The sequence below is a fragment of the Dendropsophus ebraccatus genome, chromosome 1, assembly GCF_027789765.1.
Source record: "Dendropsophus ebraccatus isolate aDenEbr1 chromosome 1, aDenEbr1.pat, whole genome shotgun sequence".
In the NCBI taxonomy this organism is placed as follows: domain Eukaryota; kingdom Metazoa; phylum Chordata; class Amphibia; order Anura; family Hylidae; genus Dendropsophus; species Dendropsophus ebraccatus.
The window spans coordinates 11,771,430-11,843,518 of NC_091454.1; the positions used below are offsets into that span (position 1 = coordinate 11,771,430).

General features: G+C 45.3%; 3 protein-coding genes across 3 annotated transcripts in view; all 3 read right to left on the reverse strand.

Moving 5' to 3' along the window:
* Positions 1–434: 434 nt before the first annotated feature.
* On the reverse strand, positions 435–34,590 carry CREB3L2 (cAMP responsive element binding protein 3 like 2). The gene is made up of 12 exons (XM_069967228.1): positions 34,177–34,590; positions 8,658–8,874; positions 6,973–7,148; positions 6,707–6,794; positions 6,446–6,627; positions 4,685–4,831; positions 4,298–4,356; positions 4,139–4,207; positions 3,903–4,002; positions 2,533–2,662; positions 2,232–2,445; positions 435–1,729 (listed from the first exon to the last, which is right to left on the reverse strand). The coding sequence occupies exons 1-12, from the start codon at positions 34,270–34,272 to the stop codon at positions 1,654–1,656; spliced, it is 1,554 nt and encodes a 517-aa protein (XP_069823329.1). The 5' UTR covers positions 34,273–34,590; the 3' UTR covers positions 435–1,653.
* Positions 34,591–50,790: 16,200 nt separating this feature from the next.
* On the reverse strand, positions 50,791–60,600 carry SSBP1 (single stranded DNA binding protein 1). Its single transcript, XM_069967241.1, has 7 exons — positions 60,499–60,600; positions 58,956–59,031; positions 55,247–55,301; positions 54,181–54,321; positions 53,803–53,893; positions 53,348–53,436; positions 50,791–50,947 (listed from the first exon to the last, which is right to left on the reverse strand). Exons 2-7 carry the CDS (start codon positions 58,977–58,979, stop codon positions 50,907–50,909), a joined length of 441 nt encoding a protein of 146 aa, XP_069823342.1. The 5' UTR covers positions 58,980–59,031; positions 60,499–60,600; the 3' UTR covers positions 50,791–50,906.
* A 2,333-nt stretch (positions 60,601–62,933) lies between these two features.
* The window catches only part of WEE2 (WEE2 oocyte meiosis inhibiting kinase), a 13,327-nt gene continuing 4,171 nt past the window's right edge, over positions 62,934–72,089 (reverse strand). Inside the window, 11 exon segments of the mRNA XM_069967174.1 lie at positions 62,934–63,298; positions 63,817–63,959; positions 64,371–64,541; positions 65,296–65,381; positions 65,471–65,566; positions 65,830–65,976; positions 66,258–66,379; positions 67,068–67,240; positions 67,782–67,839; positions 68,229–68,422; positions 69,079–69,410. Of these exon segments, the coding sequence (XP_069823275.1) occupies positions 63,148–63,298; positions 63,817–63,959; positions 64,371–64,541; positions 65,296–65,381; positions 65,471–65,566; positions 65,830–65,976; positions 66,258–66,379; positions 67,068–67,240; positions 67,782–67,839; positions 68,229–68,422; positions 69,079–69,410 (1,673 nt within the window). The 3' untranslated portion in view covers positions 62,934–63,147.

Consider the following 72,089-nt stretch of genomic DNA (forward strand, 5'->3'; position numbering starts at 1 on the left):
GTCTGACAAGAAATTCTAAGTGTATGAGGATCTTAAGGTAGGGTCTGTAATTCGTCATAGTTGTCCTTTGAGCCCACTGCACATTTGCTATTGCTGTGCTCCTCGGGAACACTATTCCCCAACAAAACAAGGGCAACATGCTTAAAAGGTCAGTCCAGTGATGTGTTGCTACATGCTCTACCTAGTTCAACATTGAAAGACGCAACTCACGACAGGTGGGTGGGCTGCCACGGGTATGAAGCCAAGTGAGTTCTGTCCAGAAGACCCTTTAATTAGAAGAAGACTCATGGAAATCACTTTTTTCCCCTCTCTATGGGTCTCCCTTCCAACGGCTAATAAGACATCTTTGCATTTTCACATGTGTTCCAGCCGGTGGTCTGCAACAGGTAAAGATTTTATAAATTTGTCTTATAAACAATATATTAATACACCATTTATATGCTGCTACTTTTTATTGAGTTTTTCACTTTTATAAAAAATTATTATACCAAAAAAAAACAAGCATAAAACAAAAACAAAGAACAGAAATGTATCTCCCCCTCCAGTCTTAGATGCTTACTCCATCTTATGTACCAAGACAGGGCGTTAAAGAAGCCAAAAACAGATCATAGGTAGACGACAGATCAATAAGAACCTAGCTTAAAGGGTTCCTCCACTACAGCCCCTCCTGGACATAACATTATAGTAAACTATAGTTCTTCCATTGGATACTGTAGCTGCATGTCAAATACAGCAGCGAGGTAGAATATCCAAGAGAAGGGCCTGATATCTTTATTGTTTGTAATACATCAACCATGTGCTCTGGGTGAATCGTCTCAGGTTTGCAAAGAAGCATGGGAACTATATGGGATCAGGATTGCTCCCTGCAATGTCAAGCTCTGGCCTCTTACCGAATGTATGTGGGCAGGGGGGTAATAATAATAATCATTGGGTGGAAGAGGGTCAATACCCTCTTTTGGGTCGTCAATGAAGAAAAGTAGCACATAACTAATAAATACTATTTACAACAGCAGGAGGCACAACTTTGGGGCAAGTACTGGGTGAATTATAAAGCAACAAAATGGACCATAGAGAGATACAATCCTGTGTGAGATATCAGTACATACAGGGCAGTAAAGAGGACGATGATGGGGGTTATAGGCAAAGAGATCTGAATGTAATCCAGGTATATAAGGCACTGAATGATTCAGGGCAGAATGGGTAACGGATCAGGATTAGGGTCTTCGAACACTTCTTCCAAATCCTACTTGCAGTGCTTAGAACTCAACATTTTGGGTGGGTTGGAATGTATTCCTCTCCATTTTCACCGCAGGTCGATCGTGTAATAGCTTGGACTGAAAGGGTTAAGAATTTAATTATATAAATAAAAAGGTCCGATCTTATTTAGTCTCTGGTGACGGACTGCGGCAATGGTTTCCTTCCCATCTCAGCGCTACGAATCATGGTCATCCTGCCACCTTCTGACACGCGGGACGTTGGGGTGTTCCTTAGGGTCTATCATCCGCCAGTGTCAATCTAGAGTCCCAGCCTCCTCCACCTGACGAGAGGCGTAAAAGTCCGAAGGGGGCGGCTCAGTGTGGGGACCTGAGGGGTGGCTGCGTCAGGGCGTAGGGGGTAGGAGCTGAAGGAAGAGAAGGAGGAGGGGAACGGATATTAGGACGTCGCGTTTACTCTCGTGTCCAGTTCTATTATTTTCGTCATTTCATTTTGTCCAAAATCCGAATGGAACCTGAAAAATTATAGAGTCGTCAATGCATAAAGAAGGGTAAGTCAGTCCCCTCCATGTTTATACTGCACCCCAACAGTCTACAATGAATGGGGTTCACTGCACCCCTCATTTCTGCTATATACTGAACCCCTCATCTATACTGGCACTATGGACAACTTCTCTTTGCTGTAGTGCTCTCCTCTATGCCACTACATATTGCACCCCTGGACCCCTTCTCTCTGCTGTTCTGCTCCTCTCTATTCCACTTTATGTTGTGCCCCATTCTATTATGCTATATATTGAGCCCATTGACCCCTTCACTCCACTGCACCCCTCATTTCTGCATACTGAACCCTCTGAACCCCTCATATATACTGGCACTATGGACACCTTCTCTCTGACATAGTGCTTCCCTCTAGTCCTCTTCATTTTGGACCCCATGGACCTCTTCTCTCTCTGGTACTGGTCCTTTCATCATCTTTGTTCCCCAGTTTCCACCAGTAACCCACTCTTCAGCCCTCACCTGTGCCGTACGTCTGGCTCCCAGCTGCTGTCATTAGACAGTGTGTGCGCCATCTCCTGCGTCCGGCTGAGCTCCTCCATAGCGGCCGTATGATGCTGAGCGATGACTTCTTTGCTTCTCTCCCAGGAATCAGAAGAATCCACTGTGACTGCAGAGCTATATAACTCTTCCCAGCTATGATGCTCCTCGAAAGAGAGGATGTTTCTAGACCTCACTAGAAGAGAAACCCTTCATGGTCACTGACTGCAGCAGAAGTGAGTGGAGGCTTCAATACAGGCCATAAACATCTGACGGCACTCACCTATCGATGCCGCATACGACTCCTGCACCGAATGCACACTTGGTTCTGGTAACGTCTTGGTGGCTGATGGGTAGGGGTCAAAGGTCTGTGTGAAACTGCCAAAAATGACTGCGAAGCACAAGACGACCACCTGCAAGGGTACAAAACAATAGAATTGGTTAAGGAAATGGTCATTTACAGTTAATACATTTTGGTTTAATTCTCGAAATTATAGACATAAAAATAATAACAAGCACAAAATTATAAACATCCACCATGCAGGGAGAAAAAAATAAAGGGATCTTAGGAATCACCTAGGTTTCTGCATTGTTTACTAATACTATGAGATCTGATTTTAAAAAAAAATTGCTAAAAATTTTCACCAAACTAGTAACACCAAACCAATAGTTTTATTTATGCCCTTTGTTGAGTAAACATCCACCATGCAGGGAGAAAAAATTTAAGGGATCTTAGGAATCGCCTAGGTTTCTGCTTACTAATAGGTTTCTGTTTACTGATACTATGAGATTTGATTTAAAAAAAATTGCAAAAACATTTTCACCAAACCAGTAACACCAAAACAATAGTTTTATATATGCCCTTTGTTGAGTAAACATCCACAGTGCAGGGAGAAAAAACATTGGATTTAGTTATCTAAAATTCCTTCGCCTGAAGCCACCACTAGATGGCACTTGCTGCATTGGGATTTACTCAAATCCCAGTTCGGTAGCTCTTTTAGCAGATTAATAATGCCCCCTATAGGCTGAATTTTTTTAGCAGAATAATAATGCCCCCTATAGGCTGAATTTTTTTTTCTACAAGTCAAAACCTATTGTCTACACATATCAGTAGCTCAGGGATTTGTAACAATGAGATGAGCTATCAAGCTAGAGCACTGCGAAGCCCCGCGGCTATGACGGATCCAGTTACATTATATTTAGAATGGTCCAGATAAACAATGTAATGGAAACCACAGTCAGGTGAGGAAAAGCAGCAACAATACAAATAACCTCAGCTATCTGTAGGTGATTCAGGGTGATGACAGGCTGCTAGACAATTTAAAGTATTTAAACTGTGGTCCCCATAGACACTTTACACCCGTTGTTCCAAGCCCATAAGCTGCGTGTGAACATTATGGTTGTGCCCATCAGGTTATTATGTGACCATATAGACCTGTAGTACCTGTAGATGAAAAGTATGAATTTTGAAATCTGAAAATCAATATGGTAGCTGATTAGAGGTCACATGGCTCCATACAGTAATGAAATGTATGGATGCAGCAGAGCTGGGATGACACAGATGACACAGCAGGAACGGTGGTGGTGAATGTGCATTATATGGCAAACAAAGCAAATTATGGGAATAAAAAAAAGTAACACAAACTCACTCACCATGAGACAGGTACTTGTCTGGGTGCTGGCGGCTTTATATGAGTGGGATACCTTGCCGGCCACCATTGCCTGTAGACGCTGTAGCTGTTGTAAGAGGGTCCTGAGGAATAAAATACAAGGTGAAATCAGCAAATCCTTACTATATACACCTCAAATGTTGGGAAGGGCAAGGCTAAAGGGGAACCCCCTACAACGACAATAAAATCAGCTTATACACGTGGGAGCAATGGTCTCACCTGTTAGTGGTTTCTAAGACCTCCACCTTCTTGCGTAGGTCGCTGTTTTCAGAGGAGCAGTTTTCGACCCTATCGGAAGAAAGTCAATGTCAGGGGAGGGGACTTTTTATGACATATGTAAGATATGGAGAAAAAACATGGCTGACCACATGTAGTTACCTTTTCTCCAGGCTGTCCATATATTCCTTCTTTTTTCTGCGACTTTCCTGGGCCGAGATCTGAAAGGACACGACGTATGAATGGATTACAAAAACTGGCACAGTATCGGCTGGCAATGTTCATGGGGTCGTGTCTTGTATTTGTGGGCGGGGTTTACGGTGCAGTTTTTCAAGTAATTTTTGCATCCCTATTAGGGGGTCTGTAAAAGAGCATCGACTGTAGATCGGTACTCGCTTATAAAGCCTACTACGAGGGCAGCACAAACGATCGCTAGATTTGTGTGCTCCTTTGCTGCCATAACTTGTCGCTTAGGGAGATGTGCAGCCGATGAGCAGTGATTTTTTTTTTACAAGGGCAAAAAATGATAACTAAGTGACTGTCCTGTACCTTGTTCTTTATCTTCCTGCGGATTTTCTTCAGTGCCTTCTCTTCAGCCTTAGTCAGGGGCAGTTTAGTGGGGATGGGGTATCCTTCAGCCACTAGAGTCCTCTTTTCTTCCTCCGTGAGGATGAGGGGTCCAGTGCCCTGCAGCTTCTGAAAATAAAACTTTATTTAAACACCAAATAAAAAAGCAATGTCTAAGTGTTACCTGTAGGTGGCACTGTATGCTTAATACTGAAAAGTCTATGGGAAATTTTTACAAGACATGTATAAGGATAAGAAATAGCACGGCTACTTTCTTCCAAAAAGAGCGTCACCCCTGTCCTCACGTTGTGTGTTCTTTCGGCAAGTTCGTTCATCTCTACTGGTAAACCCCTTTATTTCAATTAGGGTTAGCTTCTCCAGATGTGAAGTCATGGATATAGGATTTATAACATAACATGGGAAAATATAGGCCCGGTAGCTGTCACAGGCATGCTACCTCCATTAGGTGGAGCCAGAGAGTAAGCTCTTTTCCTTCTGGAACTTCGGCCTATCATTTTCACTTTAAATTTCCAAGTGGAACATGAATTGCCTTAAAAGGTGCTATCCAGGATTAGAAATACATGGCTGTTTCCTATCACAAACAGCGCTACACATGCTCTCAGGTTGTATGTGGTATTACACTTCTGTTCCATTCACTCCAATGGAGCTAAACTGTAATCCCACACACAAACTGAGGAAAAGAGTGGCTTGGTTTCTAAGAAAGCAACCCCTTTAAAGGAGTTGTCCAGAGAAACTCTTCTTCTTTCAAATAAACTTGTGTCAGAAAGTTACATAAGATAAAAATCTTAAGTCTTCCCATACTTATCAGATGCTGTATGTCCTGCAGGAAATGTTGTTTTATTTTCAGTCTGACACAGTACTCTCTGCTGACATCTCTGGCCGAGACGGGGACTGTCCAGAGCAGGAGAGGTTTTCTATGGGGATTCCCATTGAAAGCCTTTGCTTCTCCAGAAAGTTCCTGTCTCGACGGAGATGGCAGCAGAGAGCACTCTGTCAGACTGGACATCAAACATTTCCTGCAGGACATACAGCAGCTGATAAGTATGGGAAGACTTGAGATTTTTTAAATAGAAGCAAATTACAAAGCTATATAACTTTCTGAATCCAGATGATTTGAAAGAAAAAGATTTTCTCTGGACAACCCCTTTAAGTCTCCATGTGCTTTTTGGCACTCTCTTAAGGAGTACACTTAACGCGCTCTGTCCTATAAAATACGTCAGTCAGAGCTCCATTTACTAAAACAAAGCTCCAAAATTCTGCACAGACAGAGATATATGACCACATTCTGACTGTCTGCAGACACCACTAGGGGGAGCACTCTGTAGACAGATTGAAACAGCTTCATTTTCCCCTAGTGGTGGCTGTAGGCAGGTAGAATTCTCTGATCTAACTCTATAGCTGTATGAAGGAGAGGATTTGGAGCTCTAAAAACAGTAAAACGCCAATGACAAAGTGTATATATTACATGAAGACAACACAAAATTATGTTAAAATGTGGGGATTGATATAACAAATGCTGAAGTCCATCGCGTCAGTAAATCATCATATATAACACTATAGCAGGACATTGATCCTGGTGTTATCTATCTTGTTACTAGCACGTCTGCAGAGGTGACTTTGGACCCAGCGTCACACCATGCTTACCAGCATAATATACGGTATATGCTTTATCATGAAATAACCGATTTCAAGCTCAGCTCTGCTACATCACTAAGGACTTACATGGGGAGCAGTCAGGAGAGGAGAATTGGAGAGAGCAGATGGGCTTCGAGCCGCACTTTTGTTTCCAGACTGAGTGGGGCTGGAGGGTGGGAGGGATCGGCTGGGGCTTTGGCCTCCTTCAGAGTCGCTCCCGTGGCTGCTGGGGGGAGTCGGGGGTAGTTGTAGGTTATCGGATGAGGCGGCTGCAGGAAAGGAGGAAAAGGTCAGTATAGTGAGGATGATTCGTGCTACATTTGTTCGGGGACGTGGAGAGGATCGCACCTTCTTTGGGACACAGGTTCAGGAACTGATCCACCTCGTGAGGCTCCAGCTTTATCTCTGGCAGGGACTTTGGGCTCATAGGCTTCTGCTGCAATGATATAAAAGGACAGATATTAGGACTTGGATAGACCAAAGTAGATGATTTAGGTCGCTAGTGATGGTGCCCTCCCGGAGAGAAGTTGGGCCACTTATCTCTGTGACCATAGAATGGCTGGCAGCTGTTGAGTACAACGTAAAAGGCCTCCATGGATATGACCGGCACATACCTGGTCCGGCTCCGGCAGCTGGGGCAGTGCCTCTACTTCAAGAGGTGCTGTCACTGCGTTGGTGATGAGGGTAACAGAAGGAGCCAAGCCTGGACTCTCTTCGACAGGGACTTCCATCTTGATTTTAGTAGGAGTGAGCTGCCCTCCGAGGCACCAGTCCTCACCGGTGAGATCCCCTGCGGAGGGAATGGTTTTGGATTAGAATTGGACAGGAGAACTCATGCCACAACAGTGCAAGTTTATATATCTCTATGGGAGGCTGAGTGACAACTACTATCGGCACTGTAACAGGAGTCGTAAGTGGTTGTCACCCGTATGACTATTAAAAGGGGTTATCCCAAGATTAAAAGATTATCTCCTATCAACATAGGGATAACTAGCTGACTAGTAAGGGTCCGACCACTGGGACTTCCACCGATTACAAGAAGGTCTTCTTGTACTGAAGCAGCACTGAGCATGCTCGACCACTGTTTCATTGACCGTCTACAGGACACAGCAGATCTCAGGAGTCAGCAATGTTCAGAGAAATGTATAGGTGGTATAGGTGACAGGTCCTATATATATCCTGACCCTGGATATGAGGATACGCAGTTTATACAGATCATGTAGTGTTTATTGTATATTGTGAAATATTGTGAAACACTGGAAAGTGACATATTGCTGGCTGACCCACATACTCTCACAGGCTTCTACTGCTAAAGGACAAAGCATCGGGGACCTGTCAGCTATCCAGCAAGGAAGGAATCAGATATTTGTCCTGTCAAGCCTGACGTCAACACCTTATGGCTTCCGGGTATCTTCTGTACTGAGACTTTAACCCTTGCCTGGACCTTGAACGCTCACGCTGTGTATGAAAGGGGTAGGATGAGTAACGCTATACACACACACACTGGCGGTAGTGTCACTCTCTCGCTTGCTTTGTTCCGCAATGAAAGTGTCAGGTTAACCAAACAATAAAAGACAAGTTACACCTGTAAATTCCACCCTGTCCCTGCCTGACAACCTTAATGCCTCTAGCTCAGGTAAATAATACCTGACTTTTTCCATTTCACTGCGATCATCAGGGAAGATGACATTTATTGTACTCTCGCTTCCAAGGAATGGGAACCAAGTGAGGCAAGACTAATATTTACTGTGGTATTATAGTGAATGCTGCCCAGCGCCTCTTCAGGTCAGCCCCTCTTTAGTCTGAGTTCCACTTCAGCCCAAGCCCAGTCCCATTTTAGGCCAGCCCCGGCACAGTCCTGCTCCAGGTCAGCCCCGGTTGAGTTCCACTTCAGGTTAGCCCCAGCCCAGTCCCGCTCTGGCCCTTTTCCACTCCGGGTCTGCCCCGTTCCAGTCCAACTGCGGGCCAGCCCTGATCCAGTCCCAATCAGGACCAGCCCTGCTCCAGTCCCCTTCCAGGCCAACCCCGGTCCAGTCCCATTCAAGGCTAGCCCTGGTGCAGTCCCACTCCAGGCCAGCCTTAGTCCAGTCCCACTCCAGAACAGTCCTTGTCCAGTCCCACTCCAGGCCAGACCCGGTCCAGTCCAATCCTACTCCAGCCCAGGTGCAGTCCCACTCTAGGCTAGCCCTGGTCCAGTCCCACACCAGGTAAGTCTCTGCCTTATGACACTGTAGACCACACAAAGTGCATATGTTGTATTACAAACAAAACATCTCTTAGAGAAAACGGTCATTTGTACCATCGCTAAAGTTGTCATCAGAAGATCCATGAGTGAAGGGTGACTGCGGACGTGAGTCGCCACATAGGGAGTAGCTATGTTCTGCCTTAATCATGGGAGATGGCGAACTTGGATTCTCCACTTCCATCATTTCATACTTCTCGGTCAGGAATGGGTCTCCGATGAGCTGTCCTAGGGCATCCAACAGGGCCGTGTCATCGAGGAGCTCCGAGAAGTGCTGTAAAGAGAAGAAACAAAAAAGTCGTCAGCCCTTTCATACGATTTCGGAGTAGCTATTCTAACAATACTTTTCTGAACAAGACAAGCAAGGACAACCGTTTAAGTAGCATGACCACAACTGCTCTAAATTCCCATTTATCACAATTAATCTGATGTTCGTGAGCCCTCAAATCTCTTAAGGGTTGTCACCAAACTGGTATGGGTGCTCGATGCACTGTACAGGAGCAGGGACTCTGTCTTCGATAAGAGTCCATGCTCCAGGACTAACTTTGCACGGGCAATCACAAGGCTATTGGGGCACTTACGACTCTGCAGTGTGACAGTAATTCGATGGATCTATTAGGGAGAAATAATTCTCATCTCTAGATTCTCACTGCTCAATCTCAAGAGCAGGGACTCCACTTTAATAGGAGTCCCTGCTCCTGAACACTTTGCATGGGAAATCACAGGCTATAGGGGCACTTACAAATCCGAAACAAATTTAAAAGTCTAAATCGACAGATTGTACCTAAAAGAAATAGTGCTCATCTTTGGAATCATATTGCTCTTGAGCAGTGACTCGCGCTTTGATAGGAGTCCCTGCTCCTGAACACTTTGCACGGAAAATCACAGGCTATAGTGGCACTTACGAATACCGAAACAAATCAGAAAGTCAAATTTGACAGATTGTACCTAAGAGAAATAGTGCTCATGTTTGGAATCATATTTCTCAATCTCAAAAGCATTGACTCCCACTTTGACAGGAGTCCCTGCTCCTGAACACTTTGCGCGAGCAATCACTATCGGGGCACTTATAAATCTGAATCAGAAAGTCAAATTCGACAAATCGGTATTGAACCAAGAATCTCAGGAGAATTTCTCCACATTTCTTTGACATGGATGACACCAAATTTGAGAGAACAATAATGACGGGTAAACACTATATATTCCCCTACAAACTGGTGAGAAAAGACAATAAGAAACAGCACTTATGGTTTGGGTGACAGTATAGGAAGGGGGGGGGGGTTGTAAACAGACCACCAGTGAGTCAGTCTGGACCTCCCGCTAGGACCACAACAAATGACAAGCAGTTTGGTGTAAACAAGATGACTTCCAGCTGTAAACCGCGACTAATGCACCCAGATTAACCCTTGCAAGGATAGTTCTCTATAAAACTACACTCTATATCTGTAAACTGTGTAACCGATCTAGCAGCAGTGACAAAATTTAGCTGTGTTTGTTTGCCGTTTCCCTTTAAGTCCGCTCACGTTACGGAAACTGCTATTTTCAGCTGCTGACACGGTCCGATTTCCTGGAATAATTTCAAAAGTTCCTGTATTTTTGGTAGTAACTAAAGTCTAGGGGAATCACTGCCTATTATATAGTGAATCCTGTGTTAGCCATACTGTCATCCTCCTTTTTCAGGAACACATATGATATAGCGATCTTATTGTATGTATTTCACTTGTGATGATGAAGGTCCGCTGTCTTGCAGAGTAGGACAGGATGCCACCAGACTCCCCCTCCCTTTAATGTAAACAGCAGTCTCCGGCCCTTTCCCCAGCTGAGCACATCCCATATGGACGTCCCAATACAAACGCCCATTGTGTGCACAGTACACGGGAGAGGAGTGTGAACCCGTCATGAACCAGCCGCCCGTCAGTGTGAAAAACCTCAGCAAACACATACGTACAAGGGACTAGGGCATCTCCCATGAGCATCTGGGGTGTGGAAAGATTATTTTTCTAACTAGTGAATGTCACAATTCAGATGCTTGTACAATCCAGTTAGTATACTTCACAGGAACTGATAGGGCCGAGGCCAAATGGGCGACTGTCCTGAACCGTCCAGGAGACTAACAATAAAAAGGGGAGACCTCCTGGACCACCAGCTAAATCTGTATGCCCTGTGTCAACACAGGGTGTTTGTTTAGGGGTTTGGGATGTGTATTTGTCTAGGGGGATGTGAGAACTATACTAGTTTAGGGGGTCTGGACGAAGATCTCTATTAGTTTATGGGCCTTGTTTGAAATGTACTCATTTAGGGTGTCTGGTCTGGGGTCTGTATTTGTTTAGGGGGTTTGGTCTGGTGTCTTTATCTAGGGGGGCAGGACTGGGGTCTGTAATTGTTTATGGGTTCTGGACTGAGATCTATATTAGTTTAGGGGGGTTGGTTTAGAAGCTGTATTGGTTTAGGGGGTCTTGTCTGGCACCTGTCTGTAGTCGGTATTTGTTCAGTTCTGTTTATGGGTTTGGTCTGGGGTCTATATCCGTCTAGGGGGCCTGGACCGATATCTGGGGTCCGGGTTTATTATTAGATTAGGGGGCCTGGTCTTGGATCGGTATACATTTGGGGGGTCTGGACAGAGAGCTGCACTAGTTTAAGGGGCCTGATGTGGGATCTGTATTTGTTTAGGGGGCAGAATTTGGGGCCTAGTCTAGGGTTTGTGTTCTGCATTTATGAAGGGGGTCTCTATTTGTTTAGGTGTACAGTTCTGGTTTGCAACGAGTTGTATGTGCCACCACATTTTTTAGTATTTTCATCATGATCCAGTCATTCTCTATGGGCGTTGGACTCATCTCTGGTGAGTGCGTGCACGACTTCCGACGACGATATCGTGGCGGCGAGACAGAGTCCAGGAACGGGACTTCGGGGAAGGGGTAAGTATATGGTGCTCCCCCGGGGGGTCGGGCGGCCGTCACCCCGGCACAGGGGATGACAGGTTTCCTTTAAACTATGATCTACTGTTCTCAGCTATGATCTACGTCAGGCTGAGAAGAGGCAATGTGTATGTCTTCTCTAAAGAATAGTAGTAAATCATAATAGTCCATGCCCCCCCCCCCATCATCACTTCAACGTCCAGACGCAATTTCACTCATACGCTTTCCTTATATCCTACAGTTATCAATTTACGCCTTTAAGTCTTGTGTCCCTTTAAAACCGGGTAGGAGTAGGGGGTGATCTGCCACCTTCTTAGCGTCAATTTTAACCCTTTGAAAGTCAACAACCCTGCAGGAAAAGTAATAAAGTAACAGCAGCGACGGCGTTAAGAGGTCAAACCCACAGTCGAAAAGTAAATCCAGACAACCACAAATCCAGACAAACACCCGGAGTCTGAAACTTGATCGGTTTTCCATGAGTCATGGCACACTGGCACTAAAAAAAAAATTGGAAACGGCAAGAATGTGGGAAAGTCGGATAATCATAAAGAGGGGATATCTCCCTGGAAGCAGCTGGTACGGTCTTATCGAAGGGGGGAGGAAATGGTGTTTGGAGGAAAAATTCTGCTAGCTGTCAGTGGATGGAAACCCTCTTGTGCGAGAGGGAAGGAGGGCGAAAGAGTCAATATGGTATCCAGAGGGGAAACTTTTTTTTTTTTTTTAGCAGAAGACAGGATGAGAATTGTGTACAGGCAGGCAGGGCCAGGAAGAAGGGATGGGGACCAGATGTTGGAGGCTGCACACTTTCCACAGTGCGGATTGCAGAGAGTCCGGGTGCATTGCATCATCTGGACGCACAGCCCCCTCCCCATGACACACGCAGGAACAGACGCTGATTTATTTTCCAGGTCGGGCCCCAACAGGGGGTCCCCATGATCACATCCACATTGTGCATACTGAGATGCATCCTGGCTGTGGACCAATGGGAGCCCCAGGCTCAGTGTTGACTACAGCAGTAGGGGGCGACTGGGAAAAGTAAGCACCCCTGCCACTCAAAACACTGTCTTAGAAATCAATGTTTACCAGACAGGGAGCACATTGTACATTTTTAAAACTGGACAAAATTGTACATTGTTTCATGGAGGATGCACCTATCGTCAATTACGTGATGACCCACATTCATGAGTTTTGTCCAAGCGTTGCCAACGTCTCAAGGTGACGATGCTTAGTAGAGATCAGCGAATCGGCCGTCTAAATGAAGCAAAGCTCTTCATTGATCAGCAAACAGCTTATTAGCCACCTGCCTTTCAACTCTGTTCCGCTCCACCCCAGGTTTCTGGAATAGCTGGAACCAGTCCTGGGAAACTGGGAGAATTTTCCCAGGACTGGATCCAGCATTTCCCAGCACCCGGTGTCAAATAGCAGCCATGGTCTTATGGATGGATTAGGTGGCTATCCCAAAATTAAAAGTTTTTTTTTTTTTTTTTACAGGGAGTTCTGTTTTCAGAACCACGGGGGTGACAGTGGTCAGACCCCCAACAATCAACTAGTTATCCCCTTTAACAAAAAAAAATAAATAAATTGCCATGTATTGGAATGTAAAAAGTTCATGCCCCCTTCTTAACAAGTTTAGGCAAGCAAGAAGAGAAGGGGTTAAGTTAGCCCCTAAGCTTGGCCGTATTACTGAGCTACAGTGGTGTATTCCAAGCCTTGAGGTAAGGGAGACATGTCCCGGCATTATCCAGACTCGCTGAACGCAGAAATGTGAGCCCAGGTGTTACCTGGAAGGGAAAAAAAAGGTACAAAGAATCTCTTTATGACACGGGAATCCATCGTCCGGCGGAGGAGGGAGAAGACATTCCTGCCGATGACTAGAGATACCTGGAGGCTCAGGCTCTCGCTTTAAGGAATGTTAATGGAATTTACTTTTTCTTTCGCGAAATTTCTCGAGACAAGACACGAGCACAGTCTACGAGGAGGTCAACAGTACTGATCACTATGCGCCATCCAACGACTATAACTGAATTTTTATTATCTGCACTCAAGTAAATTGTTTTTCATTGAAGAGACCTCGCTGGTATATGGAGACTTGGGGTCCTATTCCACGGGCCGATGGGGGCCCAATCAATGTACTCGTTTAGTGAGGGCTGCAGGGACATCGTTACCTTGTTTAAACACCATACATTACCTACACATGTTGCAGGGCTTCTCCTGCGTTGCTTCTTCCTCCTGGTCCCGCGAGCAGCTTTGGTGCAGTCTGTCTGGCGGTCCCAGCCAGTGATTGGCTGAGCGGTCTGTCAGTTAAGACAGGCCGCACCGAAGCTGCTGCTGCGCGCGGGAACGGGAGGAAGAAAGAGCGCAGGAGAAGCCCTGCAACATGTGTAGGTAATGTATGGTGTTTGTGAGATCGTCGGTCGCCCCCCCCCCCCCCGCGCATCGCTACGTGGAACAGCCCGATTGGGTGGGTGCCCGATGATTTTAGGTTTGAACCTTAATAAACGATCAGCCGATGACGCGATCATCGGCTGATCATTGTCTTTATTCCACATCGGGCCGATTCAGCCGATTATCGCTCTGTGAAATAGGCCCCTTACTTTCAAGCAATGCCTCATGGGACAATAAATATGCAAATGAGTCTAAGTCCATAACTGGTTTGGCTAATAAGAAATCACTTTCTTCCTGGAGGAGAGTGAATTTATATTTTCTGATTTGCTATGCTGCCATAGGTTGGTGGAAGCTTCTGGACATCTTATTGCTTTCATTTTAAGGAGGTAAAGAAGGAGAAGAGTAGACATGCCAGATGATGAAGGCAAACATATAGGCCAAGCAATGCTTCCTGGGGAAACAAATATGCAAATTAGCTCTCCCCCTGAACAAAGAGCCAGTTCTCTACTACCACGTATTGGAGGTAGTCAGCCTATGAACCAATGCTGGACCTCTTAAAGGGGGATTCCATACTCCAAAAATGTATCCCCTAAATGCCAGTTCAAGGGAATATTACTCTGATTATGACAATGGTCGGGTCTTTAGGACCTCGCTGGACACAGATGTGCAGGATTCTGGTGTCGATCGTGATATCGGTCTCTTGTGTATGGAGGCTGCCAGGTCCGGCCCGCATGAAGGAACATCTGGAGTCCATCACGGGAGAACCCCTCCCAGCGAGCAATGACTTCACTTGGCTGCGAAGCCGGGGGTGCGACATTCAAATAAAGCAATCACTGTTTAGACAACCGGCCAAAGAGGCGTGCGTCCAGGGAAAACCACATAATGAAGGGGGGTTCCCTTTAAATACCCCCACCCACCACTGACTACTGTTTATGCACAGATAGAGAGTCTATATAACTAGAACTGGAGCTTCTCTTCCGCCAAACTATCGGAAATCTGGGTAAAAGGAAACAATACATCCACTTTACAGCCCCCACAGTTCTCACCTAGACTTCTCCGACCCTTGTATGGAAAATCTGCTTTGGTATAAACCTACGAGGACGCAGTGTGGGTGTACGCAGGGCCGGGACTGCCCAGGGTGATCATAATATTTACTGTACTGTAATGTACTTTTATTAGATTACTTCATTATGGAATTGTTTTTCGAGCACCTATGCTGGTATTTCAGCATAGTATATATATTTAGTAGCAGTGCCATATATTGGTACTATTTGAATGTTATCTGACCACTGTATACTGGCATTATGCACTGCCTGGTGGTACAAATTCAGTGCTGTATTATGGTAGTCTATGGAAGAACTATCTTAAAGGGGTACTCCGGCCCGGGGTTATCTTTCAGATATTGGCGGGGAGGGGGTGGTTATGGAAACCGGAGGTCACTTACCTCCCCAGTTCCAGCCCCGGTTCACGGATCGCGCCGCCCCATACATCTGTCCCGCAGCCACTTCCTGGTGTGAGCTGCGGCATGAGACGTGACGTCTCAAGCAGCTCAGCCATTCAGCGGCCATAGCGGAGTACCGCCTCGCCCGCTGAATGGCTGAGCTGCCTTGAGACGTCACGTCTCATGCCGCAGCTCACACCAGGAAGCGGCAGTGGGAGGGGTGTACGGGGCGGCGCGATCCGGGACCCGGCGCTGGAACTGGGGAGGTAAGTCCATAACCACCCCCTCACCACCAATATCTGAAAAATACCCCTGGGCCGGAGTACCCCTTTAAAGCTGGAGGTACTATTTGAGAAGTGTATGGAGGTACTGGTTGACTGTATGGAGATTCTATTTGAATGCTATATAGAGGTACTATTTTAACGTTGTATGGAGGTACTATTCAAGCACTTTATAAAGCTAGTAGTTGAGCTCTGTATGTTGGTACTATTTGAGCTTTGTATGGTGGCACTATTTGAGCACAGTATAGAGGTTCTATTTGAGCGCAGTATCAGGATAGTAATTGAGCACTATATGATGGTACTATTTAAGCACAGTATGGAGGTTGCATTTGAGCACAGTATCAGGCGCGTATTTGAGTACAGTATGGTGGTACTACTAGAGGTCTGTATGTTGGTACTATCTGAGCACAGTATGGAGGTTCTATTTGAGCACTATATGGTGGTACTATCTGAGCACAGTATGGAGGTTCTATTTGAGCACTATATGGTGGTACTATCTGAGCACAGTATGGAGGTTCTATTTGAGCCCTTTATCAGGCTAGAATTTGAGCACAATATGTTGGTACTATTTGACGTCTGTATGTTGGTACTATTTAGCACAGTATGGTGGTACTCTTTTGGCCCTGTATCAGGCTAGTATGTGCGCACTATACGGTGGTACTATTTGAGCACAGTATGGAGGTATTTACCAAGGTAGTAATCTGTCCCCTGTATGGCACTGTAATCTGAGCCCACTATTTATGCCTATAATCAGTACTATACGGTAGGATTATCTGTATACAATAGAGAAAGTTGAGGGCAACAAACATTTCCGCACAGGGCTTCACGCAGAATTATAATCTATATAACAGACTTGCGGGAGGTGTAACAGCGTCTGTGCCGGCGGCGGTCACTCAGCTTTTCCAGCCATCCATGGAGACTTTGCAGATACGTCTTTTCCAATATCATATAAAGATCTACACTTCATCAGGGGTTAATATGCATGTACGTCCACGAGCGCAACTTCCCTGCAGACCCCAGCCAGACGCAGGACCCAGCGTCGCCCTGCAGGGGGCAGAGTGTTAATGACGCCTGGAATCAATAGGAGACCAACTGAGCTGACGTGTTCTAAGAACTTAGGTATCATTTTCCATAGGAGGCAAAGGACTCATTATCACCATGTATAATCCCTGGACGTGATGCTTTCACGTCCCACGGCGGGGGATCCAATGCTATGAATGGCGGCGGTACGCTACTCAAAATCAGAACTGCGTCACCGATAATCCACCTCATTGTTAGTTATAATCAGTAGGATGAACACCTGCATAGTCACCATTATAGAGGTCACGCAGCTTTCACTGTGACCTGAAAGGTATATGTTAGTATGGAGTGTAGCTAGACAGATTTGTAAGCCAGCTTTCCAAAGCTCCTGAACGGAATTTCTGGTTGAGTTATGAATAGGAAGCTTGGGATGGGCTAATACATAACTATACGCAGCTGTCATTCAGGGGTCTTGGACAGTTGGGTGACAACTACTGTGGTGCGGAAGGGTCAAACCGAACTTTTCCTGAAACAGATGAACAACTTAAGAAACTTTTGTTCTGAATTCTTCTTGTTTGCACTAGAGACACGAGGCACTGCTCTGGGGTTGCTGTGACCGGTCATACTACACCACGTTCCTTATCAGAAAACTTCAGTGCATACCATTAACTCTATGATGTATGTAAAGGTGTGGAGAAGTAATACAGCAACTCACCATTCCGAAGGTTTAGGGTAGAGCCATGATACAGCTCAATCTAGTCCTGTCTGGGGAAAACGTGCGCTGGCCCTTTAAGAAGGCAAAAAGGGATGCAAGCCAGTCAGCAACTTTATGTCACTTAAAAGGATCTGAACTTCTGGATTCCATGTGTGCACCATTAACAAAGTCCACGTAGGGTCATAGTGTAGGAAACGGCAACAAGAAGCAGATGGACTGCATCTAATATCAACTGTGTCAGAAAGTTATAAAGATTTTAAAATTTAAAATCTTCCAGTACTTATAAGCTGCTGCATGTCCTGCAGGAAATTGTGTTTTATTTTCAGTCTAATGGAGTGTTCTCTGCTGCCACCTCTGTCCATATCAGGAACTGTCCAGAGCAGGAGAGGCTTTCTATGGGGATTTGCTGCTGCTCTGGACAGTTCCTGACATGGACAGAGGTGGCAGCAGAGAGCGCTGTGTCAGACTGAAAAGAATCCACCACTTCCTGCAGGACATACAGCAGCTAATAGGTACTGGATCACTTCAGATTTTTAAATAGAAGTAAATTACAAATCCATATAACTTTCTGACACCAGTTGACTTGAAAGAAAAAGATTTTCGCAGGAGTACCCCTTGAAGCTCCAGGTCCTGATACAAATATGGAACAGAGAACCCCCTTACTATGTTTAATTTTGTGGATGAGGGGCCTTGGGGTTCCCTCAGGTACCAGGTGTGACCCATACATCTGTATAAGAAGATTTCTGATATCACAATAATGACATCATCGGTCAAGTAGATCCTTAAAGGGGATTAATCCCTTTGATTTTGTTTTATTAGGTCAAGTAAGCTGGTACCCCTGGTGATCAAATAACCCTGCCCACAGGCTCACTTCATTGGGGCTGAGTTGCAATGCCAGCCACAATACATTAGAAGAGGGTCACCATGTTTTTCATTGCTATTTATGGACGACAGGTACACGTTATCTGGTTATTTATTGTTGTATCTGCAGAACAAGAGCCAAATCCAATACGGTTCATAGTGACCCTAATTTCCTATGCCAGAGTCCACAGCAGAGGCGTTAGGGTTGCACAATGACCCCCTTACTAGGAATTCAGATATGAACAGGTACGATAAAGTAAACTACACAATTGGGGGTGGGGAATATATCAAAGGACACACAACTAAAAACAGTGGGCCACTACTACGGCAAGCTGAATGGACCATCAACGCCGGCGGTGTTAAAAGGGCTAAACTGAACTGGGGGTTGACCCCCAATAAAGGTTGTGTCGCAATCTGCATGGTTACTTTACGGAAATCCAATGTGGGTGGGTGGCAGTTCCACCTACTATATGCCCACTGGGTACTTTCTTAGGGTGCCCATACATCTTATACTAAAGTCAGTTGAACCCACTGCCACCAAAGGTGTGTGTGTGTGGGGGGGGGGGGGGGGGGGGGGTTTGGCTCCCGACTCTCCACCGACAAATGATGGAGGTGGAGAGGTTGAGTGTGATGGAATTTTGCCTCCTGCTCTCGGAGGGATAAGCTGTCTCCAGACCTGTCTAGCTCTCTCTTAGGGTCCTATTCCACGGGCCGAGGAGGGCCCGATCAACAATGTAAACGAGCTCCGATCTGCTAGATCGGCGCTCGTTTACTGGGCTTATTCCACGGCCCGACAATCATTTAGCGAGTGCTGCAGGGACATTGTTACCGATGTCCTTGCAGCCCTTGTTTCATACATTACCTGTCCAGACGCAGGTCTTCCCCTTCTTCCTCCCGGTCCCGCGCCACAGCAGCTTCGGTGCGGCCTGTCTGAACTGACAGACCGCTCAGCCAATCACTGGCCGCGGCGGTCCCGGCCAGTGATTGGCTGAGCAGTCTGTCAACTCAGACAGGCCGCTCCGAAGCTGCTGCGGCGCGGGATCGGGAGAGAAGGAGAAGACCTGCGTCTGGACAGGTAATGTATGATGTTTTGAAATCGTTGGCTGCCCGCCAAGCACCGCTATTCCACGTAGCGATGCGCGGGTGGCGACCAATGATTTTAGGTCTGAACCTAAATTAACATCAGCCGAGGACAAAATCATCGGCTGATCGTTCTCTCTATTCCACATTGCGATAATCGGCCGAAACGGCCGTTTATCGCTCCCTGGAATAGGCTCCTTAGGGCCTGTTCCGGACGGCAATCGTTTTGTGAAATGAAGAAAGGCAATGATCAACAATAATGATAGCGATGGTCTGCTGGGCTGCCCATAGCAGACCGCCTCCAACTTTTATGGGCAGCTCCTCCTGCAGCTCCCCACATCCCCTCCCCCCCCCCAGCTCCTTCCCGTTTGCTGTCGATGCATGTAACTGCACCGACAGCAAGCGGGGAACAAGGAGCAAGCGAGTGCTGACTTGACAGGGCCGGTATTAGGGCCCTGACCCTTCCATAACCCATAGAAAACACCCGAACATTCATATGTCTGGGAAAGCCGGGAGTGATAAATGTCGGCCAAAAGGAAATCAGTTGGCCAGTTATTGAAGGTATATGGCCACTTTTATGCCATTAAGGCCTAAACCCAACACTTGGCCTAATGTAGGACCTAATCATCCGCAGTCGGTCTACAAGGGTGTGTTTTTAATATCTTTTCCAATAAAACCATATTTGTTTGTAATTTACAGTAACAGTTCTGAGTAACTTCAACGAGGACAATAGTCGTAGTGTCTTAACGCAGGAGACAGAGGAGTTTTCTTAAGCCAAGGCATACGATTTCTTGGCGTTGGTCTAGAATAACGTAGTCCAGTTCCTCAGCCCTTAGAGACCCCCGCAGCTGGCCGAAGATTGAAAGGGTTTCACAGAAACAGTATTAAAAGTTGAGTCACTTTGCATATCTCTAGCTAGCACGACCAAGTACAGTATGAAGCTTCCAGAAAGCCAAACGTCCTGTGGGCCAAGCTGGATGACTTAACCAGAAAAACAAACTATGGTGGGGCCTGGATAGGATCTCAAAATGTAGCTACATAAGATTTTAACTCCTTCAGGCCTTAAAACTAGTGGTCGAATAATAAGGGGGAGCGGAAGCCTTTTCTTTAGAAGATACTCAAAGTCGACAGAAACACTAGGGTGATAGGACCATGTCAGGGACTTTCCATATAGTTCATCAACGTAATAGGGACCAGTGTCAATAGGGAAAAGGGAATAAGCCACTGCCACACACCTAGTGGCAACTTATCTTCAACGTGAAAAGAGTCCCTCAACGTGAACACTGGCCAAACATCTGATACACGAAATAGGTGCGCCCACTGATTTTTACAGTCTAATGTATGAGCATCCAGAGATTTTGCTTCCCATGCTTTAGCACTGGAAAGGCAAAATGGATTCATTCTTGATCACAAGATGCCCATACACGAAGCAATATTGGAGAAACCTAGCAATTTTGTCAGGACCTGACTATCTTATGTGTACTGAGGTGTCGCGAATCTCCACCAATGGATGAATTTTAACACCCACTCTTTTGTTCTCAAGGATATAAGGTGTCTAGCAGTGGATTAGGGCTGTATTACATGGCCTAGGGTAAAACAGTGCTGATCTCCAAGATGGCTGTCACCCACACATCCCTATTTCACAGGGAGATGTGCAGCTGACAGCCGATGATTGTTATACATGGTAGAACTGATCGATTAGCCAATGAGTGAGTGTTTGCTTGTTTGTCAGCTGATCACAGGCCATACATGGGTCGATAACGGCATGATTTGTAATAGGGCCTTTACTCTTTTCGCTCCATTTGTATGAGGACAGGTACAGAATGTGTATGGCCCTTCTCACCGTTGAGAACACTTGCACACTCAATGGAGGGATATGACCAAAATTATTTCTACCATCACCAAAAGGTTGTTCGATGGAGCCATCACCAAAGATGTAGACTTGGAGGAGGCGTCAAGATATTGTCCATCGCTAATTTAACTTATGTGTAAAATAAGTCCATAAATATAATATAGGAGGGGTAAATTATTTGCTCCTCCTATATAAAGTAGATGCATGGAAAATTTGAACATTTCTGCAGAAGAGTTGTGAGGATGCCAGGCTTACAAAGAGGAGTACTGCAAGACAGACGAAACGCATTCCTCCGGGAGGAGGTGAGGAGACTTTCCTGGAGCCAAACACACCTCATCTATTCTACACCAGAAAGCCTGCTTGATTCAACAATGTTACCTTAAAGGCTCCACTTAAAAAATTCCAGTTAAAGCGATTTCAAATACAAAGAAAATAAACCTGTTTACTGTCCCTTTAACTGTTGTAATCGAAGTTTTTAAAGAGTTTCAAAACTAATGTACAAGTTTTCAGCATTTTTTAAGGCATGCAGTAAATGAATGTGGCCTGGAGGGGTCACTGTTACTAATTTAGAAGATTGCACCCTATAAACCTCCAATTAAGTATACTGCACTATATTTATAAGCCACAGGACTTTTCAGAACAGAGAACGCAGAGTATATATATATATATATATATATATATATATATATATATATATATATATATATGCCAGACCTCTAATTCCCCACCAAATTCTGCAAATGCCTCACAGCCAATCGCCCCAGGGAAAACTGACATTTCAATTGTATGTCACTGAACTAATCCCATTCGCTACGCCGGGTGTTTGTACACATGGAAAATGTCAATTAAACGGAATGCACGTGGAGACTTGTGAATGCACCTGATGTGAGTGCTAACACAGAGCGTGAAATACAAAGGGGACCAGGTAGTTCTAAAAAAACAAAAAAAACAATATAACTTTATCAAAAGTTATATTTATAAACGTATGATTTTCTGTTAGCGCTCTGACTACGACTACGACCCCCACATCTAACAAACATCTTTTTTTAAGATATATTTTGCCATTATGTTGTATGCGAAGATGCAGGTTATATATGGCTACTTTTTTAGACACCCATAATGCCTTGCACCCAGCAACAGCAAAAAAAAGGTTTTATAGACTTAAAATGCTTTAATAGTGACTAAGTTACCCTGAGGGGACATCTTATCTCTTCAGTACTATGTTTGTGTAATGATTCAGCTACTGGGTTATCCCTCAAGGTAGTAACAAATTTCACACTTACTTTGATATTACTTGGGGGGGGGGGGGGGGGATTAGTTTTCTGACAGCATTCTCTTCTACATTGCAAAATTTATTTGTCACTATTGTCCATGAGCGCATTGCAAAGGCTGATATAACCGAGAGAGAGTCCTATGGACACTGGTGGTAATAGATACATTGGTCTAGACAATGTAGTAAAGAAGATTATCTCTAGAGATTCGCGTTCCATCCTGGGCTACAGGTCATGGTGTTAAAAATTCGACTCCCAACCCCTTGATAATGTGACTAACAACTTGCAACCACCTTTGTTTACATAGAAGAGAACATGCAAAAAGTTGACCCTTGGAATAACAATGGGAAAGGTCTGGAGGCTCCCAATCCTAGACCTCAGGCCTTTCTGCACACCAATAGCCCTGGGGGTTTATATGTAAAAGATGGTTCTAGAGTGGGCATCAAGAGACAAGTAATTACAATATGCCCTATCCTATGACAAACCTTAATACACTCAAGATAGTGATCCAGTTCCATCACAATCAGAAGGTTCAGCCAATTTTGCTCTCATGTGTTTGGGTGCCTTTAGGGTAAAACTTTAATGTTTGAACTCTGAGACCTCCAACGCAGTACAATAGACAGCCGACTGTATGGATAAGCTGCTGTACCTCCATAAAAACAAAGTGGAACCATGGTGTCTTCTGAATGGTAATTGGAGGACGCTGAGGTTGGACCTCATAGATGAGGACCATAGAGAGCAAAATTGATATTGAAAAGAGAATGTATAGATTGTAAGGTAACATAAATACCTAAAAAATATCAAATTTTTTAAAATAAAATTGAAAAAAGTTAAAGAAAACTTCTAGGTCAAATCATTAAAACCTAGGTCTGACCCCCAAATATACACAATATGAAGAAGTGACAATTCGTCCTAGATTTTTTTGTTTTCTTCAAGAGCTGGCAGTACCAGAGTGACAATATTCTCCCGCAAGTCCCCAGGCCTGGCAAAAAGTATAGCGGCATCTGGGAGCCATTACTGATCAGCTCCATCATATAACTAACATCTGTATTTGCTTTGGCTGTTTTTCAACTTTCTTCCCATCCTCCACCAGGAATGGTGACTCAAGAAAAGTTTACGAGAAGGGAAATACAGATGTCTAGGCTAAACTGTCCGTCAGGGGGTCAGGAGGAGGAGAAAAGTAAACGTCTACATACACAAGGAAGGGATTCTACACTGGGAGAATTCACACTTCAAGTTCACTTTTTTGACCCTTTGTTCGAAAATCAATCCATAGAATCGAGAGGGTGCATTAAAAAAAAGTAAAGTTTTTGATAATTTAACCCAGTAAAGTCAGGTTCCTGCCTCTGTTGCAGAGCTCTCTAATAATAATTTATTTGTATAGCGCTGATTCTGCAGCACTTTCCTAGTTTATCAATTTCCACCACTGTGACTCTACAGGGGCCTGGTGACAAGGGTGGGAAAGACTATGGACTATGCTGGAATGGTATAAGCAATAAAAAGTTGGACCCCACCCTGATGTCTAAAGGCCATTATTCACGTTATCCTTATAAACATCCTTAAAGGTGGACATACACCTTTAATAACTGACAGCCAACCAAACGTCCAGCCGTCAGGTATCTCTCCCATCCATCCCCTTCCGTCCCATACGCAGGAATGTTCAGAGAGCTCTGACTGCAGACTATCTTTCCCAGAATGAAGGGGGTCAGGCAGTGGTTTTCCATCATGCCCGAACCCTATCTCGACCATCATCTGTTAATGGACTGTCAGGAGAGCCCCACGTACCTTACACTGTTGGCTGAAGCCGCCGTAAGAGCAGGTGTATGGGGACCTTTAGAGAAAACCTAAACGTCCCTCAACAGATGATGCTGGGAGAAAAAATTGGCAGGGAATGTTGAATTTCGATCCTTTCATTCTTGAGGAGATAAGTCACTAGAGTCTGGCAGCAACTTTCTCTCCTCTATTAAAAAGACAATGTGCAAGTGCACTGTAGGTTTGGGAGGAATAGTTGACAGCCTATCGAGTGTTCTCGAGACAACAGCTATTAAAGGTGTATGGTCACTTTAAGATTAGCCTCACAGTGCAAACTAGGTCACTCTGCAAAAGTCCCAATAACAATACTGAAGTAAAAGAAAACGCTATGACTATAAAACAAATACATTCTCCCCACGCCCCCCACCCCCCGCTAGTTGGATCGGCGCGGCCTGTATATAACTTCGGCTTATGAGGACTATTCTAAGGGAGAGCTTATCTGTCTCGGAGGGGGGAGCAGACTATTTCAGTACGTAGACTGATGTTTGTGGGAATATATCATAGATCTGATAGGAGTAATGAACAAATTGCGATCTTTAGACTCCGAGACAAAGACAACAAGACAGGGCAGAATCCTGTTCAGTGAAAAAAATATATAATTAGGAAGAAAACACTGCAAAAATAAACAAGAACCACGCAACATTAAAAGGAGAAGTCCAGCGGGGAGGGGGGCAAAAAATCATTATAGCCAGTGCCCGTGCTGCACCACACTACAGAGCTCCCAGACCCCACAGGTTGTAATCTCCTTCCGGGATCTGGGTATCTGGGTACGTCACGACTCGGGTTCAACATCAGAGACGGATGGGATTTAGCCTGCTCAGCCAGTCATTGAACGCAGTGGTGTCCCTGGCTGGCTGAGCGGGGCATCATTAGCTGGGTCGTGACATAACCGGAGGGGAGCTCAGAAGACAGCTGGCGGGGTCCAGAAGCGGGACGCAGCTCTGCGTGGGCACCGACACTGATGACTATGATTTTTTTTTTATGTACCCCCAAATAATTTTTTTGCAACCCAATGCAGGACTTCTCCTTTAGGCTATGTTCACACTACGTACGATTCCGGACGCATTTCTTACGCCGCCGTACATGTGCGGCTGAAACCACGGCCGTGGGAAAAATTGACATGCGGCCAAATGCGTGCGAACCGCGAACATACGCCCGTAGTACAGTTATGATTCCCTAGCTTGTTTCGAAGTGATCTGAGGCAGGTCATTTACTTGGAAATCTCCGCCCAATAAAACTCACAGAACCTTTTGGAGCGAAAAATCAAGTTCAATTTGGCTGAAATAAGTACTCCGTACGGGACCGCATGGAAATCCACGGCCGTGAGTTGGAACATTTCCGTCCTCAAACAATGGTTGTATTCATTTTTCACGGCGCCGTATACGATCCGGTCGTAAGTTCATACGTAGTGTGCATTGTGGGGCCGTATATCGTATACTTTCAAGCGAACGCATCAACCTCAAAACTACGTGCGTATATTCGCGGTTCAAACTACGGCCGGAATCGTACGTAGTGTGAACATAGCCTAAAAGAGGAAAAAATTTGAGACCTTAGAAAAGCCTTGTCTAAATTCCACATTGAAGCGTGAGGATTTTAGATATGAATTTTAGAATAAGAAGGGAGAAACGCATTTTGAATGAATTTGAAAATTTTACTTTTAAAAAAAAAAAATTTGACACACATTGGTACATAAATAGGTTAATTTCCCTTTCAGATTCTTAAAAAAAAAACTAGGAAAAAGTTCCTGCAGGAGTCATAATGTTGACCATGTTGGCCCTCATCCAACTTTTTTTCAGAAACAGATACAACTTTTTAAAATCTTTTCTTAAAGGCAGAAATGCTTTATATAAATCGTCCTTGGGTTTAATCTATACTAGAAAATTGGTGAAAAAAAGCAATGCAAAGAAATTCTAACGCTTGGAGTTACTTTCAATGACTCTTTGTTGTCTCAATTGCCCTTTTACAGTAGCCCAACCCCAAATGTGAGGGAGCCATCACCCGCAGAACACTGGTCGTGCTGTAAGGGGACAACGGGGTCTTTGACAGTGATGCAAAGAAACATGAAAACCAACTAAGCAGATCTGCTCCGACTGGAGGCCTGGTCGCCATTTTTATTTTTTCTATACACTTTATAAACTTTTCTGTTACCTACTTGTGTCTGACACAACTGGTGGGGGACATTATTGTGCTTTTATAGGGAACATGAAGAAAATGAAAAGAGGCAGGCCGGCAGGGGGATGCGGGAACTTAATAAACAATGTATACTTACCCATCCTTGTGCCTCCATAGCGCCTCTCCCGGATCTTGCCGATGGCTGCCGGCTGTCATTTTGGTCTGGGATCTGGGTACATCACATACCCGGCTCTTCCAGCTGCAACGCCATGGCCCGGCTGATCGATTGTCCACTCAGCTCCAATCACTGATCAGCTGAGCAGGTAATCGATCAGCCAGACATGTGACGTTGCAGCCGGAAGAGCTGCAGCAGGCCAGCGGCTGTCATCTAAATCCAAGAGTGGAACTACAGGGCAAGAGGATAGGTAAGTTTACTCTGTTTATTATGTTCCCACACCCCCTGCCTGTTTTTTTTTTCTTTATTTTTTTTTGCATTGGACTTCTCTTTTAAGAAGAGTTGATTGACAGAGGTTTCGGCCATCCATGGAAACCACTTGTTTGTCAGCCATCTTTTTACAGACCCTGAATGACGTAACTGTGGTAAAGAGAGGATATGCAATAACAATTGTCTGCATTCAAGAAACAGGGGACCGACACTAATCCAACGCACAGGGGTCCTCCCCCAAGGAAATGCTGTGACAGCAGTAATATATAATTCCAAAAAAAGAAGGTAAGGAGGCACTCACCGTTAAAATTCTTCTTTATTAGTAAATCTTCTTAAAAAATCATTCAGAGTGTGTAGCAGTCGCAGAGGACGCCGTGCAGTAGCTGACAGTGTAACAGCCGTTTCTTGCAGGATGTGCGCTTCCTCAGACACCTCAGGTGTCTGAGGAAGCACGCATGCGTGCGGGAAAACGGCTTACCAACCCTATTACACGACTCGATGATCATTTAGCAAGGGTTGCCCTTGCCCTTAAACTGTATATATTACCTCTCCATGCTCCCCAGTGTTCTTCTTTCCTCCACTTGCTTCCCGGAGCCGCCGCTGTAACTTCAGAGCAGGTCTCTGAACTGACTCCATGGCCAGTGATTGGCTGAGCAGCCTGTTAGTTCAAAAACCTGCTCTGAAGCTACAGCGGCAGCTCTGGGAAGCGAGCAGAGGAAAGAAGAACACCGTGGAGCATGGAGAGGTAAAGCATACAATTTATTTTTTAATTTTTCAACACAATCGTCAGGTGTCGGCAGCAGATGATTTTGGATGAGGACAAAAAGACATCGTGGTCATCGGCTAATCATTGTCTGTATTACACGGAACGGTAATAAGCCGATTCAGTTAATTGTCACTTCGTGTAATAGGACCCTAAGACCTGAAAGACGTAAAGAGACAAACCCTGGTTGTCAGCCAGCTTTCCACAGACCCTGAACGACATACCTCAGCAGTGTTACTCTCTCTACAAAGATGTCTGTGGAAAGCTGGATGACAGCCGTAACAGTTGTCATCATCCATGGCCGGAGAATCGCATCGAAATCCGCCACAGCTGACTATTCTCAGGACCATTATTAACGCATTCCAGTGAAATTTAGAAGGAACCAAACAATCACAAAAAAACTGAAGGTTCCCACAATGGGGGAAGGAGGGGGAAGAAAATGTCCAGCCCACCCGTGAGTCAGATGGAAGGATTGTGGTGGAGCTAGGTCAGATTTTCCCGTGGAAGGAATGAATGTAGGATGCGGAGACTCTGAACGCTTCATGCAGATTTCATTAGGGACACTAAATGCTAAAAAGTGTTCCATTACCAGCCATTTCAAGTTCTTCAAAGTTGTTTAGCCATATGTCTCCATCCGCTTGTCAATGCATGTCCTTCAGGAGCTTGGAAAAGCTGGATGACGGCTGGAATTGCTGTAGATTCTTAGCCACGGGGTTAGAACGTGACCCTGACTGACCAGATGTGATAAGACAAGTACAGGCCAAACGAAATAAATACTCGCCAAGGCTGTAAAGACCCAGAGGGCAAGTGAAGCCCCCGTAGACACACACTGCGGAAATGTCTCCGCTCCAGGATAAGCCGAGGTTCCCGGCAGTCTTCAGCTGGAAAGTCACTTGAGGTAAAAGAGGGGGGAGAGGAATGTGCCGAAGCGTCCCACAGCATCCTACCATATAGAGAGCATCCCAGGCCTGGAGAAGAAGACTAACAAAGCAGCCAATCAGATCGCTCCTCTCATCTAACCAGCGCTGGAAAGCTATGAGCTGAAATCTGGATGGTTGCTATGGGCAACAGCTCAACTCCATCCTGGACTGGCACTTATATACTAGGCCTCTAATGTTACAATGATAGTCACAGGTACTAGGGGGTCAATGGTCTGGGACTTTTTCCATGTGACCTGTTCAAAGGGTCTGGACAGGGATCTGCCTTCATTTAGGGGGGCCTGAGATCTGCATTCACTTATGGCGATCTGAGATCTGTATTCCATTAGGGGTCCTGAGATCTGCATTTACAGCGGGGATGTTTAGGGGGGGGGGGTTGGTCTGGAATCTATTAGTTTAGGAGTACTATTGAGCGACATAAAAGTGTCCGGGTTGGGCAACTTCTCCGAATCTGAAAACACTGTATTTCACCCCCCACGTCTGGACAAGAAGCCGGAGGACTGCCTGGAAGAGAGGGACACGGCCTATGGCTATATCCAGGTTTTCCAGGACTACCTAAGGCAGCATCCAACTTCTCCAGACGCGGGGAGAGAAATGCTGAACGTTCTGGTTCGGAGAACTTTCATGAAGTTCTTTCAACACTATTTAGGAGGTCTGGTCTAGTGTCAGTAATGGTTTCGGAGGTTGACTCCACATTAGTTTAGCGAGTCTGATCTGCTGTCTACATTAGTTCAGGGAGTCTGAATGGCAGCCATACCATACTGGTTTCCACCAAGCTTTCCTCGAATCCTTTAAACAAGTGGTAACAACCTTTGGCCCTCCAGTTGTTGCAAAACTAAAACTCCCATCATGCCTGTAGAGCCTTTGGCCGCAGGTTGGGCACCACCGCTTAAAACCACATAGTAGAACAGTTTAACATTCAGTTTCATCATCTGATTATAACAATACATCTAGAAGAGCAGACGCCGGGTGTGAAGGCCCCTTTGTCCGCTACTCGCCCCCTCCCCCCCACACACTGATTCTATGCTGAGATATATATTTAGCTATGTTATTATAAGGCTCTTGTTCCGCCTGGCACCAGCTCTGCAGACACCACTAGAACTACACTGGTCTTTGTGGTGAAAGTAACCAGCAATTAAATGGTCATTATTCTTGTAGAGAATTTTTTTTTTTTAAAGGGACACTTCTTTCTGTCCCCTGATCCCCCAGGGTTTTGCACTTGAAGGCGGCCATTTTCCAAGAGAACTAAATTGAGTACAGTCTCTATATGTAGTGACAGGCGATAGATGTCTGTGCTGTCAGCCGCATCTGGTCTAGTGATACTCAGAGATCTACGGGCGGAAGCCGCTCCAGATCGGATTTCAAAGGGTCGGCAACACACAAGAGGCCCACCGGCCCATCCAGCCCTGTCCCCAGATGTAACGCTCTGTGATCACTGAGAAGTGGTTATGGCTACCAGTCAACCGCGGGCCGAGGACTGTGGAGCGCTTATTCTAAGAAGCAAAACCCATGATTATATATATTACCAGAGGCAGCCATACCGTTAGGTAAACCGCTGCATTCTGGCCCGGGTCTCACCACATTTGTCCAAGATAAGTGGCGCCAGAGGTGCAGGCGACCACGGATGGTGCTGGACCAGCAGCAGCGCTGACTCCTAATCCGGAGGCTAGAAAATCTGTGGTAACAACCACACGTGGCGGAAATATGCACAACCTCTATTGGATTGGCGTGATGCTTGTGCGCATTTCGATTATGCGCGCTTCGTAATCAAGGATACCCGAACTTCTGGATTAGGAGTCGACAATACTGCTGGTCCGGCAGTGTCTGTGCTGACAGGTATTGTAGTATTCTGAGCGTGAAACTACAAATCACAGGACAAGGCATGCTGGGAGATGTAGTTTTGCCTACTTGAGATATGCATTCATTTAGAGGGGGGTCTGTGATCTGCGTTCATTTAGAGGGGGGTCTGTGATCTGCGTTCATTTAGAGGGGGGTCTGTGATCTGCGTTCATTTAGAGGGGTCTCAGATCAGCGTTCATTTAGAAGGGTCTCAGATCTGCGTTCATTTAGAGGGGTCTCAGATCTGCGTTCATTTAGAGGGGTCTCAGATCTGCGTTCATTTAGAGGGGTCTCAGATCTGCGTTCATTTAGAGGGGTCTCAGATCAGCATTCATGAGGGGTCTCAGATCTGCGTTCATTTAGAGGGGTCTCAGATCTGCATTCACTTCGAGGGGTCTCAGGTCTGCATTCACTTAGAGGGGGGTCTGTGATCTGCATTCACTTAGAGGGGGTGTGTGATCCGTATTCACTTAGAGGGGGGGTGTGATCTGTAATCACTTAGAGGGGTCTCAGAGCTGTGTTCATTAAGAGGGTACCTGAGATCTGTATTCACTTAGAGGGGTCTCAGAGGTGTGTTCATTAAGAGGGGACCTGAGATCTGTATTTACTTAGAGGGGTCTTACAGCTGCATTCATTTGGAGGGGGTTCTGGGATCTGCATTTATTTAGGGGTGTCTGACTGAGAGCTGCAGTCATTTAGGGGGGGGGGGGGGTATGAGAGCTGCATTCATTTAGGGGGGGGGGTATGAGAGCTGCATTCATTTGAGGGGGGGGGGGTCTAAAAATCTGCAAACCCCCAGATCAGACTAAACTAAAAGTAATATGGTGTTATTCCTCAGGCCGGGGGCTGCGGGTTTAAGACTGATCCTTTCCAGACAGTCTGAATCATGGCCAAGAATTCCGCACCAGTGACTTTAGTCTGTCTACATGTGAGAGGTGGGCATGCAAAGGCCTGCAGGGCGAGACACAGCAAGTACATGGCGCATATACTAACCGTAATAAATCATCTGCCAATCTGGCATCGGGGACTAACAGTTACAGGATTGCAAGCTGTGGGGTTCTGGGTACCAGTCTCAGTGGCGGCCATTACTTAAAGGGGTTCGGAGTAGTTGCTGTTGGAGGTATTAGGAGGGGAGCGTTTAACAAGGGAAACTCCAGCTGCTGTCAGTGAATAGAAACTTTTCAATCTCTGGCTGTAAATCAGAACATTTCCGTTCCCTGACAGCAAGTAAGCAGCCATTATGATAACTGGGGGGTCTCTGGGGGACACTACGTAAAGCGGGTACACATACGTCTGGTTGTCCCGGATAGAAACATCCTACTGGATGTTATGGTGCGTTTACACAGACAGATTTATCTGACAGATTTCTGAAGCCAAAGCCAGAAACAGACTATAAACAAAGAACAGGTAATAAAGGAAAGACTGATTTCTCCTCTTTTTAGATCCATTCCTGGCTTTGGCTTCAAGAATTTGTCAGATAAATCTGTCTGTGTAAACGCACCATTAGCAAGAGATATGAAACTGGGAGCATTACGGGATAAGACTACAAAGGGTTTGTTTGTAGTCTGTTACCATGGAGACACATAGGAACTTCATAATTAAATATAACACAAGTTGGATTAGTACGGTCTGGTTGCCACTCTAAGAGGGGATTTGGCGGGCATGAATAGTCTTCCTCTTACGTCTCCATTCATTATAATAGAGGTGACCACTAGAGGCCACAAGGGAACGGGAATCAATGGCGTTAAAGGTTAAATGAGCAGAAATCATATTTTGAGAACATGTGCCTGATGAGTCATGACAATTTAAAAAAAACCTTTAAGTGTCCTAATGACGGCTGCCTATAGCCCTCATACACTATTTGTGTGTGTTAATGATATAGGGGACGGCGCCATTTGTGTAACGCAAACAAGGGATTTGCTGGAAAGGTCAACATTTCTCCATCCCAGAGAGTCGCATTTACATATGTTAATGATATAGGGGGCGCTGTTTGTGCAAAGCAAACAAAGTGGATGGTTTATCTCGGAGCAGATGAGCTGACCTTTTCAGTAAATCCTGTTTTGCAAACAGTCCTCGGCCCCGATGATTATGCATTTAATGCATATTCAGGTCTCTGGATAGGGCCCCATCCCCCGTCCAGGTCTCACTCAACGACCTGCACCTTTCCAGCCCCGATACAGCAGACACCTTTTTGCCACAGTTGTTGTCATAGACAGCGTCACCACGAACATTGTCTTTTGTTAGAGGGGTCCCATGCAAATTAGCAGATCACATGATGACTTGCTGCTGGGACCCCCAGAAATCAGCTGGAACCTAGTATGAAGTTTTACTCCCCCTACAGCACTCCCGCAGGAGAAGTTAGGTATTACACACTTCCCATTGTAATCAATGGGCTGTATATACAATACAGTATATACTGGTTCCTCCAAGGAGAGAGAGACAGACAGACACTCTCTCACGAGGGTCTTGAAGGGGGGTCCCTTTCTCTTAAAGGTGTATTCCAGCCTCTAAAGGAGAGGGGATGTGTGTGATCACAGAAGGTCTGACCCCCCCCCCCCCCATGATCTCAAAACGAAGAGAGTGCATGTCCATTCAGCGGGGACAGTGTCAAGATCGTAGGGAGTCCCAGAGATCGGACTGGCTCCGATCAGCCACTATTTGCCTATTCTGTTGTTTTTGGTGGCTGGAATATCCCTCTAATTCCGGATCTTCTAAGGTTCACACTTCGGATGCTGCAAATCCATCGTGAATGAGCCCCATTATCATCAATGACTGAAAACTTCCAAACACGAAACGCGTTGGATCGGATCATGGCGCAAATCCGACCTACGTGGGTATATACTGACTATATACTATAAAAGTGTCTATCTACCTCGTATCTATAAAGTGCAAAGAAAAATCTGCTACTTTTCAAGATCTCTGCTGTCAGTCAGTGAATGGGAAGCAGCTCTGTATCCAGTCTAAAGTGCCCTCGATCACTTAGAGGGTCTGAATTCATTTAGAGGGGTCTCAGATCTGTAAAGAGACGGGTGCTGATGACGGATCTCTTGCCCACAGGATCGTATAGAGGCGAAACAAAGTGTCAAAACCCCAGCTGTTCTAAGTGTCAGGTCTCTTCCGGATCTACGGATACGAAAAAAGTTTTAACCCATCACGTGCCATCGGAAAGTCACGACCAGTCACCAACTGCAAGCAGAGATCTTAACAAGCAAAAAATACAAGTTGCAAAAAGTTTCGGAACTTTATCATGAAAAGTCCCTTTAATTACATAGGAACAACCTGGAAACACAATAGAACACAGGAATCAGTGTCAGTCACGGTTGCTAGGTTACGGGCTGTTGTCAAGGTGCGCGACAAATCTACGACCCCCTCATTCCGCATCCATTCCTTTTCTTGAAGCTCAGACTACCGGAGAATTTATTTACTACCCGTGACTTCATTAGGAATTTATGGAGTTCCCCTTTAAATTTGACATCAATTTAAATACCCTCCCATAAATAGCGCAATTTATCACAGGGAGGGCAAAACTGACCATCATTCTGAGGGACGGGGAAGGCAACAACTGAAAAAGTTTTTTTTTAAAATTTGAATATTAAAAAAAAAAAGTTAACGGTTTCACGTGTCACATCCCCCCCCCCTCTCGTGAACACAGCTGTGCGCATATGTTGGCCCCCATCCAGATAACATCTGCACAAAGCGTGCCTGTCCCTTTAAGGATGGGAAAAAAAAAAACCTAAATAAAAAAAATCGAAACGATCTTTAAATATTAGAACTTTAAATAAAAGTTGGCGACTACTTCTCGGGAAAAGATTTGGAATAACTTTATCGACAATTTTGTCATCTTACCGTATTGTAGAGCGAGTCGCTCTCGGCCGCCTCGGACAGCTCGCTCAGTTTACGGTCCCATTGTATGACGGGGTCTCCGCTCTCCAGTATCTCCATGGTCTTGTTTGGGAATCAGCACGAAGGGTTAACTGGGAAAATATTTGGGGTTATTTGGACATGAAATGCTGCAGATCTCTGCAGAGGATCAGCTGTTCAGCGCAATTTAAAGGGACAGGAAGGCGAATAAGTTAGTTTTTAGTCATGGAGGGGTCTCCAGGATGTGAGTGGAGGGTAGTGGCGGTGTTGCTATGGAGACTAAGCTGATGGCAGTGGCTTCTATCCAGTGTGAGGGGCTGTAAGGTCCAGTAGGAGGTCAGGGTAATGGGAGTCAGTGCACAGCTGAGAGATCCTCCCTCCACAAAGTCCAGGCTCAGACTAACAGCCTCACGCGCCTCCACGCCCGCCCTCCCGAACGCCGAGCACGCCCCGTCTCCTTCTCCTCCAATCACTAACCTCCATTCCCTGAGAGACTTTACATTCGGCCAATCAGCGAGCGCTCCATTTCCCGAGGGAAACCACAGCTGTAGATCGCCGGAATGTGGGCGGGGCTCTTTTTGTTTGATAACTCCGCGGGCCAATCCGAAGAAAGAGCGAACTCGCCGGGGAGTTGATGGACGTCTCGCCAGACCTATAGGAGAGAGAACTAAGATGGCGCGTCCAATCAGATAAGGACAAGAATATCTGTGCGGCCAAACACGGAGCGGGCCCCGCCCCCTGGGGCTGCTCCAGCTGATTGTGAGCTTTATTGTAAGGCTGCTGCCTATAATATGTGTATTACAGCGCTGAGCGTTATAAGGAGGGCTCTGATGGGGTATAGGATCAGGGTGGGATGGGGATGGTAATGCACTTTAAGTAATAAGTGATGATGATTACTATAGTAAATATAATCTGTAAGGCTCTGTTCACACCTGACGGTTTTTTTGCAGGTTTTACCAATTGTTTGGTAAAAAAAAATCTACCCACCTCATTTGCATACTATGGGTGCAGCTAGTGCTCCCCCTACAGGCCAGGTGACATGTTGAGGTCCACTTTTCATCAGAATGAAGCGTTGCAGAATGTCTGCACCCCCGCACCTGGTCCTCATTTGGACTTGCCCACCACCTATGTGACCTCCCATCAGGTAGCCCCCATCCTGCCCCCATTGTGGTGCCACCAACCACGTGTAGGGCGCCATATCCCCTCTTTTCCACTCTATGGCTCGCTAGCGCCCCCATCTAACTAGGGTCACATGGTCCAGCTTCATGACCCACCTAGATGAAGGTCATAAAATATCTATAAGTAATATACACAATCTAACCATAGACTTTTTTCTCGACCTGAATTAACATTTCTGGAGTTCCCCTTTAAAGAGGTAGTTCGCCCCCCCAAAAAAATTATTTCAAATCAACTGGTGCCAGAAAGTGCTCAAGATTTGTAATTTACTTCCAGTACTTATCAGCTGCTGTGTGTCCTGCAGGAAGTGGTGTATTCTTTCCAGTCTGACACAGTGCTCTCTGCTGCCACCTCTGTCCATGTCAGGAACTGTCCAGAGCAGGAGATATTTTCTATGGGGATTTGTTGCTTCTCTGGACAGTTCCTGACATGGACAGAGGTGGCAGCAGAGAACACTGTGTCAGACTGGAAAGAATACACCACTTCCTGCAGAACATACAGCAGCTGGTAAGTACTGAAAGACTGGAGATTTTTTTTTGATAGAAGTAATATACAAATCTATATAACTTTCTGGCACCATTTTTGGTGAACAACCCCTTTAATTTTTGGGTCTGAAATAAATCAGAGACCACTTCCCCAAATTACGTCACCGTTTGCTGTAAGGATTCTATGACCAAGTACATGGTATACCACCGTCAGAGGCATCACATGGCGGCCATATTGGTTGTCACCTTGTAGATCTTGTAAGGGGCGGACGAGGCGTTGATGACATTTTACACCTCATTTTCTTAGGTGCGAATTCAGGAATCGGGTCACGGCTAACATAATAAAGAGCCGCCATATCTGACACTCACATAAGTGACCTGCTGAGGATTTTATGGATAGTTGTCAGATGAGCAATTGCCCCTCTAAATCCTTAAAGTGGAGACGTCTATGACACCCACTAAGCCCCTTCTTATATGTGTATCTGTATGTGAGGGTATACGTCTACCCCCAGAACCATTGGTATAGAGGGAGGGGGAGCACAGGAGGGCTATATAACTGGGGGAGCACACAGCAGGGGTGCTATATACTACTGGTGGAGCACAGGGGACTATATACTACTGGGGGAGCGCAAAGAGGACTATATACTACTGGGGAGCACAAAGCGGAGGTCTATATACTACTGGGGGAGCACACAGGGGGGGCTATATACTACTGGGGGAGCGCACAGGGGGGCTATATACTACTAGGGAGCACAAAGCGGGGGACTACATACTACTGGGGGAGCACACAGGGGAGCTATATACTACTGCGGGAGCGCACAGGGGGGCTATATACTACTGGGGGAGTGTACAGGGGGGCTATATACTACTGGGGGAGCGCACAGGTGTCTATATACTACTGGGGGAGCGCACAGGGGTCTATATACTACTAGGGGAGCACACAGGGGTCTATATACTACTGGGGGAGAAACAGGAGGGGCAATATACTACTGGGGGAGCACACAGGGGTCTATATACTACTGGGGGAGCGCAATATGTTTACTAATGATGTTCAGTTCGGACCTTCACCTGACAATAGACCCTCGGTAAGTGGACCTTCACTAAAAGCTGTTGAGTACCCCTGGTACAGAGGATGCAAAGACCCCCCCCCCACCGCAATAGGTATTATGAGTGGCACCTGGTGGCGGCCATCTTGCAGATTTTACATTGGGGATCAGAAGTTGTACATGACATATGGCCGCCATATATATTAGACAAGAAAGGGACATAGATTGAACGGATAAAAGAAAACACATACACGCGCGACACTTCCGAGTGTTCATGTATATTGGAAATAAGAGAATGTGTCAGGATCCATAACCTGTCGCCATGGAGACGCATAGACCTGCATATGAGCTGTAGACACTGTGATAGATTGTAAGGAATAAATAAAAGACTACAGACCCTGTCAGCCATGATAGTGGATGGGCAGGGAGATGAAGGTGTGTTGACTCTCCCCGGGGGAATGCAGCGAGGTGTGGACACAGCCATCACATAAACACACTATGTAAATGTCAGAGAGAGTGTGAGGAGGATAATGGGGATGGAAATGTCTCTGCCTGGTGTGAACTGCGGTGACAGAATCAGATCCTGATCTTCAAAGGGACCGCAGAGGTGTCAGGACACCGAGAACCCGGGTCATAGGAGGAGCCGCTGTCTATTATCGGATACACTGGGATACACTGGGATACACTGGGATACACTATGTGCTGATAGGGAATGTGTCCTGGAATCCACAGAGGAATATTAGATGCAGGGTAGTTTCGGTGACATCACATTTAAAGGGGGTTTCCATAGGGATCAGAGTTTCAGTGTGTCATAATCCTGTACCCCAAGTGTCAGTGTGTCACTATCCTGTACCCCAAGTATCAGTGTGTCACTATCCTGTACCCCAAGTGTCACTATCCTGTACCCCAAGTGTCAGTGTGCCACTATAATGTACCCCGAGTGTCACTATCCTGTACCCCAAGTGTCAGTGTGTCACTATGCTGTACCCCGAGTGTCACTATCCTGTACCCCAAGTGTCAGTGTGTCATTATCCTGTACCCCAAGTGTCAGCATGTCACTATTCTGTACCCCAAGTGTCAGTGTGTCACTATTCTGTACCCCAAGTGTCAGTGTGTCACTATCCTGTACCCCAAGTGTCAGTGTGTCACTATCCTGTACCCCGAGTGTCACTATCCTGTACCCCAAGTGTCAGTGTGTCACTATGCTGTACCCCGAGTGTCACTATCCTGTACCCCAAGTGTCAGTGTGTCATTATCCTGTACCCCAAGTGTCAGCATGTCACTATTCTGTACCCCAAGTGTCAGAGTGTCACTATCCTGTACCCCAAGTGTCAGTGTGTCACTATGCTGTACCCCGAGTGTCACTATCCTGTACCCCAAGTGTCAGTGTGTCATTATCCTGTACCCCAAGTGTCAGCATGTCACTATTCTGTACCCCAAGTGTCAGTGTGTCACTATCCTGTACCCCAAGTGTCAGTGTGTCACTATCCTGTACCCCAAGTGTCAGTGTGCCACTATCATGTACCCCGAGTGTCACTATCCTGTACCCCAAGTGTCAGTGTGTCACTATGCTGTACCCCGAGTGTCACTATCCTGTACCCTAAGTGTCAGTGTGTCATTATCCTGTACCCCAAGTGTCAGCATGTCACTATTCTGTACCCCAAGTGTCAGTGTGTCACTATCCTGTACCCCAAGTGTCAGCATGTCATTATCCTGTACCCCAAGTGTCAGTGTGTCACTATCCTGTACCCCAAGTGTCAGTGTGTCACTATCCTGTACCCCAAGTGTCAGTGTGTCACTATCCTGTACCCTAAGTGTCAGTGTGTCACTATCCTGTACCCTAAGTGTCACTATCCTGAACCCCGAGTGTCACTATCCTGTACCCCGAGTGTCACTATCCTGTACCCCAAGTGTCACCATTCTGTACCCCAAGTGTCACTATCCTGTACCCCAAGTGTCACTATCCTGTACCCCGAGTGTCACTATCCTGTACCCCAAGTGTCACCATCCTGTACCCCAAGTGTCACTATCCTGTACCCCAAGTGTCACCATCCTGTACCCCAAGTGTCACCATCCTGTACCCCAAGTGTCACTATCCTGTACCCCGAGTGTCACTATCCTGTACCCCAAGTGTCACCATCCTGTACCCCAAGTGTCACTATCCTGTACCCCGAGTGTCAGCGTGTCACTATCCTGTACCCCAAGTGTCAGCGTGTCACCATCCTGTACCCCAAGTGTCACTATCCTGTACCCCGAGTGTCAGCGTGTCACTATCCTGTACCCCAAGTGTCAGCGTGTCACCATCCTGTACCCCAAGTGTCACTATCCTGTACCCTGAGTGTCAGCGTGTCACTATCCTGTACCCCAAGTGTCAGCGTGTCACCATCCTGTACCCCAAGTATCACTATCCTGTACCCCAAGTGTCAGCGTGTCACCATCCTGTACCCCAAGTGTCACTATCCTGTACCCTGAGTGTCAGCGTGTCACTATCCTGTACCCCAAGTGTCAGCGTGTCACCATCCTGTACCCCAAGTGTCACTATCCTGTACCCCAAGTGTCACTATCCTGTACCCTGAGTGTCAGCGTGTCACTATCCTGTACCCCAAGTGTCAGCATGTCACCATCCTGTACCCCAAGTGTCACTATCCTGTACCCCGAGTGTCAGCGTGTCACTATCCCACATCTAGCTGGAAAGTCTTGATGTTGTGATGAGTAAGGAGAAGCGTCGCACCCTTCCAGTAACTACGATACCTTGTAAGAAGGTGTCTAAGAACTAGATGTCTCCCTGATTATATCTCCCTATATCTGGTCCTCTTATGAAAGGTTCCGCCTCTGCTCATCAACCACTGCGGCCTACAAGACCAGACATTGACTGATTTAATGATTTAGGTTTCACTAATCTTCCCGGGCCGAGATCTATAGATAGCCGCAGTCACTGGAAAGTGTATGAATAGTCATGAGACTGAGGGCTGGGCGGTGGCCGCGGGTGTGGTACACATCTATGGGACGTCCCATGATATATAGAGAAGTACCGGAGGCTTTTAGGGTGAAGGTTCATCCTTGCAACTTTTATCTTATGCCGCTACAGGTAATTCTCGTACGGATTAGGACCTTATGTAAACTCGTAAGATCTCTGCTTAAAGGGGTACTCCACTCAAACATAACTTTTGATATATTGCTGCCCATGGTGAGACTAACAATTCCTTCCATACTTGTTATTATCTATTCAGTCTCCTTCCCCTAGTTCTCAGCTGCTGCTTTCTGCTGAAGACACAAAAATCTGTGTGAGCTTTTCTCTCTGTCTCCCCCTCCTCCCCCCTCGTTTCTGAGATGGCTGATGTAAACAAGTCCATGGCAGGCTGTATCTGCAACATTGTAGCTTCTTTTTAATGCTGGAAGGGATAATCACAGTGTGTTCATTTGCAGCTTGACCTCAGAATAACTTTCGGAGTATTACAAAGAAGCAACAATGTTGCAGATACAGCCAGTTAGGAACTTGTTTACATCAGCTGTCTCAGAAGGGAGGGGGAAGAAGGGGGAGACAGAGAGAAAAGCTCACACACAGATTTTCGTGTCTTCAGCAGAAAGCAGCAGCTGAGAACTGGGGGAAGGAGACTGAATAGATAATAACAAGTATGGAAGGAAATCGTTAGTCTTACCATGGGCAGCAATATATCAGAAGTTATGTCTGAATGAAGTACCCCTTTAATGTCAGTGAACATCCTGACCATCAGAGGCATAATTCTAAACTCCTAGGCCAGGGAGGGGGAACCTTCGGCCCTCCAGCTGTTGTAAAACTACAATTCCCATCAAGCCTGAACAGCCAAAGCTTTAGCTTTAGCTGTCCAGGCATGATGGAAATTTTAGTTTTGCAACAGCTGGAGGGCCAAAGGTTCCCCATCCCTGTCCTAGGCCCTAATACCCACCATGTATCACCTCATGTCTTCTTATAGATCAAAGAAGACTTCTGGGCCTGTTACACCTACTACCACTACCGCCCTTATAGCTCTAGTGGGCACATATATGAGTGGCACAATCAAACAGCTTTTCCATTCACTTTAATCAAAATGGCCGCCATCGCTAAGCAGAAAAGTGCCTATATCTCTTTTAATGACCAAACTTCAGCAGCTACATTGACTCCCGATTAACTAAACTTTGGCCAATTTAGCATTTTTTTTTTGGTCGAAATCCCCTTTAAGAAATTTTTTGGGTTCTTTCTCATTGAGTCTGGGAGTATAATGCTGTGTCTTATGCAGGGTACAGGGCGCCTTTACTTCATATTCATTATCTTAATCCGATCATTATTTGCGGTGGTGGAGGTCACAACGCACAAGCAGGTAAATTTAGTCAGATTCGACAGGGCCTCCTTGTCAGCAGGCCGGCTCGTATTATTTCAGCGAATTTGGAGGATCACAGGCCCCAGTGTAAGCCGGCAGACGGGTATAAATAGAACACTGTGCTGCTAAGCCGTCTTACATAATGGTGAATACCTCTTACAAGTAAAGTCCTCTGTACAGCCCCCCCTGTCCTCCGCTCTTCCTGTTAACACCCCACCTCAAACCTTCTTCAGGTGGGAGACCTCAATGACCCTCATCCCTGAGCACACAAGGCGAGGAAACACTGTCTTACAAAGACCTCCTATTCTGCTCCCCGCTGTGCTCGGACTCTTACAATGGCTCCTGTGTTGTACCGTACCTGCTGCCTGAGCATTGCCCCCACCATGTATGATCAGTGCGAAATTTCTAGGTTTCATTAATTTATATGAGTTGCCTTAAAGGGGAATTACACAAAATCTATGGCTGTTGTTATTTCCCTTTAAGCTGAATGGCGGACTCTTTAAAAGTATCTGGTTTTGGGGGAACATTGTCTGAAGGGGCTTGGTCTGTCTTAACCCCCTTCCCCCAATTCCTAAAAAGCAGATTGTAGTAGAAGGGTCAGCAACATCGGTTCACAAAGGCCACAAGCACTCTACCAGCATGGTGCTGTTGTCAATCCATCTCTACTACAGTCTGGTTGCTATGGACACACTGCCTAACAACTGCAGCCTACATATGAGGTTGTCAGAAAAAAACATTGAAATGGGATTAGTACCATGGCGTCTACTTGTTCCCCCAGGACAGGGTAATTTATGACCCTTAAAGGGGTATTCCGGGGGGGGGGGGGGGAACTATTGCTAGCCTATGCACCAGCACTTAGCCTGTCAACTACTGATTCTTAGTTGTTTTTTTTCTCCTGGAATACCCCTTTAAGGACCCTTTTACATGGGCCGATCTCTGTGATCACTTGTTTGCTGCATCTTCTCAAGGCTCAAACAATTAATCGGTCAATTAAGGAGTGTTTGCTGATTGCTGAGGCGGTTAGTGGGAACAACTCATTTTGCCTGATAATTGCCCCATGTGAAAAAGGTTGTCTGATTTACCTGTCCGCACTACCCTGGTGTCCTTCTATGGTTATCCAGTGTCCCCTGCTGATCGCAGCCATCTCCATTTCCGAGACTAGACTCAGGAGTGACAGCACGCTCAGCCAATCACAGGTGTTGTCCCATCAAAGTCAGTGACTGGCTGAGCGGGCTGTTCGTCCAGGACACCAGAAACCAGTAGGAGGAAACTAGTGAGGGAGAGGTAAGTATAGGTTCTTTTTTGTTTTCTATATCACATCAGCAGTATATTAAAAGCTGTCTGGTGCCAGATAACCCCTTTAAGTTTGCGTTCCCACATCTTGACAAAATGTGTTCGCCAATGGTCGTGCAATGTTGCCAATAAGGTCTAATCATAACCAATATCAAAAGGAATGAGAACAACCCTATCACTATGGTAGGTACACACTTTAATGATAAATCTGGATTAATAAAGCTCATGGAATCTGCTCTTCCTTATGGCAGTCTGGTTGCCATGGAAACACTGACTAACCCTCTCTATTAAAGAGAAACAACTATGGGGGATATGTATCAAATCTGTTGCCAAGGAAAAGTACCCATAGCAACCAATCAAAACCACAACTGCCCCTCCCCCTTAGGCCAGTCAATAGAGCTGTATTGCAATGCCACACACAACCAGGAGACAGGGGTGGCACTATTTCTGCAAAAAGTAGCTGTGTTTCTTCTAATCCTGAATAATCCCTTTAAAATTTTACAAAAATGTATTGGGGTAGGGAAGGCTTTATGTGTGTTGGATATGAACAAAACGCCCCAGGGCAATCACCCTTTTTACCCCCACTATCAGGGCCGGCCTTTGGGATGTGCGGGGGGCTGGGGGTGATAGTTGTTTGGGGGGCCTGGGGGTGATAGTTGTTTGGGGGGGCTGGAGGTGATAGTTGTGTGTGGGGGAGGGCTGGGGGCTGTAGTTGTGTGGGGGGCTGGGGGTGGTAGTTGTTTGGGGGGCTGTAGTTGGTGGGGAGCTTGTGGTGGTAGTTGTTTCGGGGGCTGGGGATGGTAGTTTGGTGGGGGTTGAAGTTGTGTGGGGGGCTTGGGATGGTAGTTTGGTGGGGGCTGTAGTTGTGTGGGGGGGGCAGGGGGTGGTAGTTGGGTTGGGAGCTGGGGGTGGTGGTTGTGTGGGGGGGTCAGGTGGTAGTTGTTTAGGGGGCTGGGGTGGTAGTTGTTTGGGGAGCTATAGTTGGATGGGGGCTGTAGTTTGGGGGGCTGGGGGTGTTAGTTGCTTGGAGGGGCTGGGGGTGGTAGTTGTGTTATTGGCTGGGGGAGTAGTTGTGTGTATGGGGGGATGTCGGGGGATGGGTGTTGTCTGGAGGCATGGGAGGCTGAAGGAGCTTTATGTTACCTTAAGAGGGGGGGGGGGGGCAAAAAAAGGTTTAGCACAGCGCGCCATTTACCCTAAGGCTGGCCCACTATAACCTGACTCCTCTCTCTCTCTCTCTCTCTCTCTCTCTCTATATATATATATATATATATATGTATGGTGGCCAGGGGCAGATCAACTTCACCAAGCCTGGGCCCCTAACTCTACTGTAACTATGGCAACACTAGCGCAGTGTTCATAGTACAGGTTAGATAATATCATGATGCCCTGATTTGTGCAAATTTTGCAAATCATGGCAGAACTATAGCCCGGAGACAATACACCACTGAAAGTATGTCTTTTTGGGTGACCATGGGCCCCCCGGGAGCTCAGGGCCCCGGGCTGCCGCCCATATAGGACCTATTATAATCCACTACTGATGGTGGCTGCATCACCACTGCATTGTGCAGCATCACATCTACGGTAGGTAAATGTGGTCATGTTATGACCCACAAATGCCCATGACTGCGACCAGCCACCATAAATCAACCTAAGATTACAGCCACTTGTGGGGCGCAACGTGACCCCATTTACGTTCCTAAACATGTCCAACAGAACTCTATTGGAGCGCCTTGGTTGTAAGCAGAGCCAGATGAGTCCAATAGGAATATGGTATTCTCTCCTTTGACAGCAAGCATGCAGGATATAAAATATACGACCAGATTATGATGCAATTGTAACAAACCTTCAGCAGTGATAAGTGTTTCAACAGAAAGCAGAAGTTTGAAAAAAAAAAAAAAGACACAAAGACATGTGTAGTTGCACCGCACAGCAATGCCGACTCCTGGCGTCACCCATGGCAGTAACCTTAAAGATTTTTTGCTCCGATTATTGCATGACTATTATTCATATGCTGGATTAAGGGATCGGGGATTAATCAGGGCATTGGCCTGACATAATGACATTACACGCTGCCGACGTCACATTGTCTACAGGGAGGACACTCCCAGCAAACTTAACCACGTCCCTCCCTGCAAAGTTTGTCTTCTTTGACGTACACAGGAACGTCCTAAGCAAATAAGGGTACTGTGACGAAGACAAAAGTGATCCACAAACCAGCTTTACCCTCCGATTGAATCGGATCAGGCTGTACAATCAATTGCAGAACAATCGAAGACCACTTAAAATATAAGCCAATAGCTGGTTTTGGTTATTTTAAAGAAATATTGGAATATGGTTCAAAGGAATATTTTTGAAAAATAAGCAAATGTTAGCAGCACAGCTGTCTTCCAAAGAGTTCTAGAGGCGAGGACGTCTACGATAATTTTCTGTGAATCTGAAACGAACAGATTGGCCGTCGATTAGTTTTGTCTTGTAAAAGTAGTTCTAAAAAAAATCAGGCATGACACTTTGAGGTGACTTTTCCAATCGATCAAAAAACACTTTGAAGCAGAAGACCACACGAATCGATGGCCGATTCATAGATGAATTGGTGTAGATTTTTTTGGAATATAGGGGGGACATTTACTACTGAGTCTAAAACGTGCAATTTTTTTACAGAGTATCCATCTGTTCAAATACTCAAAACAAAAAAAAAAAAGGGGCCACCCTGTTGTTTTCCTATTTAGGTTCCAATACTCGCAACCTAGTGGGACTTAAGGGGCTGCAGTCTGCCATTAACCCTGTCATCTACCCATCAGGACCCCTGCAGTGTAACTGCGGGGGTCCCGATCGTTTTAACAGCCTGACGGAGGTCTCTTACCTTCCTCCGTGCGGTCCGATCGGCGCTCTGTTGCTTGCGTCTGCCACAGGCAGGCTCAATCAGCAGAACGCCTATAACACTGATCAATGCTATACCTATGGCATAGCATTGTACAGTGTTTGCAATCTAATGATTGCAGGTAAAAGTCCCCCAAAGGAACTTAAAATGTGTAAAAAAAAATAAAAATCACCCCCCTTTCCCATTGGCGATTTTTTGAAAAAAATGAACAAAAAGTGATCAAAACGTCCGAGCTACACAAATATGGTATTAATAAAAACTAGAGATCATGTCGCAAACAATGACACCCCATACAGCCCCGTAGGTGAAAAAATACAACCGTTATAAGCGTTACAATAGGCCCATTTTATTAACAATTAATTGCAAAAAAAAAAGGATTTAATAAAAAAATATATATAACATTAGAGGATCTGTGTAACCTGCATATGGTTGTGTTCAGACTGACCTATAGAGTAATAGTATCATGTCGCTTTTACCATATAGTGCATTACGTAGACACAGGAACCCCCCAAACGTTACCATATTGCATTCTTTTTTACGATTTCACCTATTTATATTTTCATAAATAATATTTTGGGGTCCCATCATACATAGAATGAAAGATGCCATTACAAAGTACAACTATTCCTGTAACAAACAAGCCATTACATAGCCCTGGAGATAGAAAACTGAAAGTGCTGGAGCTAGAAGGGGAAAAAACGAAAACAAAAAAATGAAAATTGTCGCGGTCCACTGGGTCATTTTGGGCTTTGTCCTCAAAGGGTTAAAAAAAAAAGTTGCATTTAAAAAAATATTCGAATACTGGATCATACATAGATGGGTGGAAAATCCAATTATTCACCTAACAATAGGCGCAAAGCCCTTGATAAATTTCCCCCCATAGTGTTACTTGTTTTCACTTATTTTCTTTTTTGGTTTGTTCTATAAGAATTTTTTTTTTACCCAATGGAAACCATCAGCAATCTTCTGTCTGTCTCTTTTCCTTTTTGTTTGTAGAAAATGATAGAAAAAAAAGATAGTAGCAGAACTCTATTCTGAATTTAAGGGTCTCTGACTAGTTTTCTCAAAGGGGTATTACATTTTCATAGACAATTCTAAGCCTGGTATCCAGGCTTAGAAAAACATGGCCACTTCCAGAAACAGCTCCACTTTTGTCCTCAGTTTGGGATCGGTATTGTAGCTAAGTTTCATTGAAGTGGTGCTAAATTGCAATACCGCACACAACCTGAGGACAGGGGTGGCACTGTTTTAGGAAAACATATATTTTTGAATATGGAGTTCCCCTTTAACTGCACCCCTGGCTGGTGACAGTAGATTTATGGACGCCTTTGATTAAATGTCACCCTGCGGTTCACCAAATATTCAAATAAGGGCGTTTAATAAAGTATAATTGTGCTGGGTGTGCGGAGGATGTTTGTCTAGTGTGTTTGTCATGAAGATGTACTGCTCCGTTGATTAACATGACGGCGCTGTTATGTTTATCCAAGAGAAAGTACGCAGTTAATTGCGGTCGGACACCAGCGGCAGTGCAGCTATTGGGAAACTACAACCCCCAGCATGCCGAAGTTTACCAACAAGCTGGAGCTCCCTTTATCTATACTATACAGGAGTATGCGCTCCTTAAATAAGAGGGTTTGTGCTATTTAGTGCTTGATGGGAGTTGTAGTTCATACACTATGTACCGCCTCTAATTGGAGCGTTTGCTGTTGTGAGAGCATGCTGGGAGATCACACTATACAATGAAATATATGTTCTCCTAAAAATAAAAGGGGTTTCCCCTAACAGGCTTCAGGGCATACTGGGAGTTGTAGTTTCCCAACATCTCAAGAGTCAGAAAACTTTTATGGACATATACAACACATATGTTGCTATGCACAGGGTGCATGTATGACATATGTTGCTATAGACAGGGTGCATATATGACATATGTTGCTATGGACAGGGTTATGTATAAGATATGTTGCTATGGACAGGGTGCATATATGACATATGTTGCTATGGACAAGGTGCATATATGACATATGTTGCTATGGACAGGGTGCATGTATGACATATGTTGCTATGGATAGGGTGCATATATGACACGTTGCTATGGACAGGGTTATGTATAACATATGTTGCTATGGACAGGGTGCATATATGACATATGTTGCTATGGACAAGGTGCATATATGACATATGTTGCTATGGACAGGGTGCATGTATGACATATGTTGCTATGGACAGGGTGCATATATGACACGTTGCTATGGACAGGGTGCATGTATGACATATGTTGCTATGGACAGGGTGCATATATGACATATGTTGCTATGGACAGGGTGCATATATGACATGTTGCTATGGACAGGGTGCATGTATAACATGTGTTGCTATGGACAGGGTGCATGTATAAGACTCATTATATGTTGCAATGTACAGAGTATGATGCCCATATGTTCCTATGGACAAGGTGCACGTATAATGTATATCTTTCTATAGGTGGGGTAGCTACATAACATGCACATTACTATGGACATACAACATACATTGTGGATATAACACATTGCTATGGACATGGTAGAGACAGAACATATATGTTGCTATAAGCAGAGTAGATGTATAACATGTTGCTATAGACGTGTATCTGTCACTATAGGCAAGGTGTATGTAGAAGGAATACATTGCTATGCACAGGGTGTATATATAATGTATACGCTGCTGTGTGCAGGATGTATATATAATGTATACGCTGCTATGTACAGGATGTATATATAATGTATATGTTGCCATGTGCAGGATGTATATAAAATGTATATGTTGCTATGGGCAGGGTGTATATAAATTGTATATGTTGCTATGGGCAGGTGCACATATAACACATACGTTGCTGTGGGCAGGATGTATATATATATATTTATATTGCACTGAAAGAATTTTGTAAACAGAGGGGTACTCTCCTTATTTTCCGTAGTAGAGTCTTTTTTAAGACGATCCCCTCTTGCGATGTAATGAAGGCCTCATTACATCACAAGAGGGGAACGTCTTAAAAAAGACTCTACTACGGAAAATAAGGAGAGTACCCCTCTGTTTACAAAATTCTTTCAGTGCAATATAACTAATATGTTTACTAAAGAGCATGTGCAAGATACAGATATATGCTAAAGGACTAAAATGTCATTACAAGTGTATACAAAAAACACAAAAATACACAGAGTAATAGAACAAATGAAACTAACAGTGTGAACAGACATTCATATGAACTTCATCATTAGCCAAATTGAAACAAAGTGTGAACTGATGCTATGGTATACATATGATGGACTGTTGCTGATACATGCACAAAGTACATAGGTGCAGTATTGAAGATATAAGTTATTTATTACGGTTTCCAAGGTGTACTGGTGATGGCTGCGTGTAGGTTTTATATATATAAAAAGTTTTTTGAAAAGTATTTTTAAGAGATCAATAAAGGCTATTTTTTATCCTTATACTCCTTCTTTTTGTCAGTGAAAATATATATGTATGTGTATATATATATATATATATATATATATATATATAATGTATCAGTTGCTATGGGCAGGTGCACATATACCATATGTTGCCATGTGCAGGATATATATATATATATATATATATATATATATATATATATATATTGGTTGCTATGGGCAGGTGCACATATACCATATGTTGCCATGTGCAGGATATATATATATATATATATATATATATATATATATATATATATATAATGTATCCGTTGCTATGGGCAGGTGCACATATACCATATGTTGCTATGTGCAGGATATATATATATATATATATAATGTATCCGTTGCTATGGGCAGGTGCACATATACCATATGTTGCTATGTGCAGGATATATATATATATATATATATATATATATATATAATGTATCCGTTGCTATGGGCAGGTGCACATATAACACGTTGCTATGTGCATGGTATATATATATATAATGTATACATTGCTATGGGCAGGTGCACATATACCATATGTTGCCATGTGCAGGATATATATATATAAATGTTTACGTTGCTATGGGCAGGTGCACATATACCATATGTTGCTATGTGCAGGATATATATATAATGTATCCGTTGCTATGGGCAGGTGCACATGTAATATATGTTGCTATGTGCAGGGTGTATATATATATATATATATATATATATATATAGTATACATTGCCATGGGCAGGTGCACATGTACCATATGTTGCTATGTGCAGGATAGAGATATATATATATGTATAATGTATCCGTTGCTATGGGCAGGTGCACATGTAACATATGTTATGCACAGGCTGTATGTAGCTTGTACACAGGTTTGGCTCCTCACATCTGGCGGGCAGGATTCACTCTGCGCCAAAGCAAATGTTTGCAGGAGAGAAATGTTCTCCTCGCTCTGGTGGAGACGCCGCTATAAAAAGACCTGGGAGCGGGGCGATGTATAATATCCAGGTGGAGACCCCTCCCATAAATCATTCACACCTATCATGAATGTACCAGTAGGGGGCGATCATCCAGCTGTCTACAGACCCCGAGAGGCAGATCAGCTTCATAGTTATAGTTACATCCCCTTATACTCCATTTGTGTCAACCAGAAAAGACCCTATCGGGACTGTATTCAGCAATCAGGACAGTCCCTATCAGTCTTTACTGCCGGTCTAGGATTATATTCAGCAACCAGGACATACCCTATCAGTCTTTACTGCCGGTCTAGGATTATATTCATCACACAGGACAGACCCTATCAGTCTTTACTGCCGGTCTAGGATTATAGTCATCATCCAGGACAGACCCTATCAGTCTTTGTGTCAGTCTTTACTGTTGGTCTAGGATTACATTTATCACACAGGACAGACCCTATCAGTCTTTACTGCCGGTCTAGGATTATATTCATCATCCGGGATATACCCTATCAGTCTTTACTGTTGGTCTAGGATTACATTCATCACACAGGACAGACCCTATCAGTCTTTACTGCCGGTCTAGGACTATAGTCATCACACAGGACAGACCCTATCAGTCTTTACTGCCGGTCTAGGATTATATTCATCATCCAGGATAGACCCTATCAGTCTTTACTGCCGGTCTAGGACTATAGTCATCACACAGGACAGACCCTATCAGTCTTTACTGGCAGTCTAGGATTATATTCATCATCCAGGACAGACCCTATCAGTCTTTGTGTCAGTCTTTACTGGCAGTCTAGGATTATATTCATCACACAGGATAGGCCCTATCAGTCTTTACTGCCGGTCTAGACTTGTATTCATCATCCAGCATAGCCATCATCATCGTCCTCTCTGTGTCAGTCTTCACCGTTGTTGCAGCATTATATTCATGAAACAGACCAGGACTCACGAATCTTAGAAAATATTTTATTTCCTTAAGAATATACAAAGAGACGGTCATCATGTAACACTATTCCCTATCCCAACCCCTTATATACAGGAGGAGCCCCCCCGCACCAGGCCGCCAGGTCAGAGACGGTCACGCAGGTCGCTCAGGAAAATGATGTTGTCTGCAAAAAAAAAAAAAAAAAAGAGAGGTATTTAAAAGGATACAACTTTCCCAGAATTCTGAATGGCAGATCAGCAATGTTACACACCAGTTGTCATCTTGTTGCATGATTTTTTAGATGTTCTGGAGTTTGGGAAAGCTGAGTGCTGACCACTGCTTCTGCCACAAGTATTGCTACTCAGCTTTCCCAGACTCCTGAATGGAGTGACAACCTGTGCTTTACATCCCATCGTGCTTCTGTTATGGGACATTATAACACACGCAGAGGTGGTCACTCAGCTTTCCCTGAACCCTGAATGGCAAACTACTGAAGAGTATTGATGTCTCCATCTTTGTATAGTACTTTTTGTTTTGATGCACCTGGTGTTTGCTGTTCTGGAGCCTGGAAAAGCTGGGTGATAACTAATGTGGACAAGACAGACAGATGTTGTCACTCAGCTATTCCAGAACCCTGAAAGGCAAGCAGCAATGAAGTCCGTGTTCTCATAATTCTGTATAGTACTTGCTGTTTTGGGGCCCGAAAAGCTGGGTGATGACTAGTGTGGAGACCACCCCCCCACACTCAACTTTTCCAAGATCCTAAGCAGCAAACCAGCCAAGACCGGCAGAGCTGTAGTCCATGTTTCCATCTCTCTGCATAGTACTTGTTGTTTTGGAGTCTGGATGATGACCAGTATGTACACCATTATGTCACTCAGCTTTTCCAGACTCCTGAATGTCAACTCAATGTAGACAAATAATGATACACAGAGAGCAGAGGATCTGCTGTTCTGGAGCCTGGGAAAGCTGGATGATCACAGACTCAGTCACAGCTCTTACTAGGATTGTCACTCAGCTTTCCCAGTCTCCTGAACATCACGTCAGCCTATAAAAGCAATACTATTGCTTCCATAACGCAGCTTTCCCCGACCCCTGAATGTCAAATCTACCTAAACAAGAAGTCTAATGTTTCCATCTCTTCTGGAATCTGGGAAAGCTGGGTGATGACCTCTACGGGAGCTATAATGGTGGCTATAGTTGTAACTACCCAACTTTCCTATAGACTAACAAGCAGTAAAGAGGCAGTGAGAGCGTGAGCTGTACTGTCGCCTCCTGTGGCTTGCTGGTAGTTGTAGTCCCACCACAGCAGAGTGTCACGGACTGTAGACCGTCTCAGGTCCGTCTCCCTCTAACATCCCCGGACGCCTCCTGTTTATCTCACTCGGAGCGGCAATTATGCTGTCAGCGTTACTCATGGCCGGACGGGAACCTAATAAGAGCAAATCATGTTCTGCCTGTAACGTCTGCTGCACAGAACGTCCCGAGAACCCCGCGCGGGCGACAGACACCAGATAACGCCCTGTGCTACACCCTGCGCCCACTAATACTGGAGTTATGGAAAAACAGCCACATTACAGGGAATGTCAGAGTATATACACCGACTATCTACAGAAAGAGCGCAGTATATATAGGACATTACTTATACCCCAGAGCTACACTCACTATTCTGCTGGTGGGGTCACTGTGTACATACATTACATTACTGATCCTGAGTTACATCCTGTATTATACCCCAGAGCTGCACTCACTATTCTGCTGGTGGGGTCACTGTGTACATACATTACATTACTGATTCTCAGTTACATCCTGTATTATACTCCGGAGCTGCACTCACTATTCTGCTGGTGGGGTCACTGTGTACATACATTACATTACTGATCCTGAGTTACATCCTGTATTATACTCCAGAGCTGTAATCACTATTCTGCTGGTGGGGTCACTGTGTACATACATTACATTACTGATCCTGAGTTACATCCTGTATTATACTGCAGAGCTGCACTCACTATTCTGCTGGTGGGGTCACTGTGTACATACATTACTGATCCTGAGTTACATCCTGTATTATACTCCAGAGCTGCACTCACTATTCTGCTGGTGGGGTCACTGTGTACATACATTACATTACTGATCCTGAGTTACATCCTGTATTATACTCCAGAGCTGCACTCACTATTCTGCTATTCTGGATGAGCTCAGAGCCTGCAGGGCTTGGAGTGAAAGTTAAAGGATCAATGCCGGGGAAAGTCTTGGTGTAGAAGCCTCAAAGGAAATTTGGACACCAAGTAGGAAGTAATCGGGGAGAGTGGTTCAGGTTACTGTAAGGAAGCTATGTTGCTGCCCCCTAGAGGCAACATCTATGTAGACACCTGAGCCATCAAGCCTGTGGCCCCTCCAGCTGTTACAAACCTACAATTCCCATCATACCTGGACAGTCAACACAAAAGCCCTGGCTGTCCGGGCATGATGGGAATTGTAGTTCAGCAGTTTATATGGGTTATATCTTACTCCAAGGTCCAAAGGGTGAGATGATAACGCTGTCACATCAGAAAGACTCATCCCAGTCAGTATCGTCACCCACCTGCAATGATGGTCGTCGCTTGTCTGCGCACATTGTTCTTATCAACGTATTCGCCGTAGTCGATTTTTCCTTCTACGTAAACCCGTGCCCTGAAAACAGGTAACAATATTTAAAGGGGAGGTCTTCTTAAAGGGGTTCCTTCTCAAAACAGCGGCACCTATGAAATCAGGTTGTGTGCGGTATTACAACTCAACCCCATTCACTTTACTGGAACTGAGATGCAATACCCAACACAACCTGAGGACAAGAGTGGCGCTGTTTCCCGAATGAAAACCCTCCATATCATAACCTGCATTGATACTACAAATCCCAGCATGTACTGGCTATCTAGGCATGCTGGTAGTTGTAGTTTCTCCCCATCTGGACAGCATTCGGCTTTAAGGGCTTGCTGGGAGTTGTAGTTTCTCCCCATTTGGAGAACAGGAGGCCATTTCCAGCATCTATAGGGGACTCACCCTTTCTTGACGTGCTGATACGCTACATCCCGAAGCCCGGGGCGGAAAACCGAGATCCTGTGCCAAGTTGTCTTCTGGTTAACGTCTCCCGCTGACAAAAAAAAAAAAAAAAAAAAATTCAAGATATCACATTCTGCTTTACCTGAAAAACCAGTATGAGTAGACTGGGGTGCAGCCAGTGAGGTAATACCCATCATACCATGAGGTCATCAATATAAGTTATATATAGAACTACAAGCGCCTATGGGTATGGCTGCAGTACCAGCCACGACCACATGAACTGATATGGCGCTGTTTCTAAAACTGCGATTACTTTATTGTACCAATCACATGGTGATCCAAAAAAAAACAAAAAACCTTTAAGTCATATATTCTTACTTGTCTGGAACACCTCGCTCTCCCCCGACCTCCACAGCTCATTTGTGGCTACCGAGAAGATGGTGACGGGGTTCTTGCCTTCGGCTTGTCTCATGACCGGGTCCTGGCCGACTCTGCCCAATATCTGCACCCGGTTCAGGGCTGAAAAACACAAGTGAGACGACAGGTTTTATAAGTTTGTGATCGGAAACAATCGGCTGATTTGCAGCTTCAGTCTACATGTAATATTATACAAAGCTGCCTCATCAGTGCAACTGCGCCATCTACTGGTCACAGTGAGCAATTACACCATAAAGCAACAAACAGCGACGATGCTTTAGGGTGAAAACTTCAATTAAACTTAATGACTGGAATCCCAATTCTAACCTAGGGTTATGCTGCCTTGGCACTAAAGAGCTTAGATACAGTTAGATACAGTTCTGAGAGACTTCAGAGTGTAATACACTATTTTTCATGGACTTTATTTGCTCCAAATCGAATCCGACCCAAAACATTTTTTTCTAATCAACTGGTGTCAGAAAGTTATAGATTTGTAATTTACTTCTGTTTAAAAAAAAAAAAACTTGTCTTCCCATACTTATCAGCTGCTGTATGTCCGGCAGGAAGTGGTGTATTCTTGTGCTGTCACCTCTGTCCATGTCAGGAACTGTCCAGAGCAGCATCAGCAAATCCCCATAGAAAACCTCTCCTGCTCTGGACAGTTCCTGACATGGACAGAGGTGGCAGCAGAGAGCACAAGAATACACCACTTCCTGCAGGACATACAGCAGCTGATAAGTACTGGAGATTTTTTAAATAGAAGCAATTTACAAATCTGTATAACTTTCTGAAACCAGATGATTTGAAAAACATAATTTTCCTCTTTAAGCTCAATTCCACTGAAATATTTGCCAAAAGATCTGCCACATGTGAACAAATCCTTAAAGCAGGGATGGGGAACCTTCGGCCCCCCAGGTGTTGCAGTACTACAATTCCCATCATGCCTGGAAAGCCAGAGCGAAAAGATAAAGGTTCCATCGCTGCCTTAAAGTGACTCGAGAAGACAGAATAATAAAATCGTACTCACATCTTTCCAGAACCCCCGAATCTGAGGTCTGAAACCGGACGGACTGCCGGAAAATCTGTGAAGAATAAAAAATGTAATTTTTAAAATGAAGAGAAGGAGGAAAAGGATGAGAATGCGGGAGGAGAATGGAGGAGGAGGAGGACGGAAGAGGAGGAGAATGGCAAAAGATGAAGGAGGAGGAGGACGGAAGAGGAGGAGAATGGCAAAAGATGAAGGAGGAGGAGGACGGAAGAGGAGGAGAATGGAGAAGGAGGATGAGAAGGAGGATGTGGGGAATTATGATGGAGGAGGAGGGTGAAAAGGAGGAGGAGGATGAGAAGGATGGAGGAGGATGAGGACGGAAGAGGAGGAGAATGGCAAAAGATGAAGGAGGAGGACGGAAGAGGAGGAGAATGGAGGAGGAGGATGAGAAGGAGGATGTGGGGAATTATGATGGAGGAGGAGGGTGAAAAGGAGGAGGAGGAGGATGAGAAGGATGGAGGAGGATGAGGACAGAAGAGGAGGAGAATGGCAAAAGATGAAAGAGGAGGAGGACGGAAGAGGAGGAGAATAGAGGAGGAGAATGGAGGAGGAGGAGGAGGAGGAGGACGGAAGAGGAGGAGAATGGCAAAAGATGAAGGAGGAGGAGGAGGAGGACGGAAGAGGAGGAGAATGGAGGAGGATGAGGAGGATGTGGGGAATTATGATGGAGGAGGAGGAGGGTGAAAAGGAGGATGAGGAGGAAGGAGGGGGAGGATGAGAAGGATGGAGGAGGAGGATGAGAAGGATGGAGGAGGAGGATGAGAAGGATGGAGGAGGAGGATGAGAAGGATGGAGGAGGAGGAGGAGGAGAAGGATGGAGGAGGAGGATGAGAAGGATGGAGGAGGAGGAGGAAGAAGAGGATGATGGAGAAAGAGGATAGAGGAGGAGGATGAAAGAGGTGGAGAATGGAGGAGGAGGATGAAAAGGAGGATGTGGGAGATTACGATGGAGGAGGATGACAAGGATGAAAGAGAAGGGAGGAGGAGGAAGAGGATGAGAATGGAGGAGGAGGATGAGAAGGAGGAATTGGAGTATTATGATGGAGGAGGAGGATGAGAAGGATGGAGGAGGAGGGAGGAGGAAGAGGATGGAGGACGATAAGAAGGATGGAGGAGGAGGAAGAAGAGGAAGAGGATGATGGAGGAAAAGGATGAAGGAGGAGGATGACGGAGGAGAATGAAGGAAGAGGATGAAGGAGGAGAATGAAGGAAGAGGATGAAGGAGGAGGATGATGGAGGAGAATGAAGGAAGAGGATAAAGGAGGAGGAGGAGGAAGAGGATGAGGATGAAGGAGGAGAGCCGTTAGAAATAATTCTAATTCTATTCCCCAATATTTGTGCAGTTTTCAGCTAACATCCTGCAGGTTACTTGTATGAATGATTCTGATTGCTGCCATAAAGCGACTACACATAGTGACAGCCAACAACTTTAAAGGGGGTTGCTGGTGCTTCATATTAAAGGGGAACTCCAGCTATTTTATTATTATTTTTTTACTTTAAATCAACCGCTGTCAGAAAGTTATATAGATTTGTAATTTATTTCTATTTAAAAATCTCCAGTTTTCAAGTACTTATCAGCTGCTGTATGTCCTGCAGGAAGTGGTGTATTCTTGGGCTCTCTGCTGCCACCTCTGTCTGTGTCAGGAACTGCGCAGAGCAGCAGCAAATCCCCATAGAAAACCTCTCCTGCTCTGAACAGTTCCTGACATGGACAGAGGTGGCAGCAGAGAGCACTGTGTCAGACTGGAGAGAATACACCATCATAAACTATTGTTTTATAAAGTGATACATGTCATTAGCAGCCGATCCCATCCCTGCATTTTACTCCAACAAAACTTTAGGAAAAGGACAGTTAGAACCTGATAGGATGACAGATTTTCTGTCAGTTTTGTAAACGTGAAGTTAAATGCAGCGATCTGATTGGCTGCCAGTGATAACTCCTCTGTCCCCCTATCTAGGTGTCTGGGTTATTTTTAATGGGGAAGTCTGGCCAAAGGTATATTTTAATATGTTATAACTTATGGAAAGTTAGACAAATTCCTAATGTACACTAATTATGGGAAACGCACATATACGACTATTTCCCTTAAAGGACAACTCCGGCGAAAAATTTTTTTGGCTTATTTAACACACATTACAAAGTTATATAACTTTGTAATGTGGTTAAATACCCGGTCTGGCCCCCTTCCCCCACTTTCCGACCCCCGACCCCCCCCGCCCGGAAGTTAAAGAATATATACATTACCTATTACGGTCGTCACGGTCCTCTTCTCTGGTGTCGAGTGACGTCAGAGCTGGGGGCGGTCCGGGTCTTCTTCCTCCTCGGCGTTTTCATTGAGAGTGAATGGGAGAGAAAAGGCTGCTGGTGCACATGCGCACCAGCAGCCTTTTCATTGGCTGGAGCGCATCACATGGCTTTCAGCTTGCTCAGCCCTGATTGGCTGAGCTTGCTGGAAGCCATGTGATGCGCTCCAGCCAATGAAAAGGCTGCCAGTGCGCAAGCGTGCTGGCAGCCTTTTCTCTCTCATGGACCCGGAAGCAAGAGACATCGCTGGACGGCGGAGGCAGGTGACGGTGAGGCGGACGGCGGGCGAATGGAGTGGCGATCGTCACCGGAGGGATGGTGAGTATGGTGTCTGTGTGTGTCTGTGTTTTTTTTTTTTTGGGGGGGGGTCCCGCCGGAGTTGTCCTTTAATTTAGTAGATCAAGGAGTGTAAAATTCTCTCAAAAAAGTGACGTCACGAATCAGGTGTAATTCCTATGGAGTGTCCAGCAGGGGGTGCACTATATGTAAAAGTCTATGGACTGTATTGAAGTCTATGGAAGATGTAATGTAAAAACTACACTTTATTGATGGATGATTTTTATGGAATAATTTGGGGAGCAAGGACACTTGTTCCTCAAATGGAGGGCACCGAGCAGGGAGGGAGAGAGGTGCCGATTCATCTAACTACCTCCTCCCTCCCTCCCTGCTTGGTGCAGTGGAACAGATAAACACTACTACTACTACTCCCATCATCTGCTCATAGTGATGGGGGATCTCATTGGTACTACTCCTCCCATCATCTGCTCATACTATGAGCAGATGATGGGAGGAGTAGTATCGTTTATCTGTTCCACTTCACCAAGCAGGGAGGGAGGGGGAGGTAGATGCGCCGGCACCACTCTCCCTCCCTGCTCGGTGCCCTCCATTTGAGGAGCAAGTGTCCTTGCTCCCCAAATTATTCCAGTGGAATAAAGTGTAGTTTATACATTACATGACATCTTCTCCATAGACTTCAATACAGTCCATAGACTTCTACATATAGTGTGCCCCCTGCTGGACACTCCATATGAATTACACCTGATTCGTGACGTCACGGTTTTTGAGAATTTGAACACTCCATGATCTACTATATTAAGGGAAATAGCCCTATATGTGCGTTTCCTATAATTAATGTACATTAGGAATTAGTCTAACTTTCCATAAATAATAACAGATTAAAAAATACTTTTGGCCGGAGTTGTCCTTTAACTGTGGGGTGCTGCACAGATACAATACAACATACACATTCAATATATACACACACTGCAACATACAGGTACAGTATTACAGTATATACATACAACACAACATAAACATACAATATATACATACACTACAACATACAGGTACAGTATATACACACACATAGATTTTCATACTCACCTGTGTGGCGGCTCGGCGAAACATCTGCTCTTATCTGGACTTCCTGCTTCTCTGTAAATGTGATCACCTGAAAAAACTAAGAAAAAAAATCCATCTATATAACCCCGACAATGTAAACAATCTGCGTGATGCTGTTGATGGATCTCGGTTTTTTTATTTTCTCTCTGCAAACAGTGGGAGGGAATTCTACACATGAGGGTGGGAAAGATTTTCCGTGGGGCTTCAGGGCATATTAGTCAGATACATTCTAAGGGAAAGTAACACTGATCTGTGCACAGCTGCTTGCTGACAGTTTCCAAATAGGAGAATATTTATTTTTCGTCCATATTAAAATTAATACTGCTACAGCAGCGGGAACTCTGGGAGGGAGGAGCTACAGCAGCAGGAACTCTGGGAGGGAGGGGCTACAGCAGCGGGAACTCTGGGAGGGAGGAGCTACAGCCGCAGGAACTCTGGGAGGGAGGAGCTACAGCAGCAGGAACTCTGGGAGGGAGGAGCTACAGCAGCAGGAATGCTGGGAGGGAGGAGCTACAGCAGCAGGAACTCTGGGAGGGAGGGGCTACAGCAGCAGGAACTCTGGGGGGAGGGGCCAAAGCAGCAGGCACTCTGGGGGAGGGGCTACAGCAGCAGGCACTCTGGGATGGGGGAGGGGCTACAGGAGCAGCAGGCACTCTGAGGGGAGGGGCTAAAGCCGCAGACACTCTGGAGGGGAGGGGCCACAGCAGCAGCAGGCACTCTGGGAGGGAGGGGCTACAGCAGCAGGGCCACTGGGGGAGGAGCTACAGCAGAATCAGGCACACGGGGGGAGGGGCTCCAGCAGCAGACACACTGGGAGGGAGGGGCTACAGCAGCAGGCACACTGGGAGGTTGGGGCTACAGCAGCAGGCACACTGGGAGGGAGGGGCTACAGCGGCAGGCACACTGGGAGGTGGGGGATACAGCAGCAGGGCCACTGGGGGGAGGAGCTACAGCAGAAGCAGGCACACGGGGGGAGGGGCTACAGCAGCAGACACACTGGGGGGAGGGGCCACAGCAGCAGGCACACTGGGAGGTTGGGGCTACAGCGGCAGGCACACTGGGAGGGAGGGGCTACAGCGGCAGGCACACTGGGAGGGAGGGGCTACAGCGGCAGGCACACTGGGAGGGAGGGGCTACAGCGGCAGGCACACTGGGAGGGAGGGGCTACAGCGGCAGGCACACTGGGAGGGAGGGGCTACACTGGGTGAACATTCTGTCACCATAACATTTAAAGGCGTGGTCAGACTATGTGGAGGCGGGGCTTATGGATAAACTAATTCGCACAGTGATGTAAATCATCATAGTGGCCCCACATGATGGCGGAAATAATATAAAGCACGGGTTATTACGGTTATTATAAGCCATGTGACCAGACAGCAATGTTCCTGAACTGACTGCGCCAAGTCAGCTGATGTGGAACTACAAGTCTCAGCAGGCCACGCTATCCTATACAGTCCCAGGATGAGAGCCCTGAGCTGTCAGCACATCCCCAGCCTCCTGTCATCACCTCCCGCCCGGCACTCACCTCTCCAGGGTCAGCGTCTCCTGCACATGTGACCACCAGCAGGGGGAAGACAAATCCGGTGACACAGCGTCCTCACTTCCGGTTCACGTCACTCATGCCCCACTTCCGGCAGTCCTGCAAGCCCCACTTCCGGCAGTCTCATTCGCTCACTTCCTGCAGTCCTGTCAGTCCCTGTCCTTGTGGAAACGTGAAAACATTTGACAAAGAAAAGTGTATATTCCGAATTGGAAACGTAAAACGGAGGTATCACCGGTCATATTAGGCGTTTATTGGTATTTCTTCACGGTTCTGTTTTAATCGTTCTCTGCTGTAATTCCAGTAGGTGTCGCCAGATGGCGCTGCTACAACGTAGTTTTATACAGTTGCTAGGTGATGGATATTTGTGGTGTTTCCTCAAGATGGCGCTGTGCACTCATATAGCCTTTAAAGTTAAATAAAGTAGAACTGGTTACCCTCATAGTTATGCTACAGCCACCAAAGCCCCCTGGTCTCTAATGCAGCTTCAGCGTCCGATAGCAGTGATCTCATATGAAGTGTACTGTATCCCTCCAACTGTTGCAAAACTACAACTCCCAGCATTCCCTGCTGGGAGTTGTAGGCTATGAATTCCCCACCTAGGCTCGGGTTACATCTCGACAATGGCCATGACACCAGTCGGGCATCCAGTCACCACAATGGTGAATAAATGACACACACATTGCCGCAACCAATGAATTTCTAGCCGTAGTCATGGCAACGTGCACACTACAATGTACCAATCCCCCCTCCATAGACTGGGGGTACACTTTTATCCACAGAATAGGGTCTCCAAGCAGTCATGGACCCCCCCACTAAGCAAATACACTGAATAGCTGCTAAGGGTCTATGGTGGCAAAGCACCTTTAAGAGGAGGGTAACATTCATATCCAACCACCACAGCATTCATACAGGACATGACAGCAGTCATAACCCCAATGGACAAGCACTCATCCACCAGTTATGTAGATAGATAAGAGTTTATCCCAAGTTTATTATGCATCACCTTATCCGATGTGGATTGGACGTGTTCCCATATGCAGGTGACAAGCAGCGGTCACAGGTGGACCACCAGTGTAACCAGGGACCTCCCATTCTCATGTGTGATACTGACAATCAGAAAATTTGGGATATTGGGATAACTCCCACCGTAGTGTCTGTGCTGGGCTACTGCATCTTGGCTCTTAGGGGGCATTCACACATCTGTAAATTTGCAGACGTTACGGATAGGAAAGGAATGCAATGGATTTGTTCCTTGCCCAAATTTGCGGACATGTGAATGCCCCCTTATTGAAGTGAAAGGTAACAGAGCTGCAGTAACAGAATATACAATGCTGCATTCACTACAGATGCGGAAACTATGGCTGTTTAACAGGGGTACCAGGTGATGGAACCCCAACAATCAGATACTGACAGTCAAACATTAAAGGGGTACTCCAGCAATTTTTCTTCTTTTGAATTATCTGGGGTCACAAAAATTTACAGATTTATAATTTACTACCAATTTCTAAATCTCCAGTCTTCCAGTACTTATCAGCTGCTGTATGTCCTGCAGGAAGTGATTTAGTCTTTCCAGTCTGACACAGTGTTCTCTGCTGCCACCTCTGTCCATGGTGTCAGGAACTGTCCAGAGCAGGAGAGGTTTTCTATGGGGATTTGCTATTGGATATTTCCTGGTATGGACAAAGGTGGCAGCAGAGAGCATCATGTTACAGTTGAAATACCCCACTTCCTGTAGTACTGGAAGACTTTAGATTTTTTTAACAAAATTAAATTATAAATCTATATAATTTTTTTTTAAAAAAACCTGTTTTGAAAGAAAGTTTCTTACCAAAGTGATTGTATTGATTGCCTGTTGTAGGATCCACTATTGAGGTGGCTTTACTGCATTACAACCCTAGTACAACCCAAGTTAAAGCACCACCACTAAAAGGGACATGTATAACTTTTCAGTCAGTCATTTGGAGGGTTTAATTGCCAAAGTGTGCTCTTTCCCAACTCTCCATGTGATTGAGATGGTCTCTAGACAGAAGCACTCACCTGCCTGCTTCTCTCCATGTTAGGGCTTATTCCCACATCCCATATTCCATGCTAGGGACAGAAGCCCTGTAGTGGACTCTTCCCCTGCCCAGCATCATGTATCAATAGTCACACAGCTGCTTCATTACAGTGACACGAAGACTCAAACACTTTCCCTGCTCCTGGCATCATATTGATACAAGTTGGGTGGGGAAAAATCCACTACAGGGTCTCTCTTTAAGATCTATAGCAGGGCAAATAGGTTTGTCGGTCAAAAAAAAAAAATGCAATCCCCTGTTGGAGATTTTTAAAAAGTCATTCAAAGTACAATTTCAAAGTTAAAATTTTATTTAAAATTTACACAAGATAATTTAAAGTTAAAAAGTCAATTTACAGGTACAGTTGTGAAATATTTTAAAAACCTTTCAAGCCACATCTATAGAGAACGGTGCAAGCGACGGAGGAAGAGTTATTTACAGACAATGATAAGGATGCATAGTAAATCGGGCCTGGGCCAGAATACAGAGGATAGACTTTGTGATAGTTTTATTCTTTGCTGTGGGTGACTTGTCAACATGTCCTGGAGTTATGCTGGGACTTCTGGTTCTCGAGCACCTAATAGCCGCCACAGGTGAAGCTTAATGATCGGGCATTCCTGCCACCCACCAGTCTCTTCCTGCTTTTGCAGAACAAGTCTGACTTGGAGGGAAGGTCCGTGCACTCGTCCTTTCCAGAATTTTGGGCCTGTTTTGCAGCTTTAAGTTCCCTGTGGAAATGGAGAGAAAATTATGTCTAAGGAGTATAACAATGGCTGGAGAAATTGGATGCCAAGTGACAGATCAGCTCTGCTGCAACCTGTGGCATCAGGCATGTTTCATGGAGGACAACTCATTACCATGCTTTCCCCACATAGGACAGGATATCCCTGCCACCCATCGCTGTTCCTTGATAATTCTCCCTTCTCTTCTATGGCAAGGGGACAGACCTGCCATAGCATACACATCAGGGAGGTCTGACAGGTCTGGACTCTATAGGTGATGGTGGGGCCAATAAGGTAGGCTCACTGCTACTGGGACCTGCTACAAATATGTAACAGGACATAGTTCACATTGGTGAAGGCAAATACCAGCAAAATTAACCCAGGAGAGGACATAAGTGATTTCACCAACCTCAGAGTCCTATCTTCGCACCCAAAGTAGATACACAAGAGCCTAATGGTCCATGAACTGACTACTAAGAAAAACCTTCATTGAACATGAGTAGATATTAAGTGAGTCCACCCACCTCTCCAGCATGGCAGTCTTAAATTTTTCTACGTTTAGCTGTTTCTGGAGCTGGGCCGCCTTTCCAAGAGATCGTCTCAGGACTGGGTGCTTCACCAGGGTTGCTGCCGAGGGTCGGGCTGAGGGTTCTGGATGGATCAAAGTCTAGATGGCAGAAGGTAAGGGTGAGAAGAATGTAGATATAGGGCCAAATCTAGGTTTTTGAGCATATACTTTAAGTCCATATATTTTACAAATACTGTGCTCAAAATAACACAAAGCTTTGAGTCTCAAAGCAAGATCTGTAAATCACCCCCCCCCCCCCCCCAACCATCACGTTCCATTTATAAGACTGGAGTCTGATGTGGCAGGGGGTTTCACTATGGCCTCTACACTCTTAAGGGCTGGTTTAAAGTCATCAAGGTACAAAAGTTTGTGCCCTTGGTGGAGAAGAGGAACGGAGTTCAAAGGCAGCCGGTTGGTAATTCGACTGGTGAGCTAACAAAGCGCTTCGCTTGTACTGTAGATTACAGGAAGGAGACCTTCATCTATTTTGTATAACCTAAAGTTGTGTACCTTAAGCAGGTCAAGAAAACCAGGAGAAAGTGACTGAGGAATCTCTGGCAGGTTGCCCTTTCTGATGTAGTGCCAGCTGTCGTCATTGCATGGTAGAGAGCTTGCGCCAGCTGCCACAGTGATAGTCAGGCCAAGAGCAAAGAGGTCAGCCTTCGGAAGCTGGCTGTAATCCTGTAAGAAATCACAAATGCTGCATGTATAACAAGTCCGACATATATAAACCAGCTACACCATATCCTGACAAATAGGACTGCAGATAAAGCTTCCCGAGTTGGGTTTCCATTCAGAATGATAGTAAAAAAGGTGGTATAGGCTACACAAGTAGGGTCAATTATGCCTTGTGGTTCAGGGCACTAATTGTGTTCCAGCAATGTCATTATGCCTGATGGACCAGAATCGGAAAGAGGTTTGGTCAACCTCTATATTCCTGTAGATCAGAAAGGGGAAGTTCATATCCCTGGTCTAAAGCAGGAAAACATCAGGGGATCATCAGCATTATAGGAGATTTTACTAGTTACCCTGGTAAATGCATAGGCAAAGGGTCAACATCCATATTCTTGGTGGCCCAGATCTGTATCTCTGGTGGTGTAGGGCAAGAAGAGTGTCAACATTAGTGTGCCAGGTAGTCCAGCACAGGAGAGTGACTACTGAACTGAATGAGGGCTGCATAAGCCCAGCATTGCAACTACATGAGGTGTAGCCATCTATTTATGGCCTTGTTTGGGGTATATTGACAGTTACAGCTCTGGTGTGCAGCAGATTGGCAGGGGTGCCATGTGTTTAACCCCAACTGATCACATTATTGATGGCCTAGCCCAAGTCAAAGAATACGTCTTTAATTCTGTTTTATAAAAAGTTAAACTCCAATATGGCCGCATAAGAGACCTTTATGAATGATCAGCAAACCCCAGATTTTTTTACTTGCCTCCTGTAGGATCTCATTGGCTAGGAACCTGCTGTCTCCTTCCTCCACTTGTGGGTTTGTAATAGAAGAGACGTGACCAAGATCACCTGAAACCAAGATGACAAATACATAAAAGCTACAGTAAATTCCTCTACCTATGAGGGCACTACGTATAGTCATAATACATTGTACACACCAATCTTATACAAGACATTGGCGGAGGAAATCTCATCCTCTCCATCACTGTCCTCCTGTCCCACTTCAGTCAGCTTCCGACAGATGAAGATATTACCTGAAATAAGGAGAGCAGGCAAATGTTACATGTAGACTGGATGGTTCTTGACATCTTGCCATATATATAATTTTTTCTGAGACTTGGCTGCTTTTTTCCAGCGCTACGCAGTTCACAGGTCAATCAAGGTATAACAGCTCAGCCCCTCATGTCAATGGAGCCAAGTTGCAATACAAGGCATACTTTAGAGGAAAGCAACCAAGTCTTTCAACTTCCAAGCAACTATACTAGTACAATCACAAGCAATGTAAACCAGTACCCACTTGGCTTTATATCCATGTGCACCAGGCCGGAGCTGTGTATATATTTCAGCCCCATGGACACTTGCAGAAGAATCTCCTTCAGCTCTTGCTCCATCACCAGTTGCTCGCTCTTTGCATTCTCTGTGATCAGGTCTTGCAGGCTGCCACCTGGTGCAGACACCGTATAGAGTATTACGTGCCGTGCACAGATAAAACACACTAATATTTCAGGGGAAATTTATCAGGTAGTGTTGGAAGAATTTGTAAGGCAAGCAAGCTGGGGTTATACAGGAATACAACACCAGACACCTAGGAACTTTATTGTTCACGCAAGGTGGGTGATGTTGAATTGCCTTTTATACCAGCTAACCAGCAGTCACAAATTGCTGGTGTCACAAGACCAGACAACACAACAAATCCCCCATAGCATGGCATCTCCCTGGCCTTACCATTACAGTATTCGTTCTGTATGATCATATGGTCATCTTCTGCCCAGGCAGAGTAATATCGCACAACGTGTGGGTGATGGCCCAGCACAGCATGGGCATAGACTTCTCTTAACGCCAGCTGCCTGCAAACCAGAAATCTACTTTAATTCTAAGATTTAATAAAACAGACAAGGATTTTTCCAAAGCAAACCATTTCAGTACTTTATTTAGTACCTCCATACCCCGAAGCATTGGTTCCATGTAGGAAAGAGTAAATTTACAATAAGAACAAAGCAAAGTACTTCATTAGGATTGGCTGCTGGCTTTGAAGTCTGTGCCGCTCCATGCCACTCCTCCCTGGGTGCAGAGAAAAGCTGGATAGAGTGGTGGGAAACTGGGAGAAGTTTTCCAGGACTGGATCCAGCTTTTCCCAACACCTGGAGCGGCACAGACTTCAAAGCCAGCAGCTTGACAAGCGGACGGCCAATCCTAATGAAGTGCATCGTTTTTACTGTAAATTCTCTCATGCCTAGTTCCAAGGAAGGCTTTCTATAATAAAACATCCAATACTGCACACCAGTTTTCCCATTCATCCATGCTACCCTTGTCTTCCTATGGCCGAGGCAACAACTACAGTGATGTTGACACATTACCGCTACATCCAGTGATTCCTTGTAATGGGTCATATGTCGAGACCATGGCCGTGGGAGTGGCAGGGGAATGTTATGGTATTACTTTGTTATTTTATAGGAGAATTGTGTATTTTATGTAGTTTGCCCTTATTAAAAGGCAATTCCACTAAGACAGCCATACAACATAAGTGTGACTTACTCATCCGTGGATCCAGCTAGCGGTTTCTTCGATCGCTTTATGGCGTAGATGCAGCCGTCCAGCCTCTTTACACACTTGTAAACTGCTCCAAACTCCCCTGCCCCGATTCTCTCAATTTCCAGGAATTCTGTCTTATATCGGGACACCATGTTTGTTTCACGTAGCACAAACCTCTAAGGGAGTAAACGTTTGGGAAACAGCTATACAAGTTTGTAGAAGCCATGTGTAGGTGACAGTATTAGAAAATTCTCACTAAATCCTCTACTCTTGTTAGTGGTTACAAACAGCATCTCTTGCTCTTGAGGACCTTCCTTTTCCCATATTACAATGCAGCACACTAATTTGACTAGGCGCTGTGCAATGCATGGATCCCCCTGTGGGGGCACTGTGGGGAAATTGAACACCTAATATCAAGATTTTCCACCAGTGTTAAGGAATCTCAATAGAAACACTTGGGGAATCAGCTTGCTATGGGATTGGCAACTAGAGAACATACATTTTCATTAACCATGGTATCAATCCTGGACTAGTAGGCATCATGGTAGGCAAAGTAAGCCTTTGAGCACCCAATTAATGGACCAAGCCAGACTACTATTCATATGAAGGATTGCATTAACCACAATTTATGAATTGTCCATCTCCGACCAGTCCTTACGGTTGTGGAGGTTGAGTGGCTGAATTTTAATACAAGCTTTGCCCTAAAGGTATACACACCTTAGAAGGGAGTCCTGAAGAAGTTTCCCTCTCCCTGTATTTTAACGGTGGATCAGTGCTTAAAAAGGGAAAAACACAAAAGTTATTGTTTAAGATATATTAAGATATTATTTAAGATATATTAGTTTACTGCTGCAGGGCAGCTTATATATTGAATGTATTCTCTATGACCAACACTGTGGTTGCCCACTAAATTTAAATCAGGACGAGACCTACAGGACCCAAAGAGCCCCATTATTCCCATCCAAGGAGCCTAAAAAGGCGCAGTGGTCCAAAAATTGACGATTGCCCTGACGGTGAAGAGGAGGAGCAAGTTATTGGGATTATGGGTAAACCGCTATACCCAATCCAAGCTGAACCTTTCTACCAGGACACCGAGTAGGACCACATTCTTATTTTAGAATGCTCAAAAAAGCATAAACCAACCGTAACCACATATTTAATCACCTGCAGTGTTCGGCCTTCCTCTTCCCATTTGAGGTGAGCTGCATTTGTCGATACGTTTCAGGGGTAAAAGGATTAATGTTGACCAGTGCAGGGTCTTCTAGTTCAGCACCTGTTCCAGCCGCAAACCTTAGAAGACGCTGACCCCTACAGGGCACCCGTGCACCTGGTGATGGGAGGTTCTTGTACAGCAAACTCTGCAGGGAGAAAGTTTAAAGGTGTTGGCCACTTTATAGTAAAATAGTTCAGTGTACAGTATTAGTAACTGTACTCACTTCACTTACTGACAGCAGCTCCCTGTGTACCTCAGAGCTAAAATCAGACTCCCCTCATCCAGGCTGGGCTGCCCTGCTCTGTGTTTTGTCCATAAAATGGCTGACATGGAGAAGCATGTGACCATGCCCCGCCCCCCTGTGTCCACCACTGAGCCTGTATATGTCTATGGAGGACACAGGGCATGGTCACATGCTCCTCCATGATTTTAGCTCTGAGGTACACAGGCAGCTGCTGTCAGTGTATACATTGAGTACACTTACTAATAAATTTGTACTTACCTATTTTACTATAAAGTGGGCAACCCCTTTAATAGTTGCAGAACAGCTAAAACCCATTTTAAAAGGTTCAGAGCAAAAGATTACATGTACCATTGACATCTTTCTAGCAGTTTAGCTCATGGGGGCTGAACTATACTGGAAAGAACTGTAACAATTAAAAGTGTAACTATTCACTGAAAGCAAGCAGAGATCTTGAAATTGCATTACAACAGTATTAGAATGTACAATGTAAGTTTATAGAGACTGGAAACCCCTCTAAAAATTGAAAGGTTCCTCCTTATAAAAGGGGTTTTCTATACCTTTGGGGTGTATGGCGTATCACAAAGTTTCAGCTTCTTCCATGTGCTGTAATGCAGGGGGGTCCCGGGACATTCCCCCTCAGCGCACAGCTTGGCTGGAGGAGAGCAGTCACTGTCAGGGCTGGCATCCTGGGACGGAGATAGCCCCCTCTCGTTCCTCTGGGGAGTGACCGGGAAGTGGCTTTTATGGCTCCTCCACATCAGGTTGTCATCTGCTTTTTCTGAACGTGGAGAATCTTTCCCATTGCTTAGTGAGTCATCCTCTTCACCACTAGAGAAATCCAGCTTCTGCACAACTCCAGAATCATGCGACATCGTGTGCATCATCAGACCTGCGGGTGACGGCCATGTTAAAAAAAATAAAAAGACAGAACACACAATAGTCAGAAATACTATACGAGGAAGGGTATACATACCATGCAGGCAGCCCATACAACCTCTGTGAGGTCTCTAGAGAGGGGCGCAGCCCAGTGATTTCTACCTCACTTATAAGGCAGAGGCCTTATTTCTACAAATGAAGGCCTCTGCAGGAAACTATCTACAGTTGCTACAATGCTAACAAAGGGGCTTTCCCAAGATTAAATTTTATCCCCTAAACAAGCTGATCAGAGAGGGTCTGAAAGATCATGAGCATTGGGATCCCAAGTAGCAGTGTTATACTTTGTGGTTTAGAAGTTCTATAGAATTTAAATGGAGCAGCAGCCAAGAATGTGTCCATCCATTTGTTCAAGGGTCTTATAGCCTCCATTGGCACGATCAGTGAAGTTCCCAGTGGTCAGATTCCCACGATTAGCTAGTTTAAACCTATGGAGGACTCCTTTCATATAGGAGTATAATACAGTGTGTAATTGCTGATCCATATTCTACCTATTGATTTCTATTGCCACAAAATAGACCACAAAAGTCCAGAAGAATATGTAACCTGTATTGAGAATGGCTTACTCCATATCATATGTAACTCCGCAGTCCATACACCTCAAATCCCACTCCTAGCCTCTGCTTACCAGCTACTCCCATCCTCCGCTGGGCAAAAAATAAAAAAGACACAAGTCCTCCTGAGCCCTTGTTATATAATGTGCTGCAGCCATCCTCCAAACACCTGTCAGTGACTACTCGTGCCTGAGCGCCCCTCCCTGTTAACCTCCTCCTTGCTGAAATGGAAATAGTAGAAAATCTATGTCTTGGGTTGGGGATCTGCACCCAATATTTATGTATATGAACAGACCTACACCAATGAAGTTACATATGTTTTCGTATGGTGTCCTATTCTGGTATCACGTGTTGCAATTTATTTTCTGCTTCAAAACCCAGATATGTCTTCTTGGTTCACTTTTATGGATAAAATTGCCACTCATGTCTGCAGCGGCACATAAAGGTACGGCTTTGCACAATTCTAGGGGATATCACTAGAGATGAGCGTTTCGCTCATCTAAGGCTAGGTTCACACTGCGTTTTCAGCATCCGTTTAACGCATCTGTTTTTTGAAAAAAACGCATAAAAAACGGATTGCAAAAAACGGATTCATTTGTGTGCATCCGTTTTTCCATTGACTTCCATTATAAAAAAAAACGGATCCGTTTTTTTTGACGGACCAAAAGGGACAAAAAAACGTTGCTGACCCTATTTTTCTGGACGTTAAAAAAAACGGATCCGTTAAACAGATGCTGAAAACGCAGTGTGAACCTAGCCTAAACAAAGTGAAGCGCTTCGTTTGATCAGCACTTGTCTCATCAAGCTCGCCGGCTTTCAGTGCTGCTCTGCTCCCTGCCGCTCCACCCCGGGTGCCGGGAAAGGCTGGATCCAATCCTGGGAAACTGGAAGAATTGGATCCACCTTTTCCCAGCATCCTGGCGGGCTTGATGAGTGGAGCACTGATCAAACTGAGGGTGCGTGCACACTACGGAATTGACGCGTGTAACCCGCGACGTATTCCGTCACTCGTCCCCGCACGCCGCGCTTTTCCGCCCCTGCCATAGACACTATTCTGTGCACGGGCGGATTCCGCGTTCCGTCGAAAGAATTGACATGTCAATTCTTTTGGTTATACGCGGCAGTTCCGTAGTGTGCACGCACCCTAAGGCAGGGTTCACACCTTGTTTTTGCAATCCATTTTTTTTCATCCGTTTTTTGCAAAAAACTGATGCATTTGTGTGCATCCGTTTTGATACGTTTTTCCATTGACTTCCATTATAAAAAGAAACTGATCCGTTTTTTTTTTTATAATGGAAGTCAATGGAAAAATGCATCCGTTTTTTTCATCTGTTTTTTGGCAAAAAACATTGCAAAAATGTAGTGTGAACCCTGGCTAAGCGCTTTGCTTAGTTTAGATAAGCGATTTACTCATCTTTAGTTTTCACAGTGCAAATTATTACTAGATAGGGCTATATAGTTTCTTGCATCACCTTTAGGCAAGGTCCACACATTGTTTTTTGGGCTCTGTTCAATGTGCATATTATTTCACCATAAAGGCTATGTTTACACAATATACGAACAATGGCCGCTGTAGTGAGTGTCTTGAAATAGCGGCTGTTTTCAATCTACTCCAGGTTTTGGTTGCAAAATACTGAGCAAAAATACTGTGTGTGAACATAGACCTACGGTTGTCTGTTACAGTTCCTCAACTATTCTATTGTATAAAGCAAAAAACAAACATGTATATATATATATATGGAATCAGCAGGGATTGAGTTTTGTGGAGCTAGACAACCCCTTTAGGATTCCATCAGACACAGCTTTTGCACAGTATTTTTGGGGTCTAAAAAAAAACACTAAAAAAACCAACTAAATACTGCCAGCAGTTTTCCTGTTTTTTTGCTGTTTTCCTGCATTTTCTTTTTTTTAGTGTATATTACTATAGACATTTTTATCTCTGGCATTTTATCCCCTGCATTCTTCAGTCTTTAGCATGTCATTTTATTCTTTTTCATGTCATTCCAAGATTTATAATAAAGAACTGGGGCAAAAATGCCAATATTTATGTAGATGTTTTTCTAAGGCATTTTTACCGCCCT

Excerpts from the sequence above, each read along its gene's own strand:
- CREB3L2 (XM_069967228.1), bottom strand. The coding sequence starts at position 34,272 with ATGGAGATACTGGAGAGCGGAGACCCCGTCATACAATGGGACCGTAAA. Across the intron at positions 6,795-6,972 it reads AGCTGCCGGAGCCGGACCAG|CAGAAGCCTATGAGCCCAAA; the intron begins GTATGTGCCGGT and ends ATATCATTGCAG. Across the intron at positions 4,208-4,297 it reads ATGGACAGCCTGGAGAAAAG|GGTCGAAAACTGCTCCTCTG; the intron begins GTAACTACATGT and ends TTCTTCCGATAG.
- SSBP1 (XM_069967241.1), bottom strand. The coding sequence starts at position 58,979 with ATGTTTCGCCGAGCCGCCACACAG. Across the intron at positions 54,322-55,246 it reads TTCGGGGGTTCTGGAAAGAT|CCCTGAACCGGGTGCAGATA; the intron begins GTGAGTACGATT and ends TGTGTTTTTCAG. Across the intron at positions 53,894-54,180 it reads GAGCGAGGTGTTCCAGACAA|CGGGAGACGTTAACCAGAAG; the intron begins GTAAGAATATAT and ends TTTTTTTGTCAG.